The sequence below is a fragment of the Lissotriton vulgaris genome, unplaced genomic scaffold, assembly GCF_964263255.1.
Source record: "Lissotriton vulgaris unplaced genomic scaffold, aLisVul1.2 SCAFFOLD_289, whole genome shotgun sequence".
NCBI lineage: Eukaryota > Metazoa > Chordata > Amphibia > Caudata > Salamandridae > Lissotriton > Lissotriton vulgaris.
This window is the reverse complement of record NW_028246260.1, coordinates 526,702-598,790: the sequence shown is the minus strand read 5'-3', so window position 1 is coordinate 598,790 and position 72,089 is coordinate 526,702.

The following is a 72,089-nucleotide window of genomic DNA, read 5'->3' as shown; positions in this document are numbered from 1 at the left end:
ACCTGTTTTTGCTTGAACATTAAATGCCTCCAAATAGTATTTAATTCACTTCCCGAGCCCCTGGAAGCATGAAAATCACTTTAAACAGGCTAATTTTAGCTCTAACACTGATGATCAACCTACAAATGTGAACTGACGTTCAAAAATAAAACATTTGAAAATGGGCCATTTTCCACATTTCTGAAGCATGACGTAATGGGGGGGTGTTATCTCTTTTGTCGAAAATCAGCCGTTTTTGCTTGAACATGAAATGCCTCCAAATGGTATTCAATTAACTTCCCGGGGTGAAGAAACCCTTTTTGAGAACTCAGAGTGAGTAATTGGCCATTTTCATGCACTTTTAACCATTCCATAAATATTGTGTTTAGGGCCCCTGGAAGCATGAAAATCACTTTAAACATGCTAATTTTAGCTCTAACACTGATGATCCACCTACAAATGTGAACTGACGTTCAAAAATAAAACATTTGAAAACGGACCATGTTCCACATTTCTGAAGAATGACGTAATGGGGGGTGTTATCTCTTTTGTCAAAAATCTGCCGTTTTTGCTTGAACATTAAATGCCTCCAAATAGTATTTAATTAACTTCCTGGGGTGAAGAAACCCTTTTTGAGAACTCAGAGTGAGTAAATTGGCCATTTTCATGCACTTTTAACCATTCCATAAATCTTGTGTTTAGGGCCCCTGGAAGCATGAAAATCACTTTAAACATGCTAATTTTAGCTCTAACACTGATAATCCACCTACAAATGTGAACTGACGTTCAAAAATAAAACATTTGAAAACGGACCATGTTCCACATTTCTGAAGCATGACGTAATGGGGGGGTGTTATCTCTTTTGTCAACAATCACCTGTTTTTGCTTGAACATTAAATGCCTCCAAATAGTATTTAATTCACTTCCCGAGCCCCTGGAAGCATGAAAATCACTTCAAACAGGCTAATTTTATCTCTAACACTGATGATCAACCTACAAATGTGAACTGACGTTCAAAAATAAAACATTTGAAAACGGGCCATTTTCCACATTTCTGAAGCATGACGTAATGGGGGGGGTGTTATCTCTTTTACCGAAAATCAGCCGTTTTTGCTTGAACATTAAATGCCTCCAAATGGTATTTAATTAACTTCCCAGGGTGAAGAAACCCTTTTTGAGAACTCAGAGTGAGTAAATTGGCCATTTTCATGCACTTTTAACCATTCCATAAATCTGGTGTTTAGGGCCCCTGGAAGCATGAAAATCACTTTAAACATGCTAATTTTAGCTCTAACACTGATGATCCACCTACAAATGTGAACTGACGTTCAAAAATAAAACATTTGAAAACGGACCATGTTCCACATTTCTGAAGAATGACGTAATGGGGGGGTGTTATCTCTTTTGTCAAAAATCAGCCATTTTTGCTTGAACATTAAATGCCTCCAAATAGTATTTAATTCACTTCCCGAGCCCCTGGAAGCATGAAAATCACTTTAAACATGCTAATTTTAGCTCTATTACTGATGATCAACCTACAAATGTGAACTGACGTTCAAAAATAAAACATTTGAAAACGGACCAGTCTCCACATTTCTGAAGCATGACGTAATGGGGGGGGGTGTTATCTCTTTTGTCAAAAATCAGCCGTTTTTGCTTGAACATTAAATGCCTCCAAATAGTATTTAATTCACTTCCCGAGCCCCTGGAAGCATGAAAATCACTTTAAACAGGCTAATTTTATCTCTAACACTGATGATCAACCTACAAATGTGAACTGATGTTCAAAAATAAAACATTTGAAAACGGGCCATTTTCCACATTTCTGAAGCATGACGTAATGGGTGGGTGTTATCTCTTTTGTCGAAAATCAGCCGTTTTTGCTTGAACATTAAATGCCTCCAAATGGTATTTAATTAACTTCCCGGGGTGAAGAAACCCTTTTTGAGAACTCAGAGTGAGTAAATTGGCCATTTTCATGCACTTTTAACCATTCCATAATACTGTGTTTAGGGCCCCTGGAAGCATGAAACTCACTTTAAACATGCTAATTTTAGCTCTAACACTGATGATCAACCTACAAATGTGAACTGACGTTCAAAAATAAAACATTTGAAAACGGACCATGTTGCACATTTCTGAAGCATGACGTAATGGGGGGGTGTTATCTCTTTTGTCAAAAATCTGCCATTTTTGCTTGAACATTAAATGCCTCCAAATAGTATTTAATTCACTTCCCGAGCCCCTGGAAGCATGAAAATCACTTTAAACATGCTAATTTTAGCTCTAACACTGATGATCAACCTACAAATGTGAACTGACGTTCAAAAATAAAACATTTGAAAACGGACCAGTCTCCACATTTCTGACGCATGACGTAATGGGTTGGTGTTATCTCTTTTGTCAAAAATCAGCCGTTTTTGCTTGAACATTAAATGCCTCAAAATGGTATTTAATTAACATCCCGGGGTGAAGAAACACTTTTTGAGAACTCAGAGTGAGTAAATTGGCCATTTTCATGCACTTTTAACCATTCCATAAATCTTGTGTTTAGGGCCCCTGGAAGCATGAAAATCACTTTAAACATGCTAATTTTAGCTCTAACACTGATGATCAACCTACAAATGTGAACTGCCGTTCAAAAATAAAACATTTGAAAACGGACCATTTTCCACATTTCTGAAGCATGACGTAATGGGGGGGTGTTATCTCTTTTGTCAAAAATCAGCCGTTTTTGCTTGAACATTAAATGCCTCCAAATGGTATTTAATTAACTTCCCGGGGTGAAGAAACCCTTTTTGAGAACTCAGAGTGAGTAAATTGGCCATTTTCATGCACTTTTAACCATTCCATAAATCTGGTGTTTAGGGCCCCTGGAAGCATGAAAATCACTTTAAACATGCTAATTTTAGCTCTAACACTGATGATCAACCTACAAATGTGAACTGACGTTCAAAAATAAAACATTTGAAAACTGACCATTTTCCACATTTCTGAAGCATGACGTAATAGGGGGTGTTATCTCTTTTGTCAAAAATCAGCCGTTTTTGCGTGAACATTAAATGCCTCCAAATAGTATTTAATTCACTTCCCGAGCCCCTGGAAGCATGAAAATCACTTTAAACATGCTAATTTTAGCTCTAACACTGATGATCCACCTACAAATGTGAACTGACATTCAAAAATAAAACATTTGAAAACTGACCATTTTCCACATTTCTGAAGCATGACATAATGGGGGGGTGTTATCTCTTTTGTCGAAAATCAGCAGTTTTTGCTTGAACATTAAATGCCTCCAAATAGTATTTAATTAACTTCCCGGGGTGAAGAAACCCTTTTTGAGAACTCAGAGTGAGTAAATTGGCCATTTTCATGCACTTTTAACCATTCCATAAATCTTGTGTTTAGGGCCCCTGGAAGCATGAAAATTACTTTAAACATGCTAATTTTAGCTCTAACACTGATGATCAACCTACAAATGTGAACTGACGTTCAAAAATAAAACATTTGAAAACGGACAATTTTCCACATTTCTGAAGCATGACGTAATGGGGGGTGTTATCTCTTTTGTCAAAAATCTGCCGTTTTTGCTTGAACATTAAATGCCTCCAAATAGTATTTATTTCACTTCCCGAGCCCCTGGAAGCATGAAAATCACTTTAAACATGCTAATCTTAGCTCTAACACTGACGATCCACCTACAAATGTGAACTGACGTTCAAAAATGAAACATTTGAAAACGGACCATTTTCCACATTTCTGAAGCATGACGTAATGGGGGGGTGTTATCTCTTTTGTCGAAAATCAGCTGTTTTTGCTTGAACATTAAATGCCTCCAAATGGTATTTAATTAACTTCCCGGGGTGAAGAAGCCCTTTTTGAGAACTCAGAGTGAGTAAATTGGCCATTTTCATGCACTTTTAACCATTCCATAAATCTTGTGTTTAGGGCCCCTGGAAGCATGAAAATCACTTTAAACATGCTAATTTTAGCTCTAACACTGATGATCCACCTACAAATGTGAACTGACGTTCAAAAATAAAACATTTGAAAACGGACCATGTTCCACATTTCTGAAGAACGACGTAATGGGGGGTGTTATCTCTTTTGTCAAAAATCAGCCGTTTTTGCTTGAACATTAAATGCCTCCAAATAGTATTTAATTCACTTCCCGAGCCCCTGGAAGCATGAAAATCACTTTAAACAGGCTAATTTTATCTCTAACACTGATGATCAACCTACAAATGTGAACTGATGTTCAAAAATAAAACATTTGAAAACGGGCCATTTTCCACATTTCTGAAGCATGACGTAATGGGTGGGTGTTATCTCTTTTGTCGAAAATCAGCCGTTTTTGCTTGAACATTAAATGCCTCCAAATGGTATTTAATTAACTTCCCGGGGTGAAGAAACCCTTTTTGAGAACTCAGAGTGAGTAAATTGGCCATTTTCATGCACTTTTAACCATTCCATAATACTGTGTTTAGGGCCCCTGGAAGCATGAAACTCACTTTAAACATGCTAATTTTAGCTCTAACACTGATGATCAACCTACAAATGTGAACTGACGTTCAAAAATAAAACATTTGAAAACGGACCATGTTGCACATTTCTGAAGCATGACGTAATGGGGGGGTGTTATCTCTTTTGTCAAAAATCTGCCATTTTTGCTTGAACATTAAATGCCTCCAAATAGTATTTAATTCACTTCCCGAGCCCCTGGAAGCATGAAAATCACTTTAAACATGCTAATTTTAGCTCTAACACTGATGATCAACCTACAAATGTGAACTGACGTTCAAAAATAAAACATTTGAAAACGGACCAGTCTCCACATTTCTGACGCATGACGTAATGGGTTGGTGTTATCTCTTTTGTCAAAAATCAGCCGTTTTTGCTTGAACATTAAATGCCTCAAAATGGTATTTAATTAACATCCCGGGGTGAAGAAACACTTTTTGAGAACTCAGAGTGAGTAAATTGGCCATTTTCATGCACTTTTAACCATTCCATAAATCTTGTGTTTAGGGCCCCTGGAAGCATGAAAATCACTTTAAACATGCTAATTTTAGCTCTAACACTGATGATCAACCTACAAATGTGAACTGACGTTCAAAAATAAAACATTTGAAAACGGACCATTTTCCACATTTCTGAAGCATGACGTAATGGGGGGGTGTTATCTCTTTTGTCAAAAATCAGCCGTTTTTGCTTGAACATTAAATGCCTCCAAATGGTATTTAATTAACTTCCCGGGGTGAAGAAACCCTTTTTGAGAACTCAGAGTGAGTAAATTGGCCATTTTCATGCACTTTTAACCATTCCATAAATCTGGTGTTTAGGGCCCCTGGAAGCATGAAAATCACTTTAAACATGCTAATTTTAGCTCTAACACTGATGATCAACCTACAAATGTGAACTGACGTTCAAAAATAAAACATTTGAAAACTGACCATTTTCCACATTTCTGAAGCATGACGTAATAGGGGGTGTTATCTCTTTTGTCAAAAATCAGCCGTTTTTGCGTGAACATTAAATGCCTCCAAATAGTATTTAATTCACTTCCCGAGCCCCTGGAAGCATGAAAATCACTTTAAACATGCTAATTTTAGCTCTAACACTGATGATCCACCTACAAATGTGAACTGACATTCAAAAATAAAACATTTGAAAACTGACCATTTTCCACATTTCTGAAGCATGACATAATGGGGGGGTGTTATCTCTTTTGTCGAAAATCAGCAGTTTTTGCTTGAACATTAAATGCCTCCAAATAGTATTTAATTAACTTCCCGGGGTGAAGAAACCCTTTTTGAGAACTCAGAGTGAGTAAATTGGCCATTTTCATGCACTTTTAACCATTCCATAAATCTTGTGTTTAGGGCCCCTGGAAGCATGAAAATTACTTTAAACATGCTAATTTTAGCTCTAACACTGATGATCAACCTACAAATGTGAACTGACGTTCAAAAATAAAACATTTGAAAACGGACAATTTTCCACATTTCTGAAGCATGACGTAATGGGGGGTGTTATCTCTTTTGTCAAAAATCTGCCGTTTTTGCTTGAACATTAAATGCCTCCAAATAGTATTTATTTCACTTCCCGAGCCCCTGGAAGCATGAAAATCACTTTAAACATGCTAATTTTAGCTCTAACACTGACAATCCACCTACAAATGTGAACTGACGTTCAAAAATGAAACATTTGAAAACGGACCATTTTCCACATTTCTGAAGCATGACGTAATGGGGGGGTGTTATCTCTTTTGTCGAAAATCAGCTGTTTTTGCTTGAACATTAAATGCCTCCAAATGGTATTTAATTAACTTCCCGGGGTGAAGAAGCCCTTTTTGAGAACTCAGAGTGAGTAAATTGGCCATTTTCATGCACTTTTAACCATTCCATAAATCTTGTGTTTAGGGCCCCTGGAAGCATGAAAATCACTTTAAACATGCTAATTTTAGCTCTAACACTGATGATCCACCTACAAATGTGAACTGACGTTCAAAAATAAAACATTTGAAAACGGACCATGTTCCACATTTCTGAAGAACGACGTAATGGGGGGTGTTATCTCTTTTGTCAAAAATCTGCCGTTTTTGCTTGAACATTAAATGCCTCCAAATAGTATTTAATTCACTTCCCGAGCCCCTGGAAGCATGAAAATAACTTTAAACAAGCTAATTTTAGCTCTAACACTGATGATCAACCTACAAATGTGAACTGACGTTCAAAAATAAAACATTTGAAAACGGACCATTCTCCACATTTCTGAAGCATGACGTAATGGGGGGTGTTATCTCTTTTGTCGAAAATCAGCCGTTTTTGCTTGAACATTAAATGCCTCCAAATGGTATTTAATTAACTTCCTGGGGTGAAGAAACCCTTTTTGAGAACTCAGAGTGAGTAAATTGGCCATTTTCATGCACTTTTAACCATTCCATAAATCTTGTATTTAGGGCCCCTGGAAGCATGAAAATCACTTTAAACATGCTAATTTTAGCTCTAACACTAATAATCCACCTACAAATGTGAACTGACGTTCAAAAATAAAACATTTGAAAACGGACCATGTTCCACATTTCTGAAGCATGACGTAATGGGGGGGTGTTATCTCTTTTGTCAACAATCACCTGTTTTTGCTTGAACATTAAATGCCTCCAAATAGTATTTAATTCACTTCCCGAGCCCCTGGAAGCATGAAAATCACTTCAAACAGGCTAATTTTATCTCTAACACTGATGATCAACCTACAAATGTGAACTGACGTTCAAAAATAAAACATTTGAAAACGGGCCATTTTCCACATTTCTGAAGCATGACGTAATGGGGGGGGGGTGTTATCTCTTTTACCGAAAATCAGCCGTTTTTGCTTGAACATTAAATGCCTCCAAATGGTATTTAATTAACTTCCCGGGGTGAAGAAACCCTTTTTGAGAACTCAGAGTGAGTAAATTGGCCATTTTCATGCACTTTTAACCATTCCATAAATCTGGTGTTTAGGGCCCCTGGAAGCATGAAAATCACTTTAAACATGCTAATTTTAGCTCTAACACTGATAATCCACCTACAAATGTGAACTGACGTTCAAAAATAAAACAGTTGAAAACGGACCATGTTCCACATTTCTGAAGAATGACGTAATGGGGGGTGTTATCTCTTTTGTCAAAAATCAGCCATTTTTGCTTGAACATTAAATGCCTCCAAATAGTATTTAATTCACTTCCCGAGCCCCTGGAAGCATGAAAATCACTTTAAACATGCTAATTTTAGCTCTATTACTTATGATCAACCTACAAATGTGAACTGACGTTCAAAAATAAAACATTTGAAAACGGACCAGTCTCCACATTTCTGAAGCATGACGTAATGGGGGGGGGTGTTATCTCTTTTGTCAAAAATCAGCCGTTTTTGCTTGAACATTAAATGCCTCCAAATAGTATTTAATTCACTTCCCAAGCCCCTGGAAGCATGAAAATCACTTTAAACATGCTAATTTTAGCTCTAACACTGATGATCCACCTACAAATGTGAACTGACGTTCAAAAATAAAACATTTGAAAACGGACAATTTTCCACATTTCTGAAGCATGACGTAATGGGGGGTGTTATCTCTTTTGTCAAAAATCTGCCGTTTTTGCTTGAACATTAAATGCCTCCAAATAGTATTTAATTCACTTCCCGAGCCCCTGGAAGCATGAAAATAACTTTAAACAAGCTAATTTTAGCTCTAACACTGATGATCAACCTACAAATGTGAACTGACGTTCAAAAATAAAACATTTGAAAACGGACCATTCTCCACATTTCTGAAGCATGACGTAATGGGGGGTGTTATCTCCTTTGTCGAAAATCAGCCGTTTTTGCTTGAACATTAAATGCCTCCAAATGGTATTTAATTAACTTCCTGGGGTGAAGAAACCCTTTTTGAGAACTCAGAGTGAGTAAATTGGCCATTTTCATGCACTTTTAACCATTCCATAAATCTTGTGTTTAGGGCCCCTGGAAGCATAAAAATCACTTTAAACATGCTAATTTTAGCTCTAACACTGATAATCCACCTACAAATGTGAACTGACGTTCAAAAATAAAACATTTGAAAACGGACCATGTTCCACATTTCTGAAGCATGACGTAATGGGGGGGTGTTATCTCTTTTGTCAACAATCACCTGTTTTTGCTTGAACATTAAATGCCTCCAAATAGTATTTAATTCACTTCCCGAGCCCCTGGAAGCATGAAAATCACTTTAAACAGGCTAATTTTATCTCTAACACTGATGATCAACCTACAAATGTGAACTGACGTTCAAAAATAAAACATTTGAAAACGGGCCATTTTCCACATTTCTGAAGCATGACGTAATGGGGGGGTGTTATCTCTTTTGTCGAAAATCAGCCGTTTTTGCTTGAACATTAAATGCCTCCAAATGGTATTTAATTAACTTCCCGGGGTGAAGAAACCCTTTTTGAGAACTCAGAGTGAGTAAATTGGCCATTTTCATGCACTTTTAACCATTCCATAATACTGTGTTTAGGGCCCCTGGAAGCATGAAACTCACTTTAAACATGCTAATTTTAGCTCTAACACTGATGATCAACCTACAAATGTGAACTGACGTTCAAAAATAAAACATTTGAAAACGGACCATGTTGCACATTTCTGAAGCATGACATAATGGGGGGGGTGTTATCTCTTTTGTCAAAAATCTGCCATTTTTGCTTGAACATTAAATGCCTCCAAATAGTATTTAATTCACTTCCCGAGCCCCTGGAAGCATGAAAATCACTTTAAACATGCTAATTTTAGCTCTAACACTGATGATCAACCTACAAATGTGAACTGACGTTCAAAAATAAAACATTTGAAAACGGACCATTTTCCACATTTCTGAAGCATGACGTAATGGGGGGTGTTATCTCTTTTGTCAAAAATCAGCCGTTTTTGCTTGAACATTAAATGCCTCCAAATGGTATTTAATTAACTTCCCGGGGTGAAGAAACCCATTTTGAGAACTCAGAGTGAGTAAATTGGCCATTTTCATGCACTTTTAACCATTCCATAAATCTTGTGTTTAGGGCCCCTGGAAGCATGAAAATCACTTTAAACATGCTAATTTTAGCTCTAACACTGATGATCAACCTACAAATGTGAACTGACGTTCAAAAATAAAACATTTGAAAACGGACAATTTTCCACATTTCTGAAGCATGACGTAATGGGGGGTGTTATCTCTTTTGTCAAAAATCTGCCGTTTTTGCTTGAACATTAAATGCCTCCAAATAGTATTTAATTCACTTCCCGAGCCCCTGGAAGCATGAAAATCACTTTAAACATGCTAATTTTAGCTCTAACACTGACGATCCACCTACAAATGTGAACTGACGTTCAAAAATAAAACATTTGAAAACGGACCATTTTCCACATTTCTGAAGCATGACGTAATGGGGGGGTGTTATCTCTTTTGTCGAAAATCAGCTGTTTTTGCTTGAACATTAAATGCCTCCAAATGGTATTTAATTAACTTCCCGGGGTGAAGAAACCCTTTTTGAGAACTCAGAGTGAGTAAATTGGCCATTTTCATGCACTTTTAACCATTCCATAAATCTTGTGTTTAGGGCCCCTGGAAGCATGAAACTCACTTTAAACATGCTCATTTTAGCTCTAACACTGATGATCAACCTACAAATGTGAACTGACGTTCAAAAATAAAACATTAAATGCCTCCAAATAGTATTTAATTCACTTCCCGAGCACCTGGAAGCATGAAAATCACTTTAAACATGCTAAGTTTAGCTCTAACACTGATGATCAATCTACAAATGTGAACTGACGTTCAAAAATAAAACATTTGAAAATGGACCATTTTCCACATTTCTGAAGCATGACGAAATGGGGGGGTGTTATCTCTTTTGTCAAAAATCAGCCGTTTTTGCGTGAACATTAAATGCCTCCAAATAGTATTTAATTCACTTCCCGAGCCCCGGGAAACATGACAATCACTTTAAACATGCAAATTTTAGCTCTAATACTGATGATCCACCTACAAATGTGAACTGACGATCAAAAATAAAACATTTGAAAACGGACCATTCTCCACATTTCTAAAGCATGACGTAATGGGGGGTGTTATCTCTTTTGTCGAAAATCAGCCGTTTTTGCTTGAACATTAAATGCCTCCAAATGGTATTTAATTAACTTCCCGGGGTGAAGAAACCCTTTTTGAGAACTCAGAGTGAGTAAATTGGCCATTTTCATGCACTTTTAACCATTCCATAAATCTGGTGTTTAGGGCCCCTGGAAGCATGAAAATCACTTTAAACATGCTAATTTTAGCTCTAACACTGATGATCAACCTACAAATGTGAACTGACGTTCAAAAATAAAACATTTGAAAACTGACCATTTTCCACATTTCTGAAGCATGACGTAATAGGGGGTGTTATCTCTTTTGTCAAAAATCAGCCGTTTTTGCGTTAACATTAAATGCCTCCAAATAGTATTTAATTCACTTCCCGAGCCCCTGGAAGCATGAAAATCACTTTAAACATGCTAATTTTAGCTCTAACACTGATGATCCACCTACAAATGTGAACTGACATTCAAAAATAAAACATTTGAAAACTGACCATTTTCCACATTTCTGAAGCATGACATAATGGGGGGGTGTTATCTCTTTTGTCGAAAATCAGCAGTTTTTGCTTGAACATTAAATGCCTCCAAATAGTATTTAATTAACTTCCCGGGGTGAAGAAACCCTTTTTGAGAACTCAGAGTGAGTAAATTGGCCATTTTCATGCACTTTTAACCATTCCATAAATCTTGTGTTTAGGGCCCCTGGAAGCATGAAAATTACTTTAAACATGCTAATTTTAGCTCTAACACTGATGATCAACCTACAAATGTGAACTGACGTTCAAAAATAAAACATTTGAAAACGGACCACTCTCCACATTTCTGAAGCATGACGTAATGGGGGGGGGTGTTATCTCTTTTGTCAAAAATCAGCCGTTTTTGCTTGAACATTAAATGCCTCCAAATAGTATTTAATTCACTTCCCGAGCCCCTGGAAGCATGAAAATCACTTTAAACATGCTAATTTTAGCTCTAACACTGACGATCAACCTACAAATGTGAACTGACGTTCAAAAATAAAACATTTGAAAACGGACCATTCTCCACATTTCTGAAGCATGACGTAATGGGGGGTGTTATCTCTTTTGTCGAAAATCAGCCGTTTTTGCTTGAACATTAAATGCCTCCAAATGGTATTTAATTAACTTCCTGGGGTGAAGAAACCCTTTTTGAGAACTCAGAGTGAGTAAATTGGCCATTTTCATGCACTTTTAACCATTCCATAAATCTTGTGTTTAGGGCCCCTGAAAGCATGAAAATCACTTTAAACATGCTAATTTTAGCTCTAACACTAATAATCCACCTACAAATGTGAACTGACGTTCAAAAATAAAACATTTGAAAACGGACCATGTTCCACATTTCTGAAGCATGACGTAATGGGGGGGTGTTATCTCTTTTGTCAACAATCACCTGTTTTTGCTTGAACATTAAATGCCTCCAAATAGTATTTAATTCACTTCCCGAGCCCCTGGAAGCATGAAAATCACTTCAAACAGGCTAATTTTATCTCTAACACTGATGATCAACCTACAAATGTGAACTGACGTTCAAAAATAAAACATTTGAAAACGGGCCATTTTCCACATTTCTGAAGCATGACGTAATGGGGGGGGGGGGTGTTATCTCTTTTACCGAAAATCAGCCGTTTTTGCTTGAACATTAAATGCCTCCAAATGGTATTTAATTAACTTCCCGGGGTGAAGAAACCCTTTTTGAGAACTCAGAGTGAGTAAATTGGCCATTTTCATGCACTTTTAACCATTCCATAAATCTGGTGTTTAGGGCCCCTGGAAGCATGAAAATCACTTTAAACATGCTAATTTTAGCTCTAACACTGATAATCCACCTACAAATGTGAACTGACGTTCAAAAATAAAACAGTTGAAAACGGACCATGTTCCACATTTCTGAAGAATGACGTAATGGGGGGTGTTATCTCTTTTGTCAAAAATCAGCCATTTTTGCTTGAACATTAAATGCCTCCAAATAGTATTTAATTCACTTCCCGAGCCCCTGGAAGCATGAAAATCACTTTAAACATGCTAATTTTAGCTCTATTACTTATGATCAACCTACAAATGTGAACTGACGTTCAAAAATAAAACATTTGAAAACGGACCAGTCTCCACATTTCTGAAGCATGACGTAATGGGGGGGGTGTTATCTCTTTTGTCAAAAATCAGCCGTTTTTGCTTGAACATTAAATGCCTCCAAATAGTATTTAATTCACTTCCCAAGCCCCTGGAAGCATGAAAATCACTTTAAACATGCTAATTTTAGCTCTAACACTGATGATCCACCTACAAATGTGAACTGACGTTCAAAAATAAAACATTTGAAAACGGACAATTTTCCACATTTCTGAAGCATGACGTAATGGGGGGTGTTATCTCTTTTGTCAAAAATCTGCCGTTTTTGCTTGAACATTAAATGCCTCCAAATAGTATTTAATTCACTTCCCGAGCCCCTGGAAGCATGAAAATAACTTTAAACAAGCTAATTTTAGCTCTAACACTGATGATCAACCTACAAATGTGAACTGACGTTCAAAAATAAAACATTTGAAAACGGACCATTCTCCACATTTCTGAAGCATGACGTAATGGGGGGTGTTATCTCCTTTGTCGAAAATCAGCCGTTTTTGCTTGAACATTAAATGCCTCCAAATGGTATTTAATTAACTTCCTGGGGTGAAGAAACCCTTTTTGAGAACTCAGAGTGAGTAAATTGGCCATTTTCATGCACTTTTAACCATTCCATAAATCTTGTGTTTAGGGCCCCTGGAAGCATAAAAATCACTTTAAACATGCTAATTTTAGCTCTAACACTGATAATCCACCTACAAATGTGAACTGACGTTCAAAAATAAAACATTTGAAAACGGACCATGTTCCACATTTCTGAAGCATGACGTAATGGGGGGGTGTTATCTCTTTTGTCAACAATCACCTGTTTTTGCTTGAACATTAAATGCCTCCAAATAGTATTTAATTCACTTCCCGAGCCCCTGGAAGCATGAAAATCACTTTAAACAGGCTAATTTTATCTCTAACACTGATGATCAACCTACAAATGTGAACTGACGTTCAAAAATAAAACATTTGAAAACGGGCCATTTTCCACATTTCTGAAGCATGACGTAATGGGGGGGTGTTATCTCTTTTGTCGAAAATCAGCCGTTTTTGCTTGAACATTAAATGCCTCCAAATGGTATTTAATTAACTTCCCGGGGTGAAGAAACCCTTTTTGAGAACTCAGAGTGAGTAAATTGGCCATTTTCATGCACTTTTAACCATTCCATAATACTGTGTTTAGGGCCCCTGGAAGCATGAAACTCACTTTAAACATGCTAATTTTAGCTCTAACACTGATGATCAACCTACAAATGTGAACTGACGTTCAAAAATAAAACATTTGAAAACGGACCATGTTGCACATTTCTGAAGCATGACATAATGGGGGGGGGTGTTATCTCTTTTGTCAAAAATCTGCCATTTTTGCTTGAACATTAAATGCCTCCAAATAGTATTTAATTCACTTCCCGAGCCCCTGGAAGCATGAAAATCACTTTAAACATGCTAATTTTTAGCTCTAACACTGATGATCAACCTACAAATGTGAACTGACGTTCAAAAATAAAACATTTGAAAACGGACCAGTCTCCACATTTCTGACGCATGACGTAATGGGTTGGTGTTATCTCTTTTGTCAAAAATCAGCCGTTTTTGCTTGAACATTAAATGCCTCAAAATGGTATTTAATTAACTTCCCGGGGTGAAGAAACCCTTTTTGAGAACTCAGAGTGAGTAAATTGGCCATTTTCATGCACTTTTAACCATTCCATAAATCTTGTGTTTAGGGCCCCTGGAAGCATGAAAATCACTTTAAACATGCTAATTTTAGCTCTAACACTGATGATCAACCTACAAATGTGAACTGACGTTCAAAAATAAAACATTTGAAAACGGACCATTTTCCACATTTCTGAAGCATGACGTAATGGGGGGGGGTGTTATCTCTTTTGTCAAAAATCAGCCGTTTTTGCTTGAACATTAAATGCCTCCAAATGGTATTTAATTAACTTCCCGGGGTGAAGAAACCCTTTTTGAGAACTCAGAGTGAGTAAATTGGCCATTTTCATGCACTTTTAACCATTCCATAAATCTTGTGTTTAGGGCCCCTGGAAGCATGAAAATCACTTTAAACATGCTAATTTTAGCTCTAACACTGATGATCAACCTACAAATGTGAACTGACGTTCAAAAATAAAACATTTGAAAACGGACAATTTTCCACATTTCTGAAGCATGACGTAATGGGGGGTGTTATCTCTTTTGTCAAAAATCTGCCGTTTTTGCTTGAACATTTAATGCCTCCAAATAGTATTTAATTCACTTCCCGAGCCCCTGGAAGCATGAAAATCACTTTAAACATGCTAATTTTAGCTCTAACACTGACGATCCACCTACAAATGTGAACTGACGTTCAAAAATAAAACATTTGAAAACGGACCATTTTCCACATTTCTGAAGCATGACGTAATGGGGGGGTGTTATCTCTTTTGTCGAAAATCAGCTGTTTTTGCTTGAACATTAAATGCCTCCAAATGGTATTTAATTAACTTCCCGGGGTGAAGAAGCCCTTTTTGAGAACTCAGAGTGAGTAAATTGGCCATTTTCATGCACTTTTAACCATTCCATAAATCTTGTGTTTAGGGCCCCTGGAAGCATGACAATCACTTTAAACATGCTAATTTTAGCTCTAACACTGATGATCCACCTACAAATGTGAACTGACGTTCAAAAATAAAACATTTGAAAACGGACCATGTTCCACATTTCTGAAGCATGACGTAATGGGGGGGGGTGTTATCACTTTTGTCAACAATCACCTGTTTTTGCTTGAACATTAAATGCCTCCAAATAGTATTTAATTCACTTCCCGAGCCCCTTGAAGCATGAAAATCACTTTAAACAGGCTAATTTGAGCTCTAACACTGATGATCAACCTACAAATGTGAACTGACATTCAAAAATAAAACATTTGAAAACGGGCAATTTTTCACATTTCTGAAGTATGACGTAATGGGGGGATGTTATCTCTTCTGTCAAAAATCAGCCGTTTTTGCTTGAACATTAAATGCCTCCAAAAGGTATTTAATTAACTTCCCGGGGTGAAGAAACCCTTTTTGAGAACTCAGAGTGAGTAAATTGGCCATTTTCATGCACTTCTAACCATTCCATAAATCTTGTGTTTAGGGCCCCTGGAAGCATGAAACTCACTTTAAACATGCTCATTTTAGCTCTAACACTGATGATCAACCTACAAATGTGAACTGACGTTCAAAAATAAAACATTTGAAAACGGACCATGTTCCACATTTCTGAAGAATGACGTAATGGGGGGGGTGTTATCTCTTTTGTCAAAAATCAGCCATTTTTGCTTGAACATTAAATGCCTCCAAATAGTATTTAATTCACTTCCCGAGCCCCTGGAAGCATGAAAATCACTTTAAACATGCTAATTTTAGCTCTATTACTGATGATCAACCTACAAATGTGAACTGAGGTTCAAAAATAAAACATTTGAAAACGGACCAGTCTCCACATTTCTGAAGCATGACGTAATGGGGGGGTGTTATCTCTTTTGTCAAAAATCAGCCGTTTTTGCTTGAACATTAAATGCCTCCAAATAGTATTTAATTCACTTCCCGAGCCCCTGGAAGCATGAAAATCACTTTAAACATGCTAATTTTAGCTCTAACACTGATGATCCACCTACAAATGTGAACTGACGTTCAAAATTAAAACATTTGAAAACGGACCATTTTCCACATTTCTGAAGCATGACGTAATGGGGGGGTGTTATCTCTTTTGTCAAAAATCAGCCGTTTTTGCGTGAACATTAAATGCCTCCAAATAGTATTTAATTCACTTCCCGAGCACCTGGAAGCATGAAAATCACTTTAAACATGCTAAGTTTAGCTCTAACACTGATGATCAATCTACAAATGTGAACTGACGTTCAAAAATAAAACATTTGAAAATGGACCATTTTCCACATTTCTGAAGCATGACGAAATGGGGGGGTGTTATCTCTTTTGTCAAAAATCAGCCGTTTTTGCGTGAACATTAAATGCCTCCAAATAGTATTAAATTCACTTCCCGAGCCCCGGGAAACATGACAATCACTTTAAACATGCTAATTTTAGCTCTAATACTGATGATCCACCTACAAATGTGAACTGACGATCAAAAATAAAACATTTGAAAACGGACCATTCTCCACATTTCTAAAGCATGACGTAATGGGGGGTGTTATCTCTTTTGTCGAAAATCAGCCGTTTTTGCTTGAACATTAAATGCCTCCAAATGGTATTTAATTAACTTCCCGGGGTGAAGAAACCCTTTTTGAGAACTCAGAGTGAGTAAATTGGCCATTTTCATGCACTTTTAACCATTCCATAAATCTTGTGTTTAGGGCCCCTGGAAGCATGAAAACCACTTTAAACATGCTAATTTTAGCTCTAACACTGATGATCCACCTACAAATGTGAACTGATGTTCAAAAATAAAACATTTGAAAACGGACCATATTCCACATTTCTGAAGCATGACGTAATGGGGGGATGTTATCTCTTTTGTCAACAATCACCTGTTTTTGCTTGAACATTAAATGCCTCCAAATAGTATTTAATTCACTTCCCGAGCCCCTGGAAGCATGAAAATCACTTTAAACAGGCTAATTTTAGCTCTAACACTGATGATCAACCTACAAATGTGAACTGACGTTCAAAAATAAAACATTTGAAAATGGGCCATTTTCCACATTTCTGAAGCATGACGTAATGGGGGGTGTTATCTCTTTTGTCGAAAATCAGCCGTTTTTGCTTGAACATGAAATGCCTCCAAATGGTATTCAAATTAACTTCCCGGGGTGAAGAAACCCTTTATGAGAACTCAGAGTGAGTAAATTGGCCATTTTCATGCACTTTTAACCATTCCATAAATCTTGTGTTTAGGGCCCCTGGAAGCATGAAACTCACTTTAAACATGCTAATTTTAGCTCTAACACTGATGATCAACCTACAAATGTGAACCGACATTCAAAAATAAAACATTTGAAAACGGACCAGTCTCCACATTTCTGAAGCATGACGTAATGGGGGGGTGTTATCTCTTTTGTCGAAAATCAGCCGTTTTTGCTTGAACATTAAATGCCTCCAAATGGTATTTAATTAACTTCCCGGGGTGAAGAAACCCTTTTTGAGAACTCAGAGTAAGTAAATTGGCCATTTTCATGCACTTTTAACCATTCCATAAATCTTGTGTTTAGGGCCCCTGGAAGCATGAAAATCACTTTAAACATGCTAATTTTAGCTCTAACACTGATGATCAACCTACAAATGTGAACTGACGTTCAAAAATAAAACATTTGAAAACGGACCATGTTCCACATTTCTGAAGCATGACGTAATGGGGGGGTGTTATCTCTTTTGTCAACAATCACCTGTTTTTGCTTGAACATTAAATGCCTCCAAATAGTATTTAATTCACTTCCCGAGCCCCTGGAAGCATGAAAATCACTTTAAACAGGCTAATTTTAGCTCTAACACTGATGATCAACCTACAAATGTGAACTGACGTTCAAAAATAAAACATTTGAAAATGGGCCATTTTCCACATTTCTGAAGCATGACGTAATGGGGGGGTGTTATCTCTTTTGTCGAAAATCAGCCGTTTTTGCTTGAACATGAAATGCCTCCAAATGGTATTCAATTAACTTCCCGGGGTGAAGAAACCCTTTTTGAGAACTCAGAGTGAGTAAATTGGCCATTTTCATGCACTTTTAACCATTCCATAAATCTTGTGTTTAGGGCCCCTGGAAGCATGAAACTCACTTTAAACATGCTAATTTTAGCTCTAACACTGATGATCAACCTACAAATGTGAACTGACGTTCAAAAATAAAACATTTGAAAACGGACCATGTTCCACATTTCTGAAGCATGACGTAATGGGGGGGTGTTATCTCTTTTGTCAATAATCAGCCATTTTTGCTTGAACATTAAATGCCTCCAAATAGTATTTAATTCACTTCCCGAGCCCCTTGAAGCATGAAAATCACTTTAAACATGCTAATGTTAGCTCTAACACTGATGATCAACCTACAAATGTGAACTGACGTTCAAAAATAAAACATTTGAAAACGGACCAGTCTCCACATTTCTGACGCATGACGTAATGGGTTGGTGTTATCTCTTTTGTCAAAAATCAGCCGTTTTTGCTTGAACATTAAATGCCTCAAAATGGTATTTAATTAACTTCCCGGGGTGAAGAAACCCTTTTTGAGAACTCAGAGTGAGTAAATTGGCCATTTTCATGCACTTTTAACCATTCCATAAATCTTGTGTTTAGGGCCCCTGGAAGCATGAACATCACTTTAAACATGCTAATTTTAGCTCTAACACTGATGATCAACCTACAAATGTGAACTGACGTTCAAAAATAAAACATTTGAAAACGGACCATTTTCCACATTTCTGAAGCATGACGTAATGGGGGGGGTGTTATCTCTTTTACCGAAAATCAGCCGTTTTTGCTTGAACGTTAAATGCCTCCAAATGGTATTTAATTAACTTACCGGGGTGAAGAAACCCTTTTTGAGAACTCAGAGTGAGTAAATTGGCCATTTTCATGCACTTTTAACCATTCCATAAATCTGGTGTTTAGGGCCCCTGGAAGCATGAAAATCACTTTAAACATGCTAATTTTAGCTCTAACACTGATGATCCACCTACAAATGTGAACTGACGTTCAAAAATAAAACATTTGAAAACGGACCATGTTCCACATTTCTGAAGAATGACGTAATGGGGGGGTGTTATCTCTTTTGTCAAAAATCAGCCATTTTTGCTTGAACATTAAATGCCTCCAAATAGTATTTAATTCACTTCCCGAGCCCCTGGAAGCATGAAAATCACTTTAAACATGCTAATTTTAGCTCTATTACTGATGATCAACCTACAAATGTGAACTGACGTTCAAAAATAAAACATTTGAAAACGGACCAGTCTCCACATTTCTGAAGCATGACATAATGGGGGGGTGTTATCTCTTTTGTCAAAAATCAGCCGTTTTTGCTTGAACATTAAATGCCTCCAAATAGTATTTAATTCACTTCCCGAGCCCCTGGAAGCATGAAAATCACTTTAAACATGCTAATTTTAGCTCTAACACTGATGATCCACCTACAAATGTGAACTGACGTTCAAAAATAAAACATTTGAAAACGGACCATTCTCCACATTTCTGAAGCATGACGTAATGGGGGGTGTTATCTCTTTTGTCGAAAATCAGCCGTTTTTGCTTGAACATTAAATGCCTCCAAATGGTAATTAATTAACTTCCTGGGGTGAAGAAACCCTTTTTGAGAACTCAGAGTGAGTAAATTGGCCATTTTCATGCACTTTTAACCATTCCATAAATCTTGTGTTTAGGGCCCCTGGAAGCATGAAAATCACTTTAAACATGCTAATTTTAGCTCTAACACTAATAATCCACCTACAAATGTGAACTGACGTTCAAAAATAAAACATTTGAAAACGGACCATGTTCCATATTTCTGAAGCATGACGTAATGGGGGGGTGTTATCTCTTTTGTCAACAATCACCTGTTTTTGCTTGAACATTAAATGCCTCCAAATAGTATTTAATTCACTTCCCGAGCCCCTGGAAGCATGAAAATCACTTCAAACAGGCTAATTTTATCTCTAACACTGATGATCAACCTACAAATGTGAACTGACGTTCAAAAATAAAACATTTGAAAACGGGCCATTTTCCACATTTCTGAAGCATGACGTAATGGGGGGGGGTGTTATCTCTTTTACCAAAAATCAGCCGTTTTTGCTTGAACATTAAATGCCTCCAAATGGTATTTAATTAACTTCCCGGGGTGAAGAAACCCTTTTTGAGAACTCAGAGTGAGTAAATTGGCCATTTTCATGCACTTTTAACCATTCCATAAATCTGGTGTTTAGGGCCCCTGGAAGCATGAAAATCACTTTAAACATGCTAATTTTAGCTCTAACACTGATAATCCACCTACAAATGTGAACTGACGTTCAAAAATAAAACAGTTGAAAACGGACCATGTTCCACATTTCTGAAGAATGACGTAATGGGGGGTGTTAACTCTTTTGTCAAAAATCAGCCATTTTTGCTTGAACATTAAATGCCTCCAAATAGTATTTAATTCACTTCCCGAGCCCCTGGAAGCATGAAAATCACTTTAAACATGCTAATTTTAGCTCTATTACTTATGATCAACCTACAAATGTGAACTGACGTTCAAAAATAAAACATTTGAAAACGGACCAGTCTCCACATTTCTGAAGCATGACGTAATGGGGGGGGGTGTTATCTCTTTTGTCAAAAATCAGCCGTTTTTGCTTGAACATTAAATGCCTCCAAATAGTATTTAATTCACTTCCCAAGCCCCTGGAAGCATGAAAATCACTTTAAACATGCTAATTTTAGCTCTAACACTGATGATCCACCTACAAATGTGAACTGACGTTCAAAAATAAAACATTTGAAAACGGACAATTTTCCACATTTCTGAAGCATGACGTAATGGGGGGTGTTATCTCTTTTGTCAAAAATCTGCCGTTTTTGCTTGAACATTAAATGCCTCCAAATAGTATTTAATTCACTTCCCGAGCCCCTGGAAGCATGAAAATAACTTTAAACAAGCTAATTTTAGCTCTAACACTGATGATCAACCTACAAATGTGAACTGACGTTCAAAAATAAAACATTTGAAAACGGACCATTCTCCACATTTCTGAAGCATGACGTAATGGGGGGTGTTATCTCCTTTGTCGAAAATCAGCCGTTTTTGCTTGAACATTAAATGCCTCCAAATGGTATTTAATTAACTTCCTGGGGTGAAGAAACCCTTTTTGAGAACTCAGAGTGAGTAAATTGGCCATTTTCATGCACTTTTAACCATTCCATAAATCTTGTGTTTAGGGCCCCTGGAAGCATAAAAATCACTTTAAACATGCTAATTTTAGCTCTAACACTGATAATCCACCTACAAATGTGAACTGACGTTCAAAAATAAAACATTTGAAAACGGACCATGTTCCACATTTCTGAAGCATGACGTAATGGGGGGGTGTTATCTCTTTTGTCAACAATCACCTGTTTTTGCTTGAACATTAAATGCCTCCAAATAGTATTTAATTCACTTCCCGAGCCCCTGGAAGCATGAAAATCACTTTAAACAGGCTAATTTTATTTCTAACACTGATGATCAACCTACAAATGTGAACTGACGTTCAAAAATAAAACATTTGAAAACGGGCCATTTTCCACATTTCTGAAGCATGACGTAATGGGGGGGTGTTATGTCTTTTGTCGAAAATCAGCCGTTTTTGCTTGAACATTAAATGCCTCCAAATGGTATTTAATTAACTTCCCGGGGTGAAGAAACCCTTTTTGAGAACTCAGAGTGAGTAAATTGGCCATTTTCATGCACTTTTAACCATTCCATAATACTGTGTTTAGGGCCCCTGGAAGCATGAAACTCACTTTAAACATGCTAATTTTAGCTCTAACACTGATGATCAACCTACAAATGTGAACTGACGTTCAAAAATAAAACATTTGAAAACGGACCATGTTGCACATTTCTGAAGCATGACATAATTGGGGGGGTGTTATCTCTTTTGTCAAAAATCTGCCATTTTTGCTTGAACATTAAATGCCTCCAAATAGTATTTAATTCACTTCCCGAGCCCCTGGAAGCATGAAAATCACTTTAAACATGCTAATTTTAGCTCTAACACTGATGATCAACCTACAAATGTGAACTGACGTTCAAAAATAAAACATTTGAAAACGGACCAGTCTCCACATTTCTGACGCATGACGTAATGGGTTGGTGTTATCTCTTTTGTCAAAAATCAGCCGTTTTTGCTTGAACATTAAATGCCTCAAAATGGTATTTAATTAACTTCCCGGGGTGAAGAAACCCTTTTTGAGAACTCAGAGTGAGTAAATTGGCCATTTTCATGCACTTTTAACCATTCCATAAATCTTGTGTTTAGGGCCCCTGGAAGCATGAAAATCACTTTAAACATGCTAATTTTAGCTCTAACACTGATGATCAACCTACAAATGTGAACTGACGTTCAAAAATAAAACATTTGAAAACGGACCATTTTCCACATTTCTGAAGCATGACGTAATGGGGGGGTGTTATCTCTTTTGTCAAAAATCAGCCGTTTTTGCTTGAACATTAAATGCCTCCAAATGGTATTTAATTAACTTCCCGGGGTGAGCAAACCCTTTTTGAGAACTCAGAGTGAGTAAATTGGCCATTTTCATGCACTTTTAACCATTCCATAAATCTTGTGTTTAGGGCCCCTGGAAGCATGAAAATCACTTTAAACATGCTAATTTTAGCTCTAACACTGATGATCAACCTACAAATGTGAACTGACGTTCAAAAATAAAACATTTGAAAACGGACAATTTTCCACATTTCTGAAGCATGACGTAATGGGGGGTGTTATCTCTTTTGTCAAAAATCTGCCGTTTTTGCTTGAACATTAAATGCCTCCAAATAGTATTTAATTCACTTCCCGAGCCCCTGGAAGCATGAAAATCACTTTAAACATGCTAATTTTAGCTCTAACACTGACGATCCACCTACAAATGTGAACTGACGTTCAAAAATAAAACATTTGAAAACGGACCATTTTCCACATTTCTGAAGCATGACGTAATGGGGGGGTGTTATCTCTTTTGTCGAAAATCAGCTGTTTTTGCTTGAACATTAAATGCCTCCAAATGGTATTTAATTAACTTCCCGGGGTGAAGAAGCCCTTTTTGAGAACTCAGAGTGAGTAAATTGGCCATTTTCATGCACTTTTAACCATTCCATAAATCTTGTGTTTAGGGCCCCTGGAAGCATGACAATCACTTTAAACATGCTAATTTTAGCTCTAACACTGATGATCCACCTACAAATGTGAACTGACGTTCAAAAATAAAACATTTGAAAACGGACCATGTTCCACATTTCTGAAGCATGACGTAATGGGGGGGGGGGTGTTATCACTTTTGTCAACAATCACCTGTTTTTGCTTGAACATTAAATGCCTCCAAATAGTATTTAATTCACTTCCCGAGCCCCTTGAAGCATGAAAATCACTTTAAACAGGCTAATTTGAGCTCTAACACTGATGATCAACCTACAAATGTGAACTGACATTCAAAAATAAAACATTTGAAAACGGGCAATTTTCCACATTTCTGAATTATGACGTAATGGGGGGATGTTATCTCTTTTGTCAAAAATCAGCCGTTTTTGCTTGAACATTAAATGCCTCCAAAAGGTATTTAATTAACTTCCCGGGGTGAAGAAACCCTTTTTGAGAACTCAGAGTGAGTAAATTGGCCATTTTCATGCACTTTTAACCATTCCATAAATCTTGTGTTTAGGGCCCCTGGAAGCATGAAACTCACTTTAAACATGCTCATTTTAGCTCTAACACTGATGATCAACCTACAAATGTGAACTGACGTTCAAAAATAAAACATTTGAAAACGGACCATGTTCCACATTTCTGAAGAATGACGTAATGGGGGGTGTTATCTCTTTTGTCAAAAATCAGCCATTTTTGCTTGAACATTAAATGCCTCCAAATAGTATTTAATTCACTTCCCGAGCCCCTGGAAGCATGAAAATCACTTTAAACATGCTAATTTTAGCTCTAACACTGATGATCCACCTACAAATGTGAACTGACGTTCAAAATTAAAACATTTGAAAACGGACCATTTTCCACATTTCTGAAGCATGACGTAATGGGGGGGTGTTATCTCTTTTGTCAAAAATCAGCCGTTTTTGCGTGAACATTAAATGCCTCCAAATAGTATTTAATTCACTTCCCGAGCACCTGGAAGCATGAAAATCACTTTAAACATGCTAAGTTTAGCTCTAACACTGATGATCAATCTACAAATGTGAACTGACGTTCAAAAATAAAACATTTGAAAATGGACCATTTTCCACATTTCTGAAGCATGACGAAATGGGGGGGTGTTATCTCTTTTGTCAAAAATCAGCCGTTTTTGCGTGAACATTAAATGCCTCCAAATAGTATTTAATTCACTTCCCGAGCCCCGGGAAACATGACAATCACTTTAAACATGCTAATTTTAGCTCTAATACTGATGATCCACCTACAAATGTGAACTGACGATCAAAAATAAAACATTTGAAAACGGACCATTCTCCACATTTCTAAAGCATGACGTAATGGGGGGTGTTATCTCTTTTGTCGAAAATCAGCCGTTTTTGCTTGAACATTAAATGCCTCCAAATGGTATTTAATTAACTTCCCGGGGTGAAGAAACCCTTTTTGAGAACTCAGAGTGAGTAAATTGGCCATTTTCATGCACTTTTAACCATTCCATAAATCTTGTGTTTAGGGCCCCTGGAAGCATGAAAACCACTTTAAACATGCTAATTTTAGCTCTAACACTGATGATCCACCTACAAATGTGAACTGATGTTCAAAAATAAAACATTTGAAAACGGACCATGTTCCACATTTCTGAAGCATGACGTAATGGGGGGGTGTTATCTCTTTTGTCAACAATCACCTGTTTTTGCTTGAACATTAAATGCCTCCAAATAGTATTTAATTCACTTCCCGAGCCCCTGGAAGCATGAAAATCACTTTAAACATGCTAATTTTAGCTCTAATACTGATGATCCACCTACAAATGTGAACTGATGATCAAAAATAAAACATTTGAAAACGGACCATTCTCCACATTTCTAAAGCATGACGTAATGGGGGGTGTTATCTCTTTTGTCGAAAATCAGCCGTTTTTGCTTGAACATTAAATGCCTCCAAATGGTATTTAATTAACTTCCCGGGGTGAAGAAACCCTTTTTGAGAACTCAGAGTGAGTAAATTGGCCATTTTCATGCACTTTTAACCATTCCATAAATCTGGTGTTTAGGGCCCCTGGAAGCATGAAAATCACTTTAAACATGCTAATTTTAGCTCTAACACTGATGATCAACCTACAAATGTGAACTGACGTTCAAAAATAAAACATTTGAAAACGGACCATTTTCCACATTTCTGAAGCATGACGTAATGGGGGGTGTTATCTCTTTTGTCAAAAATCAGCCGTTTTTGCTTGAACATTAAATGCCTCCAAATGGTATTTAATTAACTTCCCGGGGTGAAGAAACCCTTTTTGAGAACTCAGAGTGAGTAAATTGGCCATTTTCATGCACTTTTAACCATTCCATAAATCTGGTGTTTAGGGCCCCTGGAAGCATGAAAATCACTTTAAACATGCTAATTTTAGCTCTAACACTGATGATCAACCTACAAATGTGAACTGACGTTCAAAAATAAAACATTTGAAAACTGACCATTTTCCACATTTCTGAAGCATGACGTAATAGGGGGTGTTATCTCTTTTGTCAAAAATCAGCCTTTTTTGCGTGAACATTAAATGCCTCCAAATAGTATTTAATTCACTTCCCGAGCCCCTGGAAGCATGAAAATCACTTTAAACATGCTAATTTTAGCTCTAACACTGATGATCCACCTACAAATGTGAACTGACATTCAAAAATAAAACATTTGAAAACTGACCATTTTCCACATTTCTGAAGCATGACATAATGGGGGGGTGTTATCTCTTTTGTCGAAAATCAGCAGTTTTTGCTTGAACATTAAATGCCTCCAAATAGTATTTAATTAACTTCCCGGGGTGAAGAAACCCTTTTTGAGAACTCAGAGTGAGTAAATTGGCCATTTTCATGCACTTTTAACCATTCCATAAATCTTGTGTTTAGGGCCCCTGGAAGCATGAAAATTACTTTAAACATGCTAATTTTAGCTCTAACACTGATGATCAACCTACAAATGTGAACTGACGTTCAAAAATAAAACATTTGAAAACTGACAATTTTCCACATTTCTGAAGCATGACGTAATGGGTGGTGTTATCTCTTTTGTCAAAAATCTGCCGTTTTTGCTTGAACATTAAATGCCTCCAAATAGTATTTAATTCACTTCCCGAGCCCCTGGAAGCATGAAAATCACTTTAAACATGCTAATTTTAGCTCTAACACTGACGATCCACCTACAAATGTGAACTGACGTTCAAAAATGAAACATTTGAAAACGGACCATTTTCCACATTTCTGAAGCATGACGTAATGGGGGGGTGTTATCTCTTTTGTCGAAAATCAGCTGTTTTTGCTTGAACATTAAATGCCTCCAAATGGTATTTAATTAACTTCCCGGGGTGAAGAAGCCCTTTTTGAGAACTCAGAGTGAGTAAATTGGCCATTTTCATGCACTTTTAACCATTCCATAAATCTTGTGTTTAGGGCCCCTGGAAGCATGAAAATCACTTTAAACATGCTAATTTTAGCTCTAACACTGATGATCCACCTACAAATGTGAACTGACGTTCAAAAATAAAACATTTGAAAACGGACCATGTTCCACATTTCTGAAGAACGACGTAATGGGGGGTGTTATCTCTTTTGTCAAAAATCTGCCGTTTTTGCTTGAACATTAAATGCCTCCAAATAGTATTTAATTCACTTCCCGAGCCCCTGGAAGCATGAAAATAACTTTAAACAAGCTAATTTTAGCTCTAACACTGATGATCAACCTACAAATGTGAACTGACGTTCAAAAACAAAACATTTGAAAACGGACCATTCTCCACATTTCTGAAGCATGACGTAATGGGGGGTGTTATCTCTTTTGTCGAAAATCAGCCGTTTTTGCTTGAACATTAAATGCCTCCAAATGGTATTTAATTAACTTCCTGGGGTGAAGAAACCCTTTTTGAGAACTCAGAGTGAGTAAATTGGCCATTTTCATGCACTTTTAACCATTCCATAAATCTTGTGTTTAGGGCCCCTGGAAGCATGAAAATCACTTTAAACATGCTAATTTTAGCTCTAACACTAATAATCCACCTACAAATGTGAACTGACGTTCAAAAATAAAACATTTGAAAACGGACCATGTTCCACATTTCTGAAGCATGACGTAATGGGGGGGTGTTATCTCTTTTGTCAACAATCACCTGTTTTTGCTTGAACATTAAATGCCTCCAAATAGTATTTAATTCACTTCCCGAGCCCCTGGAAGCATGAAAATCACTTCAAACAGGCTAATTTTATCTCTAACACTGATGATCAACCTACAAATGTGAACTGACGTTCAAAAATAAAACATTTGAAAACGGGCCATTTTCCACATTTCTGAAGCATGACGTAATGGGGGGGGGGGTGTTATCTCTTTTACCGAAAATCAGCCGTTTTTGCTTGAACATTAAATGCCTCCAAATGGTATTTAATTAACTTCCCGGGGTGAAGAAACCCTTTTTGAGAACTCAGAGTGAGTAAATTGGCCATTTTCATGCACTTTTAACCATTCCATAAATGTGGTGTTTAGGGCCCCTGGAAGCATGAAAATCACTTTAAACATGCTAATTTTAGCTCTAACACTGATAATCCACCTACAAATGTGAACTGACGTTCAAAAATAAAACAGTTGAAAACGGACCATGTTCCACATTTCTGAAGAATGACGTAATGGGGGGTGTTATCTCTTTTGTCAAAAATCAGCCATTTTTGCTTGAACATTAAATGCCTCCAAATAGTATTTAATTCACTTCCCAAGCCCCTGGAAGCATGAAAATCACTTTAAACATGCTAATTTTAGCTCTATTACTTATGATCAACCTACAAATGTGAACTGACGTTCAAAAATAAAACATTTGAAAACGGACCAGTCTCCACATTTCTGAAGCATGACGTAATGGGGGGGGTGTTATCTCTTTTGTCAAAAATCAGCCGTTTTTGCTTGAACATTAAATGCCTCCAAATAGTATTTAATTCACTTCCCAAGCCCCTGGAAGCATGAAAATCACTTTAAACATGCTAATTTTAGCTCTAACACTGATGATCCACCTACAAATGTGAACTGACGTTCAAAAATAAAACATTTGAAAACGGACAATTTTCCACATTTCTGAAGCATGACGTAATGGGGGGTGTTATCTCTTTTGTCAAAAATCTGCCGTTTTTGCTTGAACATTAAATGCCTCCAAATAGTATTTAATTCACTTCCCGAGCCCCTGGAAGCATGAAAATAACTTTAAACAAGCTAATTTTAGCTCTAACACTGATGATCAACCTACAAATGTGAACTGACGTTCAAAAATAAAACATTTGAAAACGGACCATTCTCCACATTTCTGAAGCATGACGTAATGGGGGGTGTTATATCTTTTGTCGAAAATCAGCCGTTTTTACTTGAACATTAAATGCTTCCAAATGGTATTTAATTAACTTCCTGGGGTGAAGAAACCCTTTTTGAGAACTCAGAGTGAGTAAATTGGCCATTTTCATGCACTTTTAACCATTCCATAAATCTTGTGTTTAGGGCCCCTGGAAGCATGAAAATCACTTTAAACATGCTAATTTTAGCTCTAACACTGATAATCCACCTACAAATGTGAACTGACATTCAAAAATAAAACATTTGAAAACGGACCATGTTCCACATTTCTGAAGCATGACGTAATGGGGGGGGTGTTATCTCTTTTGTCAACAATCACCTGTTTTTGCTTGAACATTAAATGCCTCCAAATAGTATTTAATTCACTTCCCGAGCCCCTGGAAGCATGAAAATCACTTTAAACAGGCTAATTTTATCTCTAACACTGATGATCAACCTACAAATGTGAACTGACGTTCAAAAATAAAACATTTGAAAACGGGCCATTTTCCACATTTCTGAAGCATGACGTAATGGGGGGGGGGGTGTTATCTCTTTTACCGAAAATCTGCCGTTTTTGCTTGAACATTAAATGCCTCCAAATGGTATTTAATTAACTTCCTGGGGTGAAGAAACCCTTTTTGAGAACTCAGAGTGAGTAAATTGGCCATTTTCATGCACTTTTAACCATTCCATAAATCTTGTGTTTAGGGCCCCTGGAAGCATAAAAATCACTTTAAACATGCTAATTTTAGCTCTAACACTGATAATCCACCTACAAATGTGAACTGACGTTCAAAAATAAAACATTTGAAAACGGACCATGTTCCACATTTCTGAAGCATGACGTAATGGGGGGGTGTTATCTCTTTTGTCAACAATCACCTGTTTTTGCTTGAACATAAAATGCCTCCAAATAGTATTTAATTCACTTCCCGAGCCCCTGGAAGCATGAAAATAACTTTAAACAAGCTAATTTTAGCTCTAACACTGATGATCAACCTACAAATGTGAACTGACGTTCAAAAATAAAACATTTGAAAACGGACCATTCTCCACATTTCTGAAGCATGACGTAATGGGGGGTGTTATATCTTTTGTCGAAAATCAGCCGTTTTTACTTGAACATTAAATGCTTCCAAATGGTATTTAATTAACTTCCTGGGGTGAAGAAACCCTTTTTGAGAACTCAGAGTGAGTAAATTGGCCATTTTCATGCACTTTTAACCATTCCATAAATCTTGTGTTTAGGGCCCCTGGAAGCATGAAAATCACTTTAAACATGCTAATTTTAGCTCTAACACTAATAATCCACCTACAAATGTGAACTGACGTTCAAAAATAAAACATTTGAAAACGGACCATGTTCCACATTTCTGAAGCATGACGTAATGGGGGGGTGTTATCTCTTTTGTCAACAATCACCTGTTTTTGCTTGAACATTAAATGCCTCCAAATAGTATTTAATTCACTTCCCGAGCCCCTGGAAGCATGAAAATCACTTCAAACAGGCTAATTTTATCTCTAACACTGATGATCAACCTACAAATGTGAACTGACGTTCAAAAATAAAACATTTGAAAACGGGCCATTTTCCACATTTCTGAAGCATGACGTAATGGGGGGGGGGGTGTTATCTCTTTTACCGAAAATCTGCCGTTTTTGCTTGAACATTAAATGCCTCCAAATGGTATTTAATTAACTTCCTGGGGTGAAGAAACCCTTTTTGAGAACTCAGAGTGAGTAAATTGGCCATTTTCATGCACTTTTAACCATTCCATAAATCTTGTGTTTAGGGCCCCTGGAAGCATAAAAATCACTTTAAACATGCTAATTTTAGCTCTAACACTGATAATCCACCTACAAATGTGAACTGACGTTCAAAAATAAAACATTTGAAAACGGACCATGTTCCACATTTCTGAAGCATGACGTAATGGGGGGGTGTTATCTCTTTTGTCAACAATCACCTGTTTTTGCTTGAACATAAAATGCCTCCAAATAGTATTTAATTCACTTCCCGAGCCCCTGGAAGCATGAAAATCACTTTAAACAGGCTAATTTTATCTCTAACACTGATGATCAACCTACAAATGTGAACTGACGTTCAAAAATAAAACATTTGAAAACGGGCCATTTTCCACATTTCTGAAGCATGACGTAATGGGGGGGTGTTATCTCTTTTGTCGAAAATCAGCCGTTTTTGCTTGAACATTAAATGCCTCCAAATGGTATTTAATTAACTTCCCGGGGTGAAGAAACCCTTTTTGAGAACTCAGAGTGAGTAAATTGGCCATTTTCATGCACTTTTAACCATTCCATAATACTGTGTTTAGGGCCCCTGGAAGCATGAAACTCACTTTAAACATGCTAATTTTAGCTCTAACACTGATGATCAACCTACAAATGTGAACTGACGTTCAAAAATAAAACATTTGAAAACGGACCATGTTGCACATTTCTGAAGCATGACATAATGGGGGGAGTGTTATCTCTTTTGTCAAAAATCTGCCATTTTTGCTTGAACATTAAATGCCTCCAAATAGTATTTAATTCACTTCCCGAGCCCCGGGAAGCATGAAAATCACTTTAAACATGCTAATTTTAGCTCTAACACTGATGATCAACCTACAAATGTGAACTGACGTTCAAAAATAAAACATTTGAAAACGGACCAGTCCCCACATTTCTGACGCATGACGTAATGGGTTGGTGTTATCTCTTTTGTCAAAAATCAGCCGTTTTTGCTTGAACATTAAATGCCTCAAAATGGTATTTAATTAACTTCCCGGGGTGAAGAAACCCTTTTTGAGAACTCAGAGTGAGTAAATTGGCCATTTTCATGCACTTTTAACCATTCCATAAATCTTGTGTTTAGGGCCCCTGGAAGCATGAAAATCACTTTAAACATGCTAATTTTAGCTCTAACACTGATGATCAACCTACAAATGTGAACTGACGTTCAAAAATAAAACATTTGAAAACGGACCATTTTCCACATTTCTGAAGCATGACGTAATGGGGGGGTGTTATCTCTTTTGTCAAAAATCAGCCGTTTTTGCTTGAACATTAAATGCCTCCAAATGGTATTTAATTAACTTCCCGGGGTGAAGAAACCCTTTTTGAGAACTCAGAGTGAGTAAATTGGCCATTTTCATGCACTTTTAACCATTCCATAAATCTTGTGTTTAGGGCCCCTGGAAGCATGAAAATCACTTTAAACATGCTAATTTTAGCTCTAACACTGATGATCAACCTACAAATGTGAACTGACGTTCAAAAATAAAACATTTGAAAACGGACAATTTTCCACATTTCTGAAGCATGACGTAATGGGGGGTGTTATCTCTTTTGTCAAAAATCTGCCGTTTTTGCTTGAACATTAAATGCCTCCAAATAGTATTTAATTCACTTCCCGAGCCCCTGGAAGCATGAAAATCACTTTAAACATGCTAATTTTAGCTCTAACACTGACGATCCACCTACAAATGTGAACTGACGTTCAAAAATAAAACATTTGAAAACGGACCATTTTCCACATTTCTGAAGCATGACGTAATGGGGGGGTGTTATCTCTTTTGTCGAAAATCAGCTGTTTTTGCTTGAACATTAAATGCCTCCAAATGGTATTTAATTAACTTCCCGGGGTGAAGAAGCCCTTTTTGAGAACTCAGAGTGAGTAAATTGGCCATTTTCATGCACTTTTAACCATTCCATAAATCTTGTGTTTAGGGCCCCTGGAAGCATGACAATCACTTTAAACATGCTAATTTTAGCTCTAACACTGATGATCCACCTACAAATGTGAACTGACGTTCAAAAATAAAACATTTGAAAACGGACCATGTTCCACATTTCTGAAGCATGACGTAATGGGGGGGGGGTGTTATCACTTTTGTCAACAATCACCTGTTTTTGCTTGAACATTAAATGCCTCCAAATAGTATTTAATTCACTTCCCGAGCCCCTTGAAGCATGAAAATCACTTTAAACAGGCTAATTTGAGCTCTAACACTGATGATCAACCTACAAATGTGAACTGACATTCAAAAATAAAACATTTGAAAACGGGCAATTTTCCACATTTCTGAAGTATGACGTAATGGGGGGATGTTATCTCTTTTGTCAAAAATCAGCCGTTTTTGCTTGAACATTAAATGCCTCCAAAAGGTATTTAATTAACTTCCCGGGGTGAAGAAACCCTTTTTGAGAACTCAGAGTGAGTAAATTGGCCATTTTCATGCACTTTTAACCATTCCATAAATCTTGTGTTTAGGGCCCCTGGAAGCATGAAACTCACTTTAAACAGGCTAATTTGAGCTCTAACACTGATGATCAACCTACAAATGTGAATTGACGTTCAAAAATAAAACATTTGAAAACGGACCATGTTCCACATTTCTGAAGAATGACGTAATGGGGGGGTGTTATCTCTTTTGTCAAAAATCAGCCATTTTTGCTTGAACATTAAATGCCTCCAAATAGTATTTAATTCACTTCCCGAGCCCCTGGAAGCATGAAAATCACTTTAAACATGCTAATTTTAGCTCTATTACTGATGATCAACCTACAAATGTGAACTGACGTTCAAAAATAAAACATTTGAAAACGGACCAGTCTCCACATTTCTGAAGCATGACGTAATGGGGGGGTGTTATCTCTTTTGTCAAAAATCAGCCGTTTTTGCTTGAACATTAAATGCCTCCAAATAGTATTTAATTCACTTCCCGAGCCCCTGGAAGCATGAAAATCACTTTAAACATGCTAATTTTAGCTCTAACACTGATGATCCACCTACAAATGTGAACTGACGTTCAAAATTAAAACATTTGAAAACGGACCATTTTCCACATTTCTGAAGCATGACGTAATGGGGGGGTGTTATCTCTTTTGTCAAAAATCAGCCGTTTTTGCGTGAACATTAAATGCCTCCAAATAGTATTTAATTCACTTCCCGAGCACCTGGAAGCATGAAAATCACTTTAAACATGCTAAGTTTAGCTCTAACACTGATGATCAATCTACAAATGTGAACTGACGTTCAAAAATAAAACATTTGAAAATGGACCATTTTCCACATTTCTGAAGCATGACGAAATGGGGGGGTGTTATCTCTTTTGTCAAAAATCAGCCGTTTTTGCGTGAACATTAAATGCCTCCAAATAGTATTTAATTCACTTCCCGAGCCCCGGGAAACATGACAATCACTTTAAACATGCTAATTTTAGCTCTAATACTGATGATCCACCTACAAATGTGAACTGACGATCAAAAATAAAACATTTGAAAACGGACCATTCTCCACATTTCTAAAGCATGACGTAATGGGGGGTGTTATCTCTTTTGTCGAAAATCAGCCGTTTTTGCTTGAACATTAAATGCCTCCAAATGGTATTTAATTAACTTCCCGGGGTGAAGAAACCCTTTTTGATAACTCAGAGTGAGTAAATTGGCCATTTTCATGCACTTTTAACCATTCCATAAATCTTGTGTTTAGGGCCCCTGGAAGCATGAAAACCACTTTAAACATGCTAATTTTAGCTCTAACACTGATGATCCACCTACAAATGTGAACTGATGTTCAAAAATAAAACATTTGAAAACGGACCATGTTCCACATTTCTGAAGCATGACGTAATGGGGGGGGTGTTATCTCTTTTGTCAACAATCACCTGTTTTTGCTTGAACATTAAATGCCTCCAAATAGTATTTAATTCACTTCCCGAGCCCCTGGAAGCATGAAAATCACTTTAAACAGGCTAATTTTAGCTCTAACACTGATGATCAACCTACAAATGTGAACTGACGTTCAAAAATAAAACATTTGAAAATGGGCCATTTTCCACATTTCTGAAGCATGACGTAATGGGGGGTGTTATCTCTTTTGTCGAAAATCAGCCGTTTTTGCTTGAACATGAAATGCCTCCAAATGGTATTCAAATTAACTTCCCGGGGTGAAGAAACCCTTTATGAGAACTCAGAGTGAGTAAATTGGCCATTTTCATGCACTTTTAACCATTCCATAAATCTTGTGTTTAGGGCCCCTGGAAGCATGAAACTCACTTTAAACAGGCTAATTTGAGCTCTAACACTGATGATCAACCTACAAATGTGAACTGACGTTCAAAAATAAAACATTTGAAAACGGACCATGTTCCACATTTCTGAAGAATGACGTAATGGGGGGGTGTTATCTCTTTTGTCAAAAATCAGCCATTTTTGCTTGAACATTAAATGCCTCCAAATAGTATTTAATTCACTTCCCGAGCCCCTGGAAGCATGAAAATCACTTTAAACATGCTAATTTTAGCTCTATTACTGATGATCAACCTACAAATGTGAACTGACGTTCAAAAATAAAACATTTGAAAACGGACCATGTTCCACATTTCTGAAGCATGACGTAATGGGGGGGTGTTATCTCTTTTGTCAAAAATCAGCCGTTTTTGCTTGAACATTAAATGCCTCCAAATAGTATTTAATTCACTTCCCGAGCCCCTGGAAGCATGAAAATCACTTTAAACATGCTAATTTTAGCTCTAACACTGATGATCCACCTACAAATGTGAACTGACGTTCAAAATTAAAACATTTGAAAACGGACCATTTTCCACATTTCTGAAGCATGACGTAATGGGGGGGTGTTATCTCTTTTGTCAAAAATCAGCCGTTTTTGCGTGAACATTAAATGCCTCCAAATAGTATTTAATTCACTTCCCGAGCACCTGGAAGCATGAAAATCACTTTAAACATGCTAAGTTTAGCTCTAACACTGATGATCAATCTACAAATGTGAACTGACGTTCAAAAATAAAACATTTGAAAATGGACCATTTTCCACATTTCTGAAGCATGACGAAATGGGGGGGTGTTATCTCTTTTGTCAAAAATCAGCCGTTTTTGCGTGAACATTAAATGCCTCCAAATAGTATTTAATTCACTTCCCGAGCCCCGGGAAACATGACAATCACTTTAAACATGCTAATTTTAGCTCTAATACTGATGATCCACCTACAAATGTGAACTGACGATCAAAAATAAAACATTTGAAAACGGACCATTCTCCACATTTCTAAAGCATGACGTAATGGGGGGTGTTATCTCTTTTGTCGAAAATCAGCCGTTTTTGCTTGAACATTAAATGCCTCCAAATGGTATTTAATTAACTTCCCGGGGTGAAGAAACCCTTTTTGAGAACTCAGAGTGAGTAAATTGGCCATTTTCATGCACTTTTAACCATTCCATAAATCTTGTGTTTAGGGCCCCTGGAAGCATGAAAACCACTTTAAACATGCTAATTTTAGCTCTAACACTGATGATCCACCTACAAATGTGAACTGATGTTCAAAAATAAAACATTTGAAAACGGACCATGTTCCACATTTCTGAAGCATGACGTAATGGGGGGGTGTTATCTCTTTTGTCAACAATCACCTGTTTTTGCTTGAACATTAAATGCCTCCAAATAGTATTTAATTCACTTCCCGAGCCCCTGGAAGCATGAAAATCACTTTAAACATGCTAATTTTAGCTCTAATACTGATGATCCACCTACAAATGTGAACTGATGATCAAAAATAAAACATTTGAAAACGGACCATTCTCCACATTTCTAAAGCATGACGTAATGGGGGGTGTTATCTCTTTTGTCGAAAATCAGCCGTTTTTGCTTGAACATTAAATGCCTCCAAATGGTATTTAATTAACTTCCCGGGGTGAAGAAACCCTTTTTGAGAACTCAGAGTGAGTAAATTGGCCATTTTCATGCACTTTTAACCATTCCATAAATCTGGTGTTTAGGGCCCCTGGAAGCATGAAAATCACTTTAAACATGCTAATTTTAGCTCTAACACTGATGATCAACCTACAAATGTGAACTGACGTTCAAAAATAAAACATTTGAAAACGGACCATTTTCCACATTTCTGAAGCATGACGTAATGGGGGGGTGTTATCTCTTTTGTCAAAAATCAGCCGTTTTTGCTTGAACATTAAATGCCTCCAAATGGTATTTAATTAACTTCCCGGGGTGAAGAAACCCTTTTTGAGAACTCAGAGTGAGTAAATTGGCCATTTTCATGCACTTTTAACCATTCCATAAATCTGGTGTTTAGGGCCCCTGGAAGCATGAAAATCACTTTAAACATGCTAATTTTAGCTCTAACACTGATGATCAACCTACAAATGTGAACTGACGTTCAAAAATAAAACATTTGAAAACTGACCATTTTCCACATTTCTGAAGCATGACGTAATAGGGGGTGTTATCTCTTTTGTCAAAAATCAGCCTTTTTTGCGTGAACATTAAATGCCTCCAAATAGTATTTAATTCACTTCCCGAGCCCCTGGAAGCATGAAAATCACTTTAAACATGCTAATTTTAGCTCTAACACTGATGATCCACCTACAAATGTGAACTGACATTCAAAAATAAAACATTTGAAAACTGACCATTTTCCACATTTCTGAAGCATGACATAATGGGGGGGTGTTATCTCTTTTGTCGAAAATCAGCAGTTTTTGCTTGAACATTAAATGCCTCCAAATAGTATTTAATTAACTTCCCGGGGTGAAGAAACCCTTTTTGAGAACTCAGAGTGAGTAAATTGGCCATTTTCATGCACTTTTAACCATTCCATAAATCTTGTGTTTAGGGCCCCTGGAAGCATGAAAATTACTTTAAACATGCTAATTTTAGCTCTAACACTGATGATCAACCTACAAATGTGAACTGACGTTCAAAAATAAAACATTTGAAAACTGACAATTTTCCACATTTCTGAAGCATGACGTAATGGGTGGTGTTATCTCTTTTGTCAAAAATCTGCCGTTTTTGCTTGAACATTAAATGCCTCCAAATAGTATTTAATTCACTTCCCGAGCCCCTGGAAGCATGAAAATCACTTTAAACATGCTAATTTTAGCTCTAACACTGACGATCCACCTACAAATGTGAACTGACGTTCAAAAATGAAACATTTGAAAACGGACCATTTTCCACATTTCTGAAGCATGACGTAATGGGGGGGTGTTATCTCTTTTGTCGAAAATCAGCTGTTTTTGCTTGAACATTAAATGCCTCCAAATGGTATTTAATTAACTTCCCGGGGTGAAGAAGCCCTTTTTGAGAACTCAGAGTGAGTAAATTGGCCATTTTCATGCACTTTTAACCATTCCATAAATCTTGTGTTTAGGGCCCCTGGAAGCATGAAAATCACTTTAAACATGCTAATTTTAGCTCTAACACTGATGATCCACCTACAAATGTGAACTGACGTTCAAAAATAAAACATTTGAAAACGGACCATGTTCCACATTTCTGAAGAACGACGTAATGGGGGGTGTTATCTCTTTTGTCAAAAATCTGCCGTTTTTGCTTGAACATTAAATGCCTCCAAATAGTATTTAATTCACTTCCCGAGCCCCTGGAAGCATGAAAATAACTTTAAACAAGCTAATTTTAGCTCTAACACTGATGATCAACCTACAAATGTGAACTGACGTTCAAAAACAAAACATTTGAAAACGGACCATTCTCCACATTTCTGAAGCATGACGTAATGGGGGGTGTTATCTCTTTTGTCGAAAATCAGCCGTTTTTGCTTGAACATTAAATGCCTCCAAATGGTATTTAATTAACTTCCTGGGGTGAAGAAACCCTTTTTGAGAACTCAGAGTGAGTAAATTGGCCATTTTCATGCACTTTTAACCATTCCATAAATCTTGTGTTTAGGGCCCCTGGAAGCATGAAAATCACTTTAAACATGCTAATTTTAGCTCTAACACTAATAATCCACCTACAAATGTGAACTGACGTTCAAAAATAAAACATTTGAAAACGGACCATGTTCCACATTTCTGAAGCATGACGTAATGGGGGGGTGTTATCTCTTTTGTCAACAATCACCTGTTTTTGCTTGAACATTAAATGCCTCCAAATAGTATTTAATTCACTTCCCGAGCCCCTGGAAGCATGAAAATCACTTCAAACAGGCTAATTTTATCTCTAACACTGATGATCAACCTACAAATGTGAACTGACGTTCAAAAATAAAACATTTGAAAACGGGCCATTTTCCACATTTCTGAAGCATGACGTAATGGGGGGGGGGGTGTTATCTCTTTTACCGAAAATCAGCCGTTTTTGCTTGAACATTAAATGCCTCCAAATGGTATTTAATTAACTTCCCGGGGTGAAGAAACCCTTTTTGAGAACTCAGAGTGAGTAAATTGGCCATTTTCATGCACTTTTAACCATTCCATAAATGTGGTGTTTAGGGCCCCTGGAAGCATGAAAATCACTTTAAACATGCTAATTTTAGCTCTAACACTGATAATCCACCTACAAATGTGAACTGACGTTCAAAAATAAAACAGTTGAAAACGGACCATGTTCCACATTTCTGAAGAATGACGTAATGGGGGGTGTTATCTCTTTTGTCAAAAATCAGCCATTTTTGCTTGAACATTAAATGCCTCCAAATAGTATTTAATTCACTTCCCAAGCCCCTGGAAGCATGAAAATCACTTTAAACATGCTAATTTTAGCTCTATTACTTATGATCAACCTACAAATGTGAACTGACGTTCAAAAATAAAACATTTGAAAACGGACCAGTCTCCACATTTCTGAAGCATGACGTAATGGGGGGGGGTGTTATCTCTTTTGTCAAAAATCAGCCGTTTTTGCTTGAACATTAAATGCCTCCAAATAGTATTTAATTCACTTCCCAAGCCCCTGGAAGCATGAAAATCACTTTAAACATGCTAATTTTAGCTCTAACACTGATGATCCACCTACAAATGTGAACTGACGTTCAAAAATAAAACATTTGAAAACGGACAATTTTCCACATTTCTGAAGCATGACGTAATGGGGGGTGTTATCTCTTTTGTCAAAAATCTGCCGTTTTTGCTTGAACATTAAATGCCTCCAAATAGTATTTAATTCACTTCCCGAGCCCCTGGAAGCATGAAAATAACTTTAAACAAGCTAATTTTAGCTCTAACACTGATGATCAACCTACAAATGTGAACTGACGTTCAAAAATAAAACATTTGAAAACGGACCATTCTCCACATTTCTGAAGCATGACGTAATGGGGGGTGTTATCTCCTTTGTCGAAAATCAGCCGTTTTTGCTTGAACATTAAATGCCTCCAAATGGTATTTAATTAACTTCCTGGGGTGAAGAAACCCTTTTTGAGAACTCAGAGTGAGTAAATTGGCCATTTTCATGCACTTTTAACCATTCCATAAATCTTGTGTTTAGGGCCCCTGGAAGCATAAAAATCACTTTAAACATGCTAATTTTAGCTCTAACACTGATAATCCACCTACAAATGTGAACTGACGTTCAAAAATAAAACATTTGAAAACGGACCATGTTCCACATTTCTGAAGCATGACGTAATGGGGGGGTGTTATCTCTTTTGTCAACAATCACCTGTTTTTGCTTGAACATAAAATGCCTCCAAATAGTATTTAATTCACTTCCCGAGCCCCTGGAAGCATGAAAATCACTTTAAACAGGCTAATTTTATCTCTAACACTGATGATCAACCTACAAATGTGAACTGACGTTCAAAAATAAAACATTTGAAAACGGGCCATTTTCCACATTTCTGAAGCATGACGTAATGGGGGGGTGTTATCTCTTTTGTCGAAAATCAGCCGTTTTTGCTTGAACATTAAATGCCTCCAAATGGTATTTAATTAACTTCCCGGGGTGAAGAAACCCTTTTTGAGAACTCAGAGTGAGTAAATTGGCCATTTTCATGCACTTTTAACCATTCCATAATACTGTGTTTAGGGCCCCTGGAAGCATGAAACTCACTTTAAACATGCTAATTTTAGCTCTAACACTGATGATCAACCTACAAATGTGAACTGACGTTCAAAAATAAAACATTTGAAAACGGACCATGTTGCACATTTCTGAAGCATGACATAATGGGGGGAGTGTTATCTCTTTTGTCAAAAATCTGCCATTTTTGCTTGAACATTAAATGCCTCCAAATAGTATTTAATTCACTTCCCGAGCCCCGGGAAGCATGAAAATCACTTTAAACATGCTAATTTTAGCTCTAACACTGATGATCAACCTACAAATGTGAACTGACGTTCAAAAATAAAACATTTGAAAACGGACCAGTCCCCACATTTCTGACGCATGACGTAATGGGTTGGTGTTATCTCTTTTGTCAAAAATCAGCCGTTTTTGCTTGAACATTAAATGCCTCAAAATGGTATTTAATTAACTTCCCGGGGTGAAGAAACCCTTTTTGAGAACTCAGAGTGAGTAAATTGGCCATTTTCATGCACTTTTAACCATTCCATAAATCTTGTGTTTAGGGCCCCTGGAAGCATGAAAATCACTTTAAACATGCTAATTTTAGCTCTAACACTGATGATCAACCTACAAATGTGAACTGACGTTCAAAAATAAAACATTTGAAAACGGACCATTTTCCACATTTCTGAAGCATGACGTAATGGGGGGGTGTTATCTCTTTTGTCAAAAATCAGCCGTTTTTGCTTGAACATTAAATGCCTCCAAATGGTATTTAATTAACTTCCCGGGGTGAAGAAACCCTTTTTGAGAACTCAGAGTGAGTAAATTGGCCATTTTCATGCACTTTTAACCATTCCATAAATCTTGTGTTTAGGGCCCCTGGAAGCATGAAAATCACTTTAAACATGCTAATTTTAGCTCTAACACTGATGATCAACCTACAAATGTGAACTGACGTTCAAAAATAAAACATTTGAAAACGGACAATTTTCCACATTTCTGAAGCATGACGTAATGGGGGGTGTTATCTCTTTTGTCAAAAATCTGCAGTTTTTGCTTGAACATTAAATGCCTCCAAATAGTATTTAATTCACTTCCCGAGCCCCTGGAAGCATGAAAATCACTTTAAACATGCTAATTTTAGCTCTAACACTGACGATCCACCTACAAATGTGAACTGACGTTCAAAAATAAAACATTTGAAAACGGACCATTTTCCACATTTCTGAAGCATGACGTAATGGGGGGGTGTTATCTCTTTTGTCGAAAATCAGCTGTTTTTGCTTGAACATTAAATGCCTCCAAATGGTATTTAATTAACTTCCCGGGGTGAAGAAGCCCTTTTTGAGAACTCAGAGTGAGTAAATTGGCCATTTTCATGCACTTTTAACCATTCCATAAATCTTGTGTTTAGGGCCCCTGGAAGCATGACAATCACTTTAAACATGCTAATTTTAGCTCTAACACTGATGATCCACCTACAAATGTGAACTGACGTTCAAAAATAAAACATTTGAAAACGGACCATGTTCCACATTTCTGAAGCATGACGTAATGGGGGGGGGGTGTTATCACTTTTGTCAACAATCACCTGTTTTTGCTTGAACATTAAATGCCTCCAAATAGTATTTAATTCACTTCCCGAGCCCCTTGAAGCATGAAAATCACTTTAAACAGGCTAATTTGAGCTCTAACACTGATGATCAACCTACAAATGTGAACTGACATTCAAAAATAAAACATTTGAAAACGGGCAATTTTCCACATTTCTGAAGTATGACGTAATGGGGGGATGTTATCTCTTTTGTCAAAAATCAGCCGTTTTTGCTTGAACATTAAATGCCTCCAAAAGGTATTTAATTAACTTCCCGGGGTGAAGAAACCCTTTTTGAGAACTCAGAGTGAGTAAATTGGCCATTTTCATGCACTTTTAACCATTCCATAAATCTTGTGTTTAGGGCCCCTGGAAGCATGAAACTCACTTTAAACAGGCTAATTTGAGCTCTAACACTGATGATCAACCTACAAATGTGAATTGACGTTCAAAAATAAAACATTTGAAAACGGACCATGTTCCACATTTCTGAAGAATGACGTAATGGGGGGGTGTTATCTCTTTTGTCAAAAATCAGCCATTTTTGCTTGAACATTAAATGCCTCCAAATAGTATTTAATTCACTTCCCGAGCCCCTGGAAGCATGAAAATCACTTTAAACATGCTAATTTTAGCTCTATTACTGATGATCAACCTACAAATGTGAACTGACGTTCAAAAATAAAACATTTGAAAACGGACCAGTCTCCACATTTCTGAAGCATGACGTAATGGGGGGGTGTTATCTCTTTTGTCAAAAATCAGCCGTTTTTGCTTGAACATTAAATGCCTCCAAATAGTATTTAATTCACTTCCCGAGCCCCTGGAAGCATGAAAATCACTTTAAACATGCTAATTTTAGCTCTAACACTGATGATCCACCTACAAATGTGAACTGACGTTCAAAATTAAAACATTTGAAAACGGACCATTTTCCACATTTCTGAAGCATGACGTAATGGGGGGGTGTTATCTCTTTTGTCAAAAATCAGCCGTTTTTGCGTGAACATTAAATGCCTCCAAATAGTATTTAATTCACTTCCCGAGCACCTGGAAGCATGAAAATCACTTTAAACATGCTAAGTTTAGCTCTAACACTGATGATCAATCTACAAATGTGAACTGACGTTCAAAAATAAAACATTTGAAAATGGACCATTTTCCACATTTCTGAAGCATGACGAAATGGGGGGGTGTTATCTCTTTTGTCAAAAATCAGCCGTTTTTGCGTGAACATTAAATGCCTCCAAATAGTATTTAATTCACTTCCCGAGCCCCGGGAAACATGACAATCACTTTAAACATGCTAATTTTAGCTCTAATACTGATGATCCACCTACAAATGTGAACTGACGATCAAAAATAAAACATTTGAAAACGGACCATTCTCCACATTTCTAAAGCATGACGTAATGGGGGGTGTTATCTCTTTTGTCGAAAATCAGCCGTTTTTGCTTGAACATTAAATGCCTCCAAATGGTATTTAATTAACTTCCCGGGGTGAAGAAACCCTTTTTGATAACTCAGAGTGAGTAAATTGGCCATTTTCATGCACTTTTAACCATTCCATAAATCTTGTGTTTAGGGCCCCTGGAAGCATGAAAACCACTTTAAACATGCTAATTTTAGCTCTAACACTGATGATCCACCTACAAATGTGAACTGATGTTCAAAAATAAAACATTTGAAAACGGACCATGTTCCACATTTCTGAAGCATGACGTAATGGGGGGGGTGTTATCTCTTTTGTCAACAATCACCTGTTTTTGCTTGAACATTAAATGCCTCCAAATAGTATTTAATTCACTTCCCGAGCCCCTGGAAGCATGAAAATCACTTTAAACAGGCTAATTTTAGCTCTAACACTGATGATCAACCTACAAATGTGAACTGACGTTCAAAAATAAAACATTTGAAAATGGGCCATTTTCCACATTTCTGAAGCATGACGTAATGGGGGGTGTTATCTCTTTTGTCGAAAATCAGCCGTTTTTGCTTGAACATGAAATGCCTCCAAATGGTATTCAAATTAACTTCCCGGGGTGAAGAAACCCTTTATGAGAACTCAGAGTGAGTAAATTGGCCATTTTCATGCACTTTTAACCATTCCATAAATCTTGTGTTTAGGGCCCCTGGAAGCATGAAACTCACTTTAAACAGGCTAATTTGAGCTCTAACACTGATGATCAACCTACAAATGTGAACTGACGTTCAAAAATAAAACATTTGAAAACGGACCATGTTCCACATTTCTGAAGAATGACGTAATGGGGGGGTGTTATCTCTTTTGTCAAAAATCAGCCATTTTTGCTTGAACATTAAATGCCTCCAAATAGTATTTAATTCACTTCCCGAGCCCCTGGAAGCATGAAAATCACTTTAAACATGCTAATTTTAGCTCTATTACTGATGATCAACCTACAAATGTGAACTGACGTTCAAAAATAAAACATTTGAAAACGGACCAGTCTCCACATTTCTGAAGCATGACGTAATGGGGGGGTGTTATCTCTTTTGTCAAAAATCAGCCGTTTTTGCTTGAACATTAAATGCCTCCAAATAGTATTTAATTCACTTCCCGAGCCCCTGGAAGCATGAAAATCACTTTAAACATGCTAATTTTAGCTCTAACACTGATGATCCACCTACAAATGTGAACTGACGTTCAAAATTAAAACATTTGAAAACGGACCATTTTCCACATTTCTGAAGCATGACGTAATGGGGGGGTGTTATCTCTTTTGTCAAAAATCAGCCGTTTTTGCGTGAACATTAAATGCCTCCAAATAGTATTTAATTCACTTCCCGAGCACCTGGAAGCATGAAAATCACTTTAAACATGCTAAGTTTAGCTCTAACACTGATGATCAATCTACAAATGTGAACTGACGTTCAAAAATAAAACATTTGAAAATGGACCATTTTCCACATTTCTGAAGCATGACGAAATGGGGGGGTGTTATCTCTTTTGTCAAAAATCAGCCGTTTTTGCGTGAACATTAAATGCCTCCAAATAGTATTTAATTCACTTCCCGAGCCCCGGGAAACATGACAATCACTTTAAACATGCTAATTTTAGCTCTAATACTGATGATCCACCTACAAATGTGAACTGACGATCAAAAATAAAACATTTGAAAACGGACCATTCTCCACATTTCTAAAGCATGACGTAATGGGGGGTGTTATCTCTTTTGTCGAAAATCAGCCGTTTTTGCTTGAACATTAAATGCCTCCAAATGGTATTTAATTAACTTCCCGGGGTGAAGAAACCCTTTTTGAGAACTCAGAGTGAGTAAATTGGCCATTTTCATGCACTTTTAACCATTCCATAAATCTTGTGTTTAGGGCCCCTGGAAGCATGAAAACCACTTTAAACATGCTAATTTTAGCTCTAACACTGATGATCCACCTACAAATGTGAACTGATGTTCAAAAATAAAACATTTGAAAACGGACCATGTTCCACATTTCTGAAGCATGACGTAATGGGGGGGGTGTTATCTCTTTTGTCAACAATCACCTGTTTTTGCTTGAACATAAAATGCCTCCAAATAGTATTTAATTCACTTCCCGAGCCCCTGGAAGCATGAAAATCACTTTAAACAGGCTAATTTTAGCTCTAACACTGATGATCAACCTACAAATGTGAACTGACGTTCAAAAATAAAACATTTGAAAATGGGCCATTTTCCACATTTCTGAAGCATGACGTAATGGGGGGTGTTATCTCTTTTGTCGAAAATCAGCCGTTTTTGCTTGAACATGAAATGCCTCCAAATGGTATTCAAATTAACTTCCCGGGGTGAAGAAACCCTTTATGAGAACTCAGAGTGAGTAAATTGGCCATTTTCATGCACTTTTAACCATTCCATAAATCTTGTGTTTAGGGCCCCTGGAAGCATGAAACTCACTTTAAACATGCTAATTTTAGCTCTAACACTGATGATCAACCTACAAATGTGAACTGACATTCAAAAATAAAACATTTGAAAACGGACCAGTCTCCACATTTCTGAAGCATGACGTAATGGGGGGGTGTTATCTCTTTTGTCGAAAATCAGCCGTTTTTGCTTGAACATTAAATGCCTCCAAATGGTATTTAATTAACTTCCCGGGGTGAAGAAACCCTTTTTGAGAACTCAGAGTAAGTAAATTGGCCATTTTCATGCACTTTTAACCATTCCATAAATCTTGTGTTTAGGGCCCCTGGAAGCATGAAAATCACTTTAAACATGCTAATTTTAGCTCTAACACTGATGATCAACCTACAAATGTGAACTGACGTTCAAAAATAAAACATTTGAAAACGGACCATGTTCCATATTTCTGAAGCATGACGTAATGGGGGGGTGTTATCTCTTTTGTCAACAATCACCTGTTTTTGCTTGAACATTAAATGCCTCCAAATAGTATTTAATTTACTTCCCGAGCCCCTGGAAGCATGAAAATCACTTTAAACAGGCTAATTTTAGCTCTAACACTGATGATCAACCTACAAATGTGAACTGACGTTCAAAAATAAAACATTTGAAAATGGGCCATTTTCCACATTTCTGAAGCATGACGTAATGGGGGGGTGTTATCTCTTTTGTCGAAAATCAGCCGTTTTTGCTTGAACATGAAATGCCTCCAAATGGTATTCAATTAACTTCCCGGGGTGAAGAAACCCTTTTTGAGAACTCAGAGTGAGTAAATTGGCCATTTTCATGCACTTTTAACCATTCCATAAATCTTGTGTTTAGGGCCCCTGGAAGCATGAAACTCACTTTAAACATGCTAATTTTAGCTCTAACACTGATGATCAACCTACAAATGTGAACTGACGTTCAAAAATAAAACATTTGAAAACGGACCATGTTCCACATTTCTGAAGCATGACGTAATGGGGGGGTGTTATCTCTTTTGTCAATAATCAGCCATTTTTGCTTGAACATTAAATGCCTCCAAATAGTATTTAATTCACTTCCCGAGCCCCTTGAAGCATGAAAATCACTTTAAACATGCTAATGTTAGCTCTAACACTGATGATCAACCTACAAATGTGAACTGACGTTCAAAAATAAAACATTTGAAAACGGACCAGTCTCCACATTTCTGACGCATGACGTAATGGGTTGGTGTTATCTCTTTTGTCAAAAATCAGCCGTTTTTGCTTGAACATTAAATGCCTCAAAATGGTATTTAATTAACTTCCCGGGGTGAAGAAACCCTTTTTGAGAACTCAGAGTGAGTAAATTGGCCATTTTCATGCACTTTTAACCATTCCATAAATCTTGTGTTTAGGGCCCCTGGAAGCATGAACATCACTTTAAACATGCTAATTTTAGCTCTAACACTGATGATCAACCTATAAATGTGAACTGACGTTCAAAAATAAAACATTTGAAAACGGACCATTTTCCACATTTCTGAAGCATGACGTAATGGGGGGGGGGTGTTATCTCTTTTGTCAAAAATCAGCCGTTTTTGCTTGACCATTAAATGCCTCCAAATAGTATTTAATTCACTTCCAGAGCCCCTGGAAGCATGAAAATCACTTTAAACATGCTAATTTTAGCTCTAACACTGATGATCCACCTACAAATGTGAACTGACGTTCAAAAATAAAACATTTGAAAACGGATCATTTTCCACATTTCTGAAGCATGACGTAATGGGGGGGGGGGTGTTATCTCTTTTGCCGAAAATCAGCCGTTTTTGCTTGAACATTAAATGCCTCCAAATGGTATTTAATTAACTTCCTGGGGTGAAGAAACCCTTTTTGAGAACACAGAGTGAGTAAATTGGCCATTTTCATGCACTTTTAACCATTCCATAAATCTTGTGTTTAGGGCCCCAGGAAGCATGAAAATCACTTTAAACATGCTAATTTTAGCTCTAACACTGATGATCAACCTACAAATGTGAACTGACGTTCAAAAATAAAACATTTGAAAACGGACCATTTTCCACATTTCTGAAGCATGACGTAATGGGGGGGTGTTATCTCTTTTGTCAAAAATCAGCCGTTTTTGCGTGAACATTAAATGCCTCCAAATAGTATTTAATTCTCTTCCCGAGCCCCTGGAAGCATGAAAATCACTTTAAACATGCTAATTTTAGCTCTAACACTGATGATCCACCTACAAATGTGAACTGACGTTCAAAAATAAAACATTTGAAAACGGATCATTTTCCACATTTCTGAAGCATGACGTAATGGGGGGGGGGTGTTATCTCTTTTACCGAAAATCAGCCGTTTTTGCTTGAACGTTAAATGCCTCCAAATGGTATTTAATTAACTTACCGGGGTGAAGAAACCCTTTTTGAGAACTCAGAGTGAGTAAATTGGCCATTTTCATGCACTTTTAACCATTCCATAAATCTGGTGTTTAGGGCCCCTGGAAGCATGAAAATCACTTTAAACATGCTAATTTTAGCTCTAACACTGATGATCCACCTACAAATGTGAACTGACGTTCAAAAATAAAACATTTGAAAACGGACCATGTTCCACATTTCTGAAGAATGACGTAATGGGGGGGTGTTATCTCTTTTGTCAAAAATCAGCCATTTTTGCTTGAACATTAAATGCCTCCAAATAGTATTTAATTCACTTCCCGAGCCCCTGGAAGCATGAAAATCACTTTAAACATGCTAATTTTAGCTCTATTACTGATGATCAACCTACAAATGTGAACTGACGTTCAAAAATAAAACATTTGAAAACGGACCAGTCTCCACATTTCTGAAGCATGACATAATGGGGGGGTGTTATCTCTTTTGTCAAAAATCAGCCGTTTTTGCTTGAACATTAAATGCCTCCAAATAGTATTTAATTCACTTCCCGAGCCCCTGGAAGCATGAAAATCACTTTAAACATGCTAATTTTAGCTCTAACACTGATGATCCACCTACAAATGTGAACTGACGTTCAAAAATAAAACATTTGAAAACGGACCATTCTCCACATTTCTGAAGCATGACGTAATGGGGGGTGTTATCTCTTTTGTCGAAAATCAGCCGTTTTTGCTTGAACATTAAATGCCTCCAAATGGTATTTAATTAACTTCCCGGGGTGAAGAAACCCTTTTTGAGAACTCAGAGTGAGTAAATTGGCCATTTTCATGCACTTTTAACCATTCCATAAATCTTGTGTTTAGGGCCCCTGGAAGCATGAAAATCACTTTAAACATGCTAATTTTAGCTCTAACACTGATGATGCACCTACAAATGTGAACTGACGTTCAAAAATAAAACATTTGAAAACGGACCATGTTCCACATTTCTGAAGCATGACGTAATGGGGGGGTGTTATCTCTTTTGTCAACAATCACCTGTTTTTGCTTGAACATTAAATGCCTCCAAATAGTATTTAATTCACTTCCCGAGCCCCTGGAAGCATGAAAATCACTTTAAACAGGCTAATTTTAGCTCTAACACTGATGATCAACCTACAAATGTGAACTGACGTTCAAAAATAAAACATTTGAAAACGGGCCATTTTCCACATTTCTGAAGCATGACGTAATGGGGGGGTGTTATCTCTTTTGTCGAAAATCAGCCGTTTTTGCTTGAACAATAAATGCCTCCAAATGGTATTTAATTAACTTCGAGGGGTGAAGAAACCCTTTTTGAGAACTCAGAGTGAGTAAATTGGCCATTTTCATGCACTTTTAACCATTCCATAAATCTTGTGTTTAGGGCCCCTGGAAGCATGAAACTCACTTTAAACATGCTAATTTTAGCTCTAACACTGATGATCAACCTACAAATGTGAACTGACGTTCAAAAATAAAACATTTGAAAACGGACCACGTTGCACATTTCTGAAGCATGACGTAATGGGGGGGTGTTATCTCTTTTGTCAAAAATCTGCCATTTTTGCTTGAACATTAAATGCCTCCAAATAGTATTTAATTCACTTCCCGAGCCCCTGGAAGCATGAAAATCACTTTAAACATGCTAATTTTAGCTCTAACACTGATGATCAACCTACAAATGTGAACTGACGTTCAAAAATAAAACATTTGAAAACGGACCAGTCTCCACATTTCTGACGCATGACGTAATGGGTTGGTGTTATCTCTTTTGTCAAAAATCAGCCGTTTTTGCTTGAACATTAAATGCCTCAAAATGGTATTTAATTAACTTCCCGGGGTGAAGAAACCCTTTTTGAGAACTCAGAGTGAGTAAATTGGCCATTTTCATGCACTTTTAACCATTCCATAAATCTTGTGTTTAGGGCCCCTGGAAGCATGAAAATCACTTTAAACATGCTAATTTTAGCTCTAACACTGATGATCAACCTGCAAATGTGAACTGACGTTCAAAAATAAAACATTTGAAAACGGACCATTTTCCACATTTCTGAAGCATGACGTAATGGGGGGTGTTATCTCTTTTGTCAAAAATCAGCCGTTTTTGCTTGAACATTAAATGCCTCCAAATAGTATTTAATTCACTTCCCGAGCCCCTGGAAGCATGAAAATCACTTTAAACATGCTAATTTTAGCTCTAACACTGATGATCCACCTACAAATGTAAACTGACGTTCAAAAATAAAACATTTGAAAACGGATCATTTTCCACATTTCTGAAGCATGACGTAATGGGGGGGGTGTTATCTCTTTTACCTAAAATCAGCCGTTTTTGCTTGAACATTAAATGCCTCCAAATGGTATTTAATTAACTTCCCGGGGTGAAGAAACCCTTTTTGAGAACTCAGAGTGAGTAAATTGGCCATTTTCATGCACTTTTAACCATTCCATAAATCTGGTGTTTAGGGCCCCTGGAAGCATGAAAATCACTTTAAACATGCTAATTTTAGCTCTAACACTGATGATCCACCTACAAATGTGAACTGATGTTCAAAAATAAAACATTTGAAAACGGACCATGTTCCACATTTCTGAAGCATGACGTAATGGGGGGGTGTTATCTCTTTTGTCAACAATCACCTGTTTTTGCTTGAACATTAAATGCCTCCAAATAGTATTTAATTCACTTCCCGAGCCCCTGGAAGCATGAAAATCACTTTAAACAGGCTAATTTTAGCTCTAACACTGATGATCAACCTACAAATGTGAACTGACGTTCAAAAATAAAACATTTGAAAATGGGCCATTTTCCACATTTCTGAAGCATGACGTAATGGGGGGGTGTTATCTCTTTTGTCGAAAATCAGCCGTTTTTGCTTGAACATGAAATGCCTCCAAATGGTATTCAAATTAACTTCCCGGGGTGAAGAAACCCTTTTTGAGAACTCAGAGTGAGTAAATTGGCCATTTTCATGCACTTTTAACCATTCCATAAATCTTGTGTTTAGGGCCCCTGGAAGCATGAAACTCACTTTAAACATGCTAATTTTAGCTCTAACACTGATGATCAACCTACAAATGTGAACTGACATTCAAAAATAAAACATTTGAAAACGGACCATGTTCCACATTTCTGAAGCGTGACGTAATGGGGGGTGTTATCTCTTTTGTCAACAATCACCTGTTTTTGCTTGAACATTAAATGCCTCCAAATAGTATTTAATTCACTTCCCGAGCCCCTGGAAGCATGAAAATCACTTTAAACATGCTAATTTTAGCTCTAACACTGATGATCCACCTACAAATGTGAACTGACGTTCAAAAATAAAACATTTGAAAACGGATCATTTTCCGCATTTCTGAAGCATGACGTAATGGGGGGGTGTTATCTCTTTTACCGAAAATCAGCCGTTTTTGCTTGAACGTTAAATGCCTCCAAATGGTATTTAATTAACTTCCCGGGGTGAAGAAACCCTTTTTGAGAACTCAGAGTGAGTAAATTGGCCATTTTCATGCACTTTTAACCATTCCATAAATCTGGTGTTTAGGGCCCCTGGAAGCATGAAAATCACTTTAAACATGCTAATTTTAGCTCTAACACTGATGATCCACCTACAAATGTGAACTGACGTTCAAAAATAAAACATTTGAAAACGGACCATGTTCCACATTTCTGAAGAATGACGTAATGGGGGGGTGTTATCTCTTTTGTCAAAAATCAGCCATTTTTGCTTGAACATTAAATGCCTCCAAATAGTATTTAATTCACTTCCCGAGCCCCTGGAAGCATGAAAATCACTTTAAACATGCTAATTTTAGCTCTATTACTGATGATCAACCTACAAATGTGAACTGACGTTCAAAAATAAAACATTTGAAAACGGACCAGTCTCCACATTTCTGAAGCATGACATAATGGGGGGGTGTTATCTCTTTTGTCAAAAATCAGCCGTTTTTGCTTGAACATTAAATGCCTCCAAATAGTATTTAATTCACTTCCCGAGCCTCTGGAAGCATGAAAATCACTTTAAACATGCTAATTTTAGCTCTAACACTGATGATCCACCTACAAATGTGAACTGACGTTCAAAAATAAAACATTTGAAAAAGGATCATTTTCCACATTTCTGAAGCATGACGTAATGGGGGGGTGTTATCTCTTTTGTCAAAAATCAGCCGTTTTTGCTTGAACATTAAATGCCTCGAAATGGTATTTAATTAACTTCCCGGGGTGAAGAAACCCTTTTTGAGAACTCAGAGTGAGTAAATTGGCCATTTTCATGCACTTTTAACCATTCCATAAATCTTGTGTTTAGGGCCCCTGGAAGCATGAAACTCACTTTAAACATGCTAATTTTAGCTCTAACACTGATGATCAACCTACAAATGTGAACTGACGTTCAAAAATAAAACATTTGAAAACAGACAATTTTCCACATTTCTGAAGCATGACGTAATGGGGGGGGTGTTATCTCTTTTGTCAAAAATCTGCCGTTTTTGCTTGAACATTAAATGCCTCCAAATAGTATTTAATTCACTTCCCGAGCCCCTGGAAGCATGAAAATAACTTTAAACAAGCTAATTTTAGCTCTAACACTGATGATCAACCTACAAATGTGAACTGACGTTCAAAAATAAAACATTTGAAAACGGACCATTCTCCACATTTCTGAAGCATGACGTAATGGGGGGTGTTATCTCTTTTGTCGAAAATCAGCCGTTTTTGCTTGAACATTAAATGCCTCCAAATGGTATTTAATTAACTTCCCGGGGTGAAGAAACCCTTTTTGAGAACTCAGAGTGAGTAAATTGGCCATTTTCATGCACTTTTAACCATTCCATAAATCTTGTGCTTAGGGCCCCTGGAAGCATGAAAATCACTTTAAACATGCTAATTTTAGCTCTAACACTGATGATGCACCTACAAATGTGAACTGACGTTCAAAAATAAAACATTTGAAAAAACGGACCATGTTCCACATTTCTGAAGCATGACGTAATGGGGGGGTGTTATCTCTTTTGTCAACAATCACCTGTTTTTGCTTGAACATTAAATGCCTCCAAATAGTATCTAATTCACTTCCCGAGCCCCTGGAAGCATGAAAATCACTTTAAACAGGCTAATTTTAGCTCTAACACTGATGATCAACCTACAAATGTGAACTGACGTTCAAAAATAAAACATTTGAAAACGGGCCATTTTCCACATTTCTGAAGCATGACGTAATGGGGGGGTGTTATCTCTTTTGTCGAAAATCAGCCGTTTTTGCTTGAACATTAAATGCCTCCAAATGGTATTTAATTAACTTCCCGGGGTGAAGAAACCCTTTTTGAGAACTCAGAGTGAGTAAATTGGCCATTTTCATGCACTTTTACCATTCCATAAATCTTGTGTTTAGGGCCCCTGGAAGCATGAAAATCACTTTAAACATGCTAATTTTAGCTCTAACACTGATGATCAACCTACAAATGTGAACTGACGTTCAAAAATAAAACATTTGAAAACGGACCACGTTGCACATTTCTGAAGCATGACGTAAAGGGGGGGGTGTTATCTCTTTAGTCAAAAATCTGCCATTTTTGCTTGAACATTAAATGCCTCCAAATAGTATTTAATTCACTTCCCGAGCCCCTGGAAGCATGAAAATCACTTTACACATGCTAATTTTAGGTCTAACACTGATGATCAACCTACAAATGTGAACTGACGTTCAAAAATAAAACATTTGAAAACGGACCAGTCTCCACATTTCTGACGCATGACGTAATGGGTTGGTGTTATCTCTTTTGTCAAAAATCAGCCGTTTTTGCTTGAACATTAAATGCCTCAAAATGGTATTTAATTAACTTCCCGGGGTGAAGAAACCCTTTTTGAGAACTCAGAGTGAGTAAATTGGCCATTTTCATGCACTTTTAACCATTCCATAAATCTTGTGTTTAGGGCCCCTGGAAGCATGAAAATCACTTTAAACATGCTAATTTTAGCTCTAACACTGATGATCAACCTACAAATGTGAACTGACGTTCAAAAATAAAACATTTGAAAACGGACCATTTTCCACATTTCTGAAGCATGACGTAATGGGGGGTGTTATCTCTTTTGTCAATAATCAGCCGTTTTTGCTTGAACATTAAATGCCTCCAAATAGTATTTAATTCACTTCCCGAGCCCCTGCAAGCATGAAAATCACTTTAAACATGCTAATTTTAGCTCTAACACTGATGATCCACCTACAAATGTGAACTGACGTTCAAAAATAAAACATTTGAAAACGGATAATTTTCCACATTTCTGAAGCATGACGTAATGGGGGGGGGTGTTATCTCTTTTACCGAAAATCAGCCGTTTTTGCTTGAACATTAAATGCCTCCAAATGGTATTTAATTAACTTCCCGGGGTGAAGAAACCCTTTTTGAGAACTCAGAGTGAGTAAATTGGCCATTTTCATGCACTTTTAACCATTCCATAAATCTGGTGTTTAGGGCCCCTGGAAGCATGAAAATCACTTTAAACATGCTAATTTTAGCTCTAACACTGATGATCCACCTACAAATGTGAACTGATGTTCAAAAATAAAACATTTGAAAACGGACCATGTTCCACATTTCTGAAGCATGACGTAATGGGGGGGTGTTATCTCTTTTGTCAACAATCACCTGTTTTTGCTTGAACATTAAATGCCTCCAAATAGTATTTAATTCACTTCCCGAGCCCCTGGAAGCATGAAAATCACTTTAAACAGGCTAATTTTAGCTCTAACACTGATGATCAACCTACAAATGTGAACTGACGTTCAAAAATAAAACATTTGAAAATGGGCCATTTTCCACATTTCTGAAGCATGACGTAATGGGGGGGTGTTATCTCTTTTGTCGAAAATCAGCCGTTTTTGCTTGAACATGAAATGCCTCCAAATGGTATTCAAATTAACTTCCCGGGGTGAAGAAACCCTTTTTGAGAACTCAGAGTGAGTAAATTGGCCATTTTCATGCACTTTTAACCATTCCATAAATCTTGTGTTTAGGGCCCCTGGAAGCATGAAACTCACTTTAAACATGCTAATTTTAGCTCTAACACTGATGATCAACCTACAAATGTGAACTGACGTTCAAAAATAAAACATTTGAAAACAGACAATTTTCCACATTTCTGAAGCATGACGTAATGGGGGGGGTGTTATCTCTTTTGTCAAAAATCTGCCGTTTTTGCTTGAACATTAAATGCCTCCAAATAGTATTTAATTCACTTCCCGAGCCCCTGGAAGCATGAAAATAACTTTAAACAAGCTAATTTTAGCTCTAACACTGATGATCCACCTACAAATGTGAACTGACGTTCAAAAATAAAACATTTGAAAACGGATCATTTTCCGCATTTCTGAAGCATGACGTAATGGGGGGGTGTTATCTCTTTTACCGAAAATCAGCCGTTTTTGCTTGAACGTTAAATGCCTCCAAATGGTATTTAATTAACTTCCCGGGGTGAAGAAACCCTTTTTGAGAACTCAGAGTGAGTAAATTGGCCATTTTCATGCACTTTTACCATTCCATAAATCTTGTGTTTAGGGCCCCTGGAAGCATGAAAATCACTTTAAACATGCTAATTTTAGCTCTAACACTGATGATCAACCTACAAATGTGAACTGACGTTCAAAAATAAAACATTTGAAAACGGACCACGTTGCACATTTCTGAAGCATGACGTAAAGGGGGGGGTGTTATCTCTTTAGTCAAAAATCTGCCATTTTTGCTTGAACATTAAATGCCTCCAAATAGTATTTAATTCACTTCCCGAGCCCCTGGAAGCATGAAAATCACTTTACACATGCTAATTTTAGGTCTAACACTGATGATCAACCTACAAATGTGAACTGACGTTCAAAAATAAAACATTTGAAAACGGACCAGTCTCCACATTTCTGACGCATGACGTAATGGGTTGGTGTTATCTCTTTTGTCAAAAATCAGCCGTTTTTGCTTGAACATTAAATGCCTCAAAATGGTATTTAATTAACTTCCCGGGGTGAAGAAACCCTTTTTGAGAACTCAGAGTGAGTAAATTGGCCATTTTCATGCACTTTTAACCATTCCATAAATCTTGTGTTTAGGGCCCCTGGAAGCATGAAAATCACTTTAAACATGCTAATTTTAGCTCTAACACTGATGATCAACCTACAAATGTGAACTGACGTTCAAAAATAAAACATTTGAAAACGGACCATTTTCCACATTTCTGAAGCATGACGTAATGGGGGGTGTTATCTCTTTTGTCAATAATCAGCCGTTTTTGCTTGAACATTAAATGCCTCCAAATAGTATTTAATTCACTTCCCGAGCCCCTGGAAGCATGAAAATCACTTTAAACATGCTAATTTTAGCTCTAACACTGATGATCCACCTACAAATGTGAACTGACGTTCAAAAATAAAACATTTGAAAACGGATAATTTTCCACATTTCTGAAGCATGACGTAATGGGGGGGGGTGTTATCTCTTTTACCGAAAATCAGCCGTTTTTGCTTGAACATTAAATGCCTCCAAATGGTATTTAATTAACTTCCCGGGGTGAAGAAACCCTTTTTGAGAACTCAGAGTGAGTAAATTGGCCATTTTCATGCACTTTTAACCATTCCATAAATCTGGTGTTTAGGGCCCCTGGAAGCATGAAAATCACTTTAAACATGCTAATTTTAGCTCTAACACTGATGATCCACCTACAAATGTGAACTGACGTTCAAAAATAAAACATTTGAAAACGGACCATGTTCCACATTTCTGAAGAATGACGTAATGGGGGGGTGTTATCTCTTTTGTCAAAAATCAGCCATTTTTGCTTGAACATTAAATGCCTCCAAATAATATTTAATTCACTTCCCGAGCCCCTGGAAGCATGAAAATCACTTTAAACATGCTAATTTTAGCTCTATTACTGATGATCAACCTACAAATGTGAACTGACGTTCAAAAATAAAACATTTGAAAACGGACCAGTCTCCACATTTCTGAAGCATGACATAATGGGGGGTTTTATCTCTTTTGTCAAAAATCAGCCGTTTTTGCTTGAACATTAAATGCCTCCAAATAGTATTTAATTCACTTCCCGAGCCCCTGGAAGCATGAAAATCACTTTAAACATGCTAATTTTAGCTCTAACACTGATGATCCACCTACAAATGTGAACTGATGTTCAAAAATAAAACATTTGAAAAAGGATCATTTTCCACATTTCTGAAGCATGACGTAATGGGGGGGTGTTATCTCTTTTGTCGAAAATCAGCCGTTTTTGCTTGAACATTAAATGCCTCGAAATGGTATTTAATTAACTTCCCGGGGTGAAGAAACCCTTTTTGAGAACTCAGAGTGAGTAAATTGGCCATTTTCATGCACTTTTAACCATTCCATAAATCTTGTGTTTAGGGCCCCTGGAAGCATGAAACTCACTTTAAACATGCTAATTTTAGCTCTAACACTGATGATCAACCTACAAATGTGAACTGACGTTCAAAAATAAAACATTTGAAAACGGACCATGTTCCACATTTCTGAAGCATGACGTAATGGGGGGGTGTTATCTCTTTTGTCAACAATCACCTGTTTTTGCTTGAACATTAAATGCCTCCAAATAGTATTTAATTCACTTCCCGAGCCCCTGGAAGCATGAAAATCACTTTAAACAGGCTAATTTTAGCTCTAACACTGATGATCAACCTACAAATGTGAACTGACGTTCAAAAATAAAACATTTGAAAATGGGCCATTTTCCACATTTCTGAAGCATGACGTAATGGGGGGGGTGTTATCTCTTTTGTCGAAAATCAGCCGTTTTTGCTTGAACATGAAATGCCTCCAAATGGTATTCAAATTAACTTCCCGGGGTGAAGAAACCCTTTTTGAGAACTCAGAGTGAGTAAATTGGCCATTTTCATGCACTTTTAACCATTCCATAAATCTTGTGTTTAGGGCACCTGGAAGCATGAAACTCACTTTAAACATGCTAATTTTAGCTCTAACACTGATGATCAACCTACAAATGTGAACTGACATTCAAAAATAAAACATTTGAAAACGGACCATGTTCCACATTTCTGAAGCATGACGTAATGGGGGGTGTTATCTCTTTTGTCAACAATCACCTGTTTTTGCTTGAACATTAAATGCCTCCAAATAGTATTTAATTCACTTCCCGAGCCCCTGGAAGCATGAAAATCACTTTAAACATGCTAATTTTAGCTCTAACACTGATGATCCACCTACAAATGTGAACTGACGTTCAAAAATAAAACATTTGAAAACGGATCATTTTCCACATTTCTGAAGCATGACGTAATGGGGGGGGGTGTTATCTCTTTTACCGAAAATCAGCCGTTTTTGCTTGAACGTTAAATGCCTCCAAATGGTATTTAATTAACTTCCCGGGGTGAAGAAACCCTTTTTGAGAACTCAGAGTGAGTAAATTGGCCATTTTCATGCACTTTTAACCATTCCATAAATCTGGTGTTTAGGGCCCCTGGAAGCATGAAAATCACTTTAAACATGCTAATTTTAGCTCTAACACTGATGATCCACCTACAAATGTGAACTGACGTTCAAAAATAAAACATTTGAAAACGGACCATGTTCCACATTTCTGAAGAATGACGTAATGGGGGGGTGTTATCTCTTTTGTCAAAAATCAGCCATTTTTGCTTGAACATTAAATGCCTCCAAATAGTATTTAATTCACTTCCCGAGCCCCTGGAAGCATGAAAATCACTTTAAACATGCTAATTTTAGCTCTATTACTGATGATCAACCTACAAATGTGAACTGACGTTCAAAAATAAAACATTTGAAAACGGACCAGTCTCCACATTTCTGAAGCATGACATAATGGGGGGGTGTTATCTCTTTTGTCAAAAATCAGCCGTTTTTGCTTGAACATTAAATGCCTCCAAATAGTATTTAATTCACTTCCCGAGCCTCTGGAAGCATGAAAATCACTTTAAACATGCTAATTTTAGCTCTAACACTGATGATCCACCTACAAATGTGAACTGACGTTCAAAAATAAAACATTTGAAAAAGGATCATTTTCCACATTTCTGAAGCATGACGTAATGGGGGGGTGTTATCTCTTTTGTCAAAAATCAGCCGTTTTTGCTTGAACATTAAATGCCTCGAAATGGTATTTAATTAACTTCCCGGGGTGAAGAAACCCTTTTTGAGAACTCAGAGTGAGTAAATTGGCCATTTTCATGCACTTTTAACCATTCCATAAATCTTGTGTTTAGGGCCCCTGGAAGCATGAAACTCACTTTAAACATGCTAATTTTAGCTCTAACACTGATGATCAACCTACAAATGTGAACTGACGTTCAAAAATAAAACATTTGAAAACGGACAATTTTCCACATTTCTGAAGCATGACGTAATGGGGGGGTGTTATCTCTTTTGTCAAAAATCTGCTGTTTTTGCTTGAACATTAAATGCCTCCAAATAGTATTTAATTCACTTCCCGAGCCCCTGGAAGCATGAAAATAACTTTAAACAAGCTAATTTTAGCTCTAACACTGATGATCAACCTACAAATGTGAACTGACGTTCAAAAATAAAACATTTGAAAACGGACCATTCTCCACATTTCTGAAGCATGACGTAATGGGGGGTGTTATCTCTTTTGTCGAAAATCAGCCGTTTTTGCTTGAACATTAAATGCCTCCAAATGGTATTTAATTAACTTCCCGGGGTGAAGAAACCCTTTTTGAGAACTCAGAGTGAGTAAATTGGCCATTTTCATGCACTTTTAACCATTCCATAAATCTTGTGTTTAGGGCCCCTGGAAGCATGAAAATCACTTTAAACATGCTAATTTTAGCTCTAACACTGATGATGCACCTACAAATGTGAACTGACGTTCATAAATAAAACATTTGAAAACGGACCATGTTCCACATTTCTGAAGCATGACGTAATGGGGGGGTGTTATCTCTTTTGTCAACAATCACCTGTTTTTGCTTGAACATTAAATGCCTCCAAATAGTATCTAATTCACTTCCCGAGCCCCTGGAAGCATGAAAATCACTTTAAACAGGCTAATTTTAGCTCTAACACTGATGATCAACCTACAAATGTGAACTGACGTTCAAAAATAAAACATTTGAAAACGGACCAGTCTCCACATTTCTGACGCATGACGTAATGGGTTGGTGTTATCTCTTTTGTCAAAAATCAGCCGTTTTTGCTTGAACATTAAATGCCTCAAAATGGTATTTAATTAACTTCCCGGGGTGAAGAAACCCTTTTTGAGAACTCAGAGTGAGTAAATTGGCCATTTTCATGCACTTTTAACCATTCCATAAATCTTGTGTTTAGGGCCCCTGGAAGCATGAAAATCACTTTAAACATGCTAATTTTAGCTCTAACACTGATGATCAACCTACAAATGTGAACTGACGTTCAAAAATAAAACATTTGAAAACGGACCATTTTCCACATTTCTGAAGCATGACGTAATGGGGGGTGTTATCTCTTTTGTCAATAATCAGCCGTTTTTGCTTGAACATTAAATGCCTCCAAATAGTATTTAATTTACTTCCCGAGCCCCTGGAAGCATGAAAATCACTTTAAACATGCTAATTTTAGCTCTAACACTGATGATCCACCTACAAATGTGAACTGACGTTCAAAAATAAAACATTTGAAAACGGATAATTTTCCACATTTCTGAAGCATGACGTAATGGGGGGGGTGTTATCTCTTTTGTCAACAATCACCTGTTTTTGCTTGAACATTAAATGCCTCCAAATAGTATCTAATTCACTTCCCGAGCCCCTGGAAGCATGAAAATCACTTTAAACAGGCTAATTTTAGCTCTAACACTGATGATCAACCTACAAATGTGAACTGACGTTCAAAAATAAAACATTTGAAAACGGACCAGTCTCCACATTTCTGACGCATGACGTAATGGGTTGGTGTTATCTCTTTTGTCAAAAATCAGCCGTTTTTGCTTGAACATTAAATGCCTCCAAATGGTATTTAATTAACTTCCCGGGGTGAAGAAACCCTTTTTGAGAACTCAGAGTGAGTAAATTGGCCATTTTCATGCACTTTTAACCATTCCATAAATCTGGTGTTTAGGGCCCCTGGAAGCATGAAAATCACTTTAAACATGCTAATTTTAGCTCTAACACTGATGATCCACCTACAAATGTGAACTGACGTTCAAAAATAAAACATTTGAAAACGGACCATGTTCCACATTTCTGAAGAATGACGTAATGGGGGGGTGTTATCTCTTTTGTCAAAAATCAGCCATTTTTGCTTGAACATTAAATGCCTCCAAATAGTATTTAATTCACTTCCCGAGCCCCTGGAAGCATGAAAATCACTTTAAACATGCTAATTTTAGCTCTATTACTGATGATCAACCTACAAATGTGAACTGACGTTCAAAAATAAAACATTTGAAAACGGACCAGTCTCCACATTTCTGAAGCATGACATAATGGGGGGTTTTATCTCTTTTGTCAAAAATCAGCCGTTTTTGCTTGAACATTAAATGCCTCCAAATAGTATTTAATTCACTTCCCGAGCCCCTGGAAGCATGAAAATCACTTTAAACATGCTAATTTTAGCTCTAACACTGATGATCCACCTACAAATGTGAACTGATGTTCAAAAATAAAACATTTGAAAAAGGATCATTTTCCACATTTCTGAAGCATGACGTAATGGCGGGGTGTTATCTCTTTTGTCGAAAATCAGCCGTTTTTGCTTGAACATTAAATGCCTCGAAATGGTATTTAATTAACTTCCCGGGGTGAAGAAACCCTTTTTGAGAACTCAGAGTGAGTAAATTGGCCATTTTCATGCACTTTTACCATTCCATAAATCTTGTGTTTAGGGCCCCTGGAAGCATGAAAATCACTTTAAACATGCTAATTTTAGCTCTAACACTGATGATCAACCTACAAATGTGAACTGACGTTCAAAAATAAAACATTTGAAAACGGACCACGTTGCACATTTCTGAAGCATGACGTAAAGGGGGGGGTGTTATCTCTTTAGTCAAAAATCTGCCATTTTTGCTTGAACATTAAATGCCTCCAAATAGTATTTAATTCACTTCCCGAGCCCCTGGAAGCATGAAAATCACTTTACACATGCTAATTTTAGCTCTAACACTGATGATCAACCTACAAATGTGAACTGACGTTCAAAAATAAAACATTTGAAAACGGACCAGTCTCCACATTTCTGACGCATGACGTAATGGGGGGGGGTGTTATCTCTTTTACCTAAAATCAGCCGTTTTTGCTTGAACATTAAATGCCTCCAAATGGTATTTAATTAACTTCCCGGGGTGAAGAAACCCTTTTTGAGAACTCAGAGTGAGTAAATTGGCCATTTTCATGCACTTTTAACCATTCCATAAATCTGGTGTTTAGGGCCCCTGGAAGCATGAAAATCACTTTAAACATGCTAATTTTAGCTCTAACACTGATGATCCACCTACAAATGTGAACTGATGTTCAAAAATAAAACATTTGAAAACGGACCATGTTCCACATTTCTGAAGCATGACGTAATGGGGGGGTGTTATCTCTTTTGTCAACAATCACCTGTTTTTGCTTGAACATTAAATGCCTCCAAATAGTATTTAATTCACTTCCCGAGCCCCTGGAAGCATGAAAATCACTTTAAACAGGCTAATTTTAGCTCTAACACTGATGATCAACCTACAAATGTGAACTGACGTTCAAAAATAAAACATTTGAAAATGGGCCATTTTCCACATTTCTGAAGCATGACGTAATGGGGGGGTGTTATCTCTTTTGTCGAAAATCAGCCGTTTTTGCTTGAACATGAAATGCCTCCAAATGGTATTCAAATTAACTTCCCGGGGTGAAGAAACCCTTTTTGAGAACTCAGAGTGAGTAAATTGGCCATTTTCATGCACTTTTAACCATTCCATAAATCTTGTGTTTAGGGCCCCTGGAAGCATGAAACTCACTTTAAACATGCTAATTTTAGCTCTAACACTGATGATCAACCTACAAATGTGAACTGACATTCAAAAATAAAACATTTGAAAACGGACCATGTTCCACATTTCTGAAGCGTGACGTAATGGGGGGGTGTTATCTCTTTTGTCAACAATCACCTGTTTTTGCTTGAACATTAAATGCCTCCAAATAGTATTTAATTCACTTCCTGAGCCCGTGGAAGCATGAAAATCACTTTAAACATGCTAATTTTAGCTCTAACACTGATGATCCACCTACAAATGTAAACTGACGTTCAAAAATAAAACATTTGAAAACGGATCATTTTCCGCATTTCTGAAGCATGACGTAATGGGGGGGTGTTATCTCTTTTGTCGAAAATCAGCCGTTTTTGCTTGAACATGAAATGCCTCCAAATGGTATTCAAATTAACTTCCCGGGGTGAAGAAACCCTTTTTGAGAACTCAGAGTGAGTAAATTGGCCATTTTCATGCACTTTTAACCATTCCATAAATCTTGTGTTTAGGGCCCCTGGAAGCATGAAACTCACTTTAAACATGCTAATTTTAGCTCTAACACTGATGATCAACCTACAAATGTGAACTGACATTCAAAAATAAAACATTTGAAAACGGACCATGTTCCACATTTCTGAAGCGTGACGTAATGGGGGGGTGTTATCTCTTTTGTCAACAATCACCTGTTTTTGCTTGAACATTAAATGCCTCCAAATAGTATTTAATTCACTTCCTGAGCCCGTGGAAGCATGAAAATCACTTTAAACATGCTAATTTTAGCTCTAACACTGATGATCCACCTACAAATGTAAACTGACGTTCAAAAATAAAACATTTGAAAACGGATCATTTTCCGCATTTCTGAAGCATGACGTAATGGGGGGGTGTTATCTCTTTTACCGAAAATCAGCCGTTTTTGCTTGAACGTTAAATGCCTCCAAATGGTATTTAATTAACTTCCCGGGGTGAAGAAACCCTTTTTGAGAACTCAGAGTGAGTAAATTGGCCATTTTCATGCACTTTTAACCATTCCATAAATCTGGTGTTTAGGGCCCCTGGAAGCATGAAAATCACTTTAAACATGCTAATTTTAGCTCTAACACTGATGATCCACCTACAAATGTGAACTGACGTTCAAAAATAAAACATTTGAAAACGGACCATGTTCCACATTTCTGAAGAATGACGTAATGGGGGGGTGTTATCTCTTTTGTCAAAAATCAGCCATTTTTGCTTGAACATTAAATGCCTCCAAATAGTATTTAATTCACTTCCCGAGCCCCTGGAAGCATGAAAATCACTTTAAACATGCTAATTTTAGCTCTATTACTGATGATCAACCTACAAATGTGAACTGACGTTCAAAAATAAAACATTTGAAAACGGACCAGTCTCCACATTTCTGAAGCATGACATAATGGGGGGGTGTTATCTCTTTTGTCAAAAATCAGCCGTTTTTGCTTGAACATTAAATGCCTCCAAATAGTATTTAATTCACTTCCCGAGCCCCTGGAAGCATGAAAATAACTTTAAACAAGCTAATTTTAGCTCTAACACTGATGATCAACCTACAAATGTGAACTGACGTTCAAAAATAAAACATTTGAAAACGGACCATTCTCCACATTTCTGAAGCATGACGTAATGGGGGGTGTTATCTCTTTTGTCGAAAATCAGCCGTTTTTGCTTGAACATTAAATGCCTCCAAATGGTATTTAATTAACTTCCCGGGGTGAAGAAACCCTTTTTGAGAACTCAGAGTGAGTAAATTGGCCATTTTCATGCACTTTTAACCATTCCATAAATCTTGTGCTTAGGGCCCCTGGAAGCATGAAAATCACTTTAAACATGCTAATTTTAGCTCTAACACTGATGATGCACCTACAAATGTGAACTGACGTTCAAAAATAAAACATTTGAAAAAACGGACCATGTTCCACATTTCTGAAGCATGACGTAATGGGGGGGTGTTATCTCTTTTGTCAACAATCACCTGTTTTTGCTTGAACATTAAATGCCTCCAAATAGTATCTAATTCACTTCCCGAGCCCCTGGAAGCATGAAAATCACTTTAAACAGGCTAATTTTAGCTCTAACACTGATGATCAACCTACAAATGTGAACTGACGTTCAAAAATAAAACATTTGAAAACGGGCCATTTTCCACATTTCTGAAGCATGACGTAATGGGGGGGTGTTATCTCTTTTGTCGAAAATCAGCCGTTTTTGCTTGAACATTAAATGCCTCCAAATGGTATTTAATTAACTTCCCGGGGTGAAGAAACCCTTTTTGAGAACTCAGAGTGAGTAAATTGGCCATTTTCATGCACTTTTACCATTCCATAAATCTTGTGTTTAGGGCCCCTGGAAGCATGAAAATCACTTTAAACATGCTAATTTTAGCTCTAACACTGATGATCAACCTACAAATGTGAACTGACGTTCAAAAATAAAACATTTGAAAACGGACCACGTTGCACATTTCTGAAGCATGACGTAAAGGGGGGGGTGTTATCTCTTTAGTCAAAAATCTGCCATTTTTGCTTGAACATTAAATGCCTCCAAATAGTATTTAATTCACTTCCCGAGCCCCTGGAAGCATGAAAATCACTTTACACATGCTAATTTTAGCTCTAACACTGATGATCAACCTACAAATGTGAACTGACGTTCAAAAATAAAACATTTGAAAACGGACCAGTCTCCACATTTCTGACGCATGACGTAATGGGTTGGTGTTATCTCTTTTGTCAAAAATCAGCCGTTTTTGCTTGAACATTAAATGCCTCAAAATGGTATTTAATTAACTTCCCGGGGTGAAGAAACCCTTTTTGAGAACTCAGAGTGAGTAAATTGGCCATTTTCATGCACTTTTAACCATTCCATAAATCTTGTGTTTAGGGCCCCTGGAAGCATGAAAATCACTTTAAACATGCTAATTTTAGCTCTAACACTGATGATCAACCTACAAATGTGAACTGACGTTCAAAAATAAAACATTTGAAAACGGACCATTTTCCACATTTCTGAAGCATGACGTAATGGGGGGTGTTATCTCTTTTGTCAATAATCAGCCGTTTTTGCTTGAACATTAAATGCCTCCAAATAGTATTTAATTCACTTCCCGAGCCCCTGGAAGCATGAAAATCACTTTAAACATGCTAATTTTAGCTCTAACACTGATGATCCACCTACAAATGTGAACTGACGTTCAAAAATAAAACATTTGAAAACGGATAATTTTCCACATTTCTGAAGCATGACATAATGGGGGGGGGTGTTATCTCTTTTACCGAAAATCAGCCGTTTTTGCTTGAACATTAAATGCCTCCAAATGGTATTTAATTAACTTCCCGGGGTGAAGAAACCCTTTTTGAGAACTCAGAGTGAGTAAATTGGCCATTTTCATGCACTTTTAACCATTCCATAAATCTGGTGTTTAGGGCCCCTGGAAGCATGAAAATCACTTTAAACATGCTAATTTTAGCTCTAACACTGATGATCCACCTACAAATGTGAACTGACGTTCAAAAATAAAACATTTGAAAACGGACCATGTTCCACATTTCTGAAGAATGATGTAATGGGGGGGTGTTATCTCTTTTGTCAAAAATCAGCCATTTTTGCTTGAACATTAAATGCCTCCAAATAGTATTTAATTCACTTCCCGAGCCCCTGGAAGCATGAAAATCACTTTAAACATGCTAATTTTAGCTCTATTACTGATGATCAACCTACAAATGTGAACTGACGTTCAAAAATAAAACATTTGAAAACGGACCAGTCTCCACATTTCTGAAGCATGACATAATGGGGGGTTTTATCTCTTTTGTCAAAAATCAGCCGTTTTTGCTTGAACATTAAATGCCTCCAAATAGTATTTAATTCACTTCCCGAGCCCCTGGAAGCATGAAAATCACTTTAAACATGCTAATTTTAGCTCTAACACTGATGATCCACCTACAAATGTGAACTGATGTTCAAAAATAAAACATTTGAAAAAGGATCATTTTCCACATTTCTGAAGCATGACGTAATGGGGGGGTGTTATCTCTTTTGTCGAAAATCAGCCGTTTTTGCTTGAACATTAAATGCCTCGAAATGGTATTTAATTAACTTCCCGGGGTGAAGAAACCCTTTTTGAGAACTCAGAGTGAGTAAATTGGCCATTTTCATGCACTTTTAACCATTCCATAAATCTTGTGTTTAGGGCCCCTGGAAGCATGAAACTCACTTTAAACATGCTAATTTTAGCTCTAACACTGATGATCAACCTACAAATGTGAACTGACGTTCAAAAATAAAACATTTGAAAACGGACCATGTTCCACATTTCTGAAGCATTACGTAATGGGGGGGTGTTATCTCTTTTGTCAACAATCACCTGTTTTTGCTTGAACATTAAATGCCTCCAAATAGTATTTAATTCACTTCCCGAGCCCCTGGAAGCATGAAAATCACTTTAAACAGGCTAATTTTAGCTCTAACACTGATGATCAACCTACAAATGTGAACTGACGTTCAAAAATAAAACATTTGAAAATGGGCCATTTTCCACATTTCTGAAGCATGACGTAATGGGGGGGTGTTATCTCTTTTGTCGAAAATCAGCCGTTTTTGCTTGAACATGAAATGCCTCCAAATGGTATTCAAATTAACTTCCCGGGGTGAAGAAACCCTTTTTGAGAACTCAGAGTGAGTAAATTGGCCATTTTCATGCACTTTTAACCATTCCATAAATCTTGTGTTTAGGGCACCTGGAAGCATGAAACTCACTTTAAACATGCTAATTTTAGCTCTAACACTGATGATCAACCTACAAATGTGAACTGACATTCAAAAATAAAACATTTGAAAACGGACCATGTTCCACATTTCTGAAGCATGACGTAATGGGGGGTGTTATCTCTTTTGTCAACAATCACCTGTTTTTGCTTGAACATTAAATGCCTCCAAATAGTATTTAATTCACTTCCCGAGCCCCTGGAAGCATGAAAATCACTTTAAACATGCTAATTTTAGCTCTAACACTGATGATCCACCTACAAATGTGAACTGACGTTCAAAAATAAAACATTTGAAAACGGATCATTTTCCACATTTCTGAAGCATGACGTAATGGGGGGGGGGTGTTATCTCTTTTACCGAAAATCAGCCGTTTTTGCTTGAACGTTAAATGCCTCCAAATGGTATTTAATTAACTTCCCGGGGTGAAGAAACTCTTTTTGAGAACTCAGAGTGAGTAAATTGGCCATTTTCATGCACTTTTAACCATTCCATAAATCTGGTGTTTAGGGCCCCTGGAAGCATGAAAATCACTTTAAACATGCTAATTTTAGCTCTAACACTGATGATCCACCTACAAATGGGAACTGACGTTCAAAAATAAAACATTTGAAAACGGACCATGTTCCACATTTCTGAAGAATGACGTAATGGGGGGGTGTTATCTCTTTTGTCAAAAATCAGCCATTTTTGCTTGAACATTAAATGCCTCCAAATAGTATTTAATTCACTTCCCGAGCCCCTGGAAGCATGAAAATCACTTTAAACATGCTAATTTTAGCTCTATTACTGATGATCAACCTACAAATGTGAACTGACGTTCAAAAATAAAACATTTGAAAACGGACCAGTCTCCACATTTCTGAAGCATGACATAATGGGGGGGTGTTATCTCTTTTGTCAAAAATCAGCCGTTTTTGCTTGAACATTAAATGCCTCCAAATAGTATTTAATTCACTTCCCGAGCCTCTGGAAGCATGAAAATCACTTTAAACATGCTAATTTTAGCTCTAACACTGATGATCCACCTACAAATGTGAACTGACGTTCAAAAATAAAACATTTGAAAAAGGATCATTTTCCACATTTCTGAAGCATGACGTAATGGGGGGGTGTTATCTCTTTTGTCAAAAATCAGCCGTTTTTGCTTGAACATTAAATGCCTCGAAATGGTATTTAATTAACTTCCCGGGGTGAAGAAACCCTTTTTGAGAACTCAGAGTGAGTAAATTGGCCATTTTCATGCACTTTTAACCATTCCATAAATCTTGTGTTTAGGGCCCCTGGAAGCATGAAACTCACTTTAAACATGCTAATTTTAGCTCTAACACTGATGATCAACCTACAAATGTGAACTGACGTTCAAAAATAAAACATTTGAAAACGGACAATTTTCCACATTTCTGAAGCATGACGTAATGGGGGGGTGTTATCTCTTTTGTGAAAAATCTGCTGTTTTTGCTTGAACATTAAATGCCTCCAAATAGTATTTAATTCACTTCCCGAGCCCCTGGAAGCATGAAAATAACTTTAAACAAGCTAATTTTAGCTCTAACACTGATGATCAACCTACAAATGTGAACTGACGTTCAAAAATAAAACATTTGAAAACGGACCATTCTCCACATTTCTGAAGCATGACGTAATGGGGGGTGTTATCTCTTTTGTCGAAAATCAGCCGTTTTTGCTTGAACATTAAATGCCTCCAAATGGTATTTAATTAACTTCCCGGGGTGAAGAAACCCTTTTTGAGAACTCAGAGTGAGTAAATTGGCCATTTTCATGCACTTTTAACCATTCCATAAATCTTGTGCTTAGGGCCCCTGGAAGCATGAAAATCACTTTAAACATGCTAATTTTAGCTCTAACACTGATGATGCACCTACAAATGTGAACTGACGTTCAAAAATAAAACATTTGAAAAAACGGACCATGTTCCACATTTCTGAAGCATGACGTAATGGGGGGGTGTTATCTCTTTTGTCAACAATCACCTGTTTTTGCTTGAACATTAAATGCCTCCAAATAGTATCTAATTCACTTCCCGAGCCCCTGGAAGCATGAAAATCACTTTAAACAGGCTAATTTTAGCTCTAACACTGATGATCAACCTACAAATGTGAACTGACGTTCAAAAATAAAACATTTGAAAACGGGCCATTTTCCACATTTCTGAAGCATGACGTAATGGGGGGGTGTTATCTCTTTTGTCGAAAATCAGCCGTTTTTGCTTGAACATTAAATGCCTCCAAATGGTATTTAATTAACTTCCCGGGGTGAAGAAACCCTTTTTGAGAACTCAGAGTGAGTAAATTGGCCATTTTCATGCACTTTTACCATTCCATAAATCTTGTGTTTAGGGCCCCTGGAAGCATGAAAATCACTTTAAACATGCTAATTTTAGCTCTAACACTGATGATCAACCTACAAATGTGAACTGACGTTCAAAAATAAAACATTTGAAAACGGACCACGTTGCACATTTCTGAAGCATGACGTAAAGGGGGGGGTGTTATCTCTTTAGTCAAAAATCTGCCATTTTTGCTTGAACATTAAATGCCTCCAAATAGTATTTAATTCACTTCCCGAGCCCCTGGAAGCATGAAAATCACTTTACACATGCTAATTTTAGCTCTAACACTGATGATCAACCTACAAATGTGAACTGACGTTCAAAAATAAAACATTTGAAAACGGACCAGTCTCCACATTTCTGACGCATGACGTAATGGGTTGGTGTTATCTCTTTTGTCAAAAATCAGCCGTTTTTGCTTGAACATTAAATGCCTCAAAATGGTATTTAATTAACTTCCCGGGGTGAAGAAACCCTTTTTGAGAACTCAGAGTGAGTAAATTGGCCATTTTCATGCACTTTTAACCATTCCATAAATCTTGTGTTTAGGGCCCCTGGAAGCATGAAAATCACTTTAAACATGCTAATTTTAGCTCTAACACTGATGATCAACCTACAAATGTGAACTGACGTTCAAAAATAAAACATTTGAAAACGGACCATTTTCCACATTTCTGAAGCATGACGTAATGGGGGGTGTTATCTCTTTTGTCAATAATCAGCCGTTTTTGCTTGAACATTAAATGCCTCCAAATAGTATTTAATTCACTTCCCGAGCCCCTGGAAGCATGAAAATCACTTTAAACATGCTAATTTTAGCTCTAACACTGATGATCCACCTACAAATGTGAACTGACGTTCAAAAATAAAACATTTGAAAACGGATAATTTTCCACATTTCTGAAGCATGACGTAATGGGGGGTGTTATCTCTTTTGTCAATAATCAGTCGTTTTTGCTTGAGCATTAAATGCCTCCAAATAGTATTTAATTCACTTCCCGAGCCCCTGGAAGCATGAAAATCACTTTAAACAGGCTAATTTTAGCTCTAAAACTGATGATCAACCTACAAATGTTCACTGACGTTCAAAAATAAAACATTTGAAAACGGGCCATTTTCCACATTTCTGAAGCATGACGTAATGGGGGGGTGTTATCTCTTTTGTCGAAAATCAGCCGTTTTTGCTTGAACATTAAATGCCTCCAAATGGTATTTAATTACCTTCCCGGGGTGAAGAAACCCTTTTTGAGAACTCAGAGTGAGTAAATTGGCCATTTTCATGC